The sequence below is a fragment of the Triticum urartu genome, chromosome 1 (genome assembly GCF_003073215.2).
Source record: "Triticum urartu cultivar G1812 chromosome 1, Tu2.1, whole genome shotgun sequence".
NCBI lineage: Eukaryota > Viridiplantae > Streptophyta > Magnoliopsida > Poales > Poaceae > Triticum > Triticum urartu.
This window is the reverse complement of record NC_053022.1, coordinates 44,291,677-44,363,765: the sequence shown is the minus strand read 5'-3', so window position 1 is coordinate 44,363,765 and position 72,089 is coordinate 44,291,677. Positions and strand designations below refer to the sequence as shown.

Genomic DNA, 72,089 nt, shown 5'->3' with positions numbered 1-72,089 from the left:
TTCTACAACCGGATGTTAACAAATTCCCATCTGCCCATAACCGCGGGCACGGCTTTCGAAAGTTCAAATCCCTGTAGGGGTGTCCCAACTTAGCCCATCACAAGCTCTCACGGTCAACGAAGGAATAGACCTCCTCCCGAGACATTCCGATCAGACTCGGTATCCCGGTTCCTCAAGACATCCTCGACAATGGTAAAACAAGTCCAGCAAAGCCGCCCGATGCGCCGACATCCTGATGGGAGCTGCACATATCTCGTTCTCAGGGCAACACCGGATGAGACATCCTACGAGTAAAACCATCCCTCAAGTTTCCCCGAGGTGGCCCCGCAGTCTACTCAGTTCGGACCAACACTTAGACAAGCACTGTCCCGGGGGAGTTTAAAAATAAAGATGACCCTTGGGCTGGCCTAACCCAAGGGAAAAAGAGCCTAGGTGGCGAATGGTAAGACCAAGGTTGGGCCTTGCTAGAGGAGTTTTATTCAAAGCAAACTGTCAAGGGGTTCCCATTATAGCCCAACCGCGTAAGGGACGCAAAATCCGGGAACATAACACCGATATGACGGAAACTAGGGCGGCAAGAGTGGAACAAAACACCAGGCATAAGGCCGAGCCTTCCACCCTTTACCAAGTATATAGATGCATTAATTAAATAATATATATTGTGATATCCCAACAAGTAAACATGTTCCAACAAGGAACAACATCTCCATGTTCCAACAAGGAACAAACTTCGATCTTCACCTGCAACTAACAACGCTATAAGAGGGGCTGAGCAAAGCGGTAACATAGCCAAACAACGGTTTGCTAGGGCAAGGTGGGTTAGAGGCTTGGTTCAACAATATGGGAGGCATGATAAGCAAGTGGTAGGTATCGCAGCATAGGCATAGCAAAAGAGCGAGCAACTAAGCAAGCAAAGATAGAAGTGATTTCGAGGGTATGGTCATTTTGCCTGAAATCCCGCAAGGAAGAAGAACGAGTCCATGAAGAAGACAAACGGACGTAGTCGAACGAATCCTCACAACTCCAGAATGAAACCGAAGCTAAACGCGAGAAGAAACCCGGAAAGAAGCAAACAACAAAGTAAACAACCATCACATAAGCATGGCATGATGCACAACCAGGTATGATGCATGTCCGGTTTAAATGAGGCATGGCATGGCAAAATGCACAAACAATCCTACAAATTAAATGGAGCTTAATATGCAACGAGTTGCATATTGACGAAACACCACATGACTTATTTTGTTCTCTCCCGTTTAGCTACTCAACAATATTAAATGTTGTTAGCATGGCAAGAGGTGAAGCATAAGTAAACTAAACATTTAGGCAAGTTTAAATGAGGCCGGAAATAACAAGCAACAAATCCGGTAAATCCCCATATGCAATTATCAATTTGGTGCAACCACAACTTTTAAACATTTAAATGTTATTATCATGATGTGAATGACATGTGCAAGTTTAAGCAATTTTATTAAAAGTTGACAAGAGCACTATGAAGCATTTGTCACCATGGTGCAAAGGAAAGGGGTGCCACGGCAACGATAACGAGATGGTGCCATGGCAGCGTTCCGGTTCCGGTACTCGATTGAGATACCGACGCAAAGGGGAAGTGTGCGGAACGTGACAAGCCAGGATGGTGGGGCGATCTCGGATACCGAGTTCCCACATGTCGTTGGCAAGGCAAAAAGAGGTGCGACGTGCAAATGCGATCATCTCATATCACATAACATGCATTCGGTCCACGGACGGTCGTGTCGATGGTTATACCTTTCGAAGCGTGCCTTATCGAAACGGATCAAGTTCGTAGAGGGAAGTAGGCGTTCTCGTGATAGTAGTCGAAGTAGTTATTCTCTCATGCTCTAGGGTCGACGGTAGAGGTTCTCGCGATCTCGGCGACGGTAGTGGTACATGTTTATCGTTGCGCGAGTTTCCGTAGATGTTCGGGGTCATGGCGAGGAACTTGATGCATCGTTGAACTTGGCGTCCGAGGAATCCCGCGTAGTCGTACACGAGTCATAGTCGAACTTGATGGTTCTGCTACATGGTTCTTCGGAGACGGTAGTTGTTCTCAGTTCGTAGACGAACTTGACGGACCCGAGGGCTCCGGCCATCGGGGTACTTGACGCAACACCGAGTAGTCGTACGTTTTGAAGAGGAACTTGGTGTATCCAAAATGAGCAAGGCAAAAACCCTTTGTTCAGCGGTGGTCGCACTTGGCAAAATCCATGAAGGCGTCCTTGGGCGTTCCTGGTTGTCGCGTCTTGGCAAAATGAAGGGGACATTAGCGTCCATGCAACCGGCAGCGAAGGTGCACGAAACCAGCGGCAGAGGACAAGCTATAGCCGTGGTTCTCAATCGGCAATGACGGCAGGGGAGGACGCCTACGAATCGCGGGTGAAGCTTGGGCGTGGAAGGAGGGAGGCGAGGCAGAGCAGCAGCGCGAGGTGCAGCGAAGTCATGGGGCACGAGACTTGGACGCTGGCTGCAGAGAAGCTCGGGGTAGGGGAAGCGGTCACCATGGGGACCGGGAGGATCTCTACTCCCCTCTGGCGTTGCAGGCTGCTGGTGGAGGAGACACGCTTAGGAGTTCCTCTCCCTAGAGCGAGATGGGGCGCGAGCGCCATGGCCCGAGAGAGAGGCTGCAGGGGAGAGGAGAGCATCTCCGGCGCTCGGGGTCGAACTCACACGCGAGGGGAGAGGGTGAGGGCTCCTCAAGTAGAGGGAGATGGGGATGGAGCGGTCCTGGGAATCGAGAGGGAGATCGGGGAGAGGGAAAGAACTGGATCGAGCATGGGAGGATGAGAGGGAGAGGAGTGGGATCGAGGGAGATGAGGGAGTCGGGCTCCCTGGCGGGGCGGGAGAGAGATCGAGGAGAGCGAGGGAGAGGACGAGGTGAGGTTGGTCGGGCCTAGGGTTAGAGAAGCTGGTGGGGCGGCTGGGCCTTGGGCCACTGGTGCGGGTAGCCTAGGTGCAGATGGGCCGCGGGGATAGTGAGCGAGCTGGGCAGGTTGCAGCTGGGCTAGGAGGCCCATCCGGCTCTTCTCTCTCTCTCCCATCTCCTTCTCTTTACAAAAAAACAAAGAAATAAGAGAAGGGAAAAGAGAGAAGAGAAGGTTAGAGGAAGAATTTGGGCACGGGGATAATTTTCACGGACTCAGAAAAATGTGCACGGTCTGGGAAAATAGAAAAAGGTCAAGTTTGAAAGATTAAATTCAAATTCATTTGAATTTAATTCAAAAGGTTTGAACTAGGGCAGGTTTTTCGAGGTGCCCAAAAATGTTGAGAATTTAGGTGGAGCTCCGGAAAATGAAGAAAAGATATATGACAAAGTTAGAGACCAAGAGTTGAGAAGGAAAAAGGCATGAGGATTATTTTTGCACGTGTGTTATGGTGAATATCAAATTAAAGAAATATTGAATATAGCTCCCTACTATCGGGAGGATAGGTTATAAAGAGAAACCACCATGTGAGTTCCCTCGATTTAAATGGACCGAAGATCCATGCAATTTATTTAGTTAGTTGAGGTGCAAAGATTTATGAGATGATGGCATGATGACATGATGCAATTCACATGATGCAAAGATGAATGCAACAGACGAAACAAATCACACAACGAATCCCGGAAACCCTGGAAGACATCTGAAGCTCCGGTCTTGGGGCGTTACAATGGTATAACTCATTTATCCCGCTCCTACTGTTTTCTGTTTTAGCCATGCTAGCGGTATATGTAGATCTTTCTGCAATTAGCGTAGTATGTGCTAGCTTGACTGAATATCAGTATGTGTTTATTTGTGTCAATGCCATGCTAGTGATTTACTCGTGGATTAATTTAATCGAGAAATTGCCTATTTACTCAACATTGGGCTTAATCTCTACTCCTAATGTCTCAGTACGTAGGTCGTTCGTTGGTTTCGTTCGTTCGCATCCCCACCCGTCACTGGTCCTCCTCGTTCCACCGATTTTCTCCTTCCTTTTTCCCACCAATCCCCACCGATTTATTTTAATTCATCCCGATTTTTTTCCTTTTTTATGGGATCACGATTATTTTTCCCGAACAAGGAAGAGGTGGCTCGGGAGCCCAGCCCACCCAATCCTCTCTAGCGCCTCAAGCAGCAGACGCACGCAGGGACAACACGTTCTGATGACGCTAAATAACTTTTTTCCCTCTGCTTAGGTTTTCCTTCTCCCGGGGCGATCTCCGCCGCCGTGGAGCCTTCACCTTCCCTCCTCCCGTTCTGCCCCGGTGGAGATCGATTCGGGCTGATCAAGGGGTGATCTAGTATCACTTCCCGGGCTTGATTGACCTCTTCTGGCGGTGTTGGGGGAGTTAGGGTTCGTTGCACGGTCCGATCTCTCTTTTTTCGGGCTAGGGTTTCAAGTTTCAGCGGCGATGGGATCGAAGCAGGACGAAGCATCGGGTTCCTCCTCCGCGTCGGAAGTAGAGAAGATGATGGCAGAATTGGGACTCCGCGAGCAAGATCTCGATGATGTTGTCCTTGACGAGAAGCAAGCTCCACCAGATGCAATCAGGTGGATGGCGGTGGCTAGGGTTCATATTGACAAACCCTACAGCCAATACTGGTTTTTCAAAAACATGAGGGCAGCTTGGGATCTGGCTCACGATGTGAAGTTCCGACCCCTTCAAGACAACCTCTACACATTGCAATTTTTCTGCCTCGGTGATTGGGAAAGAGTGATGCAGGAGGGGCCGTGGAACTTCAGAGGAGATGCAGTCATCATTGCGTCGTACGATGGGATCACGAAACCAACTGAGGTAAAGCTGGACACTCTGGATATATGGATCCAAATCCACGATGTGCCTGACCTGTATGCACACCTAGTCGAGCCGCTGGCGGCAAGAGTTGGCGAGGTCCTCTTTACTGAAACAATGACCCCAAGACTTTGCTGGTAATTTTTATCGTGTCTGGGTAAGGATCAATGTGCACAAACCTCTGAAGAATGCGGTATCAATGATCCGCGATGGCAAGAGGCAGATCTATCGGGTGAAGTACGAGCGGCTACCCGACTGGTGCGCAGTCTGTGGTCATCTTGGTCATGTCTATAAGGAGCATGGTAATGGGATCCACCCTCCGTCCGCGTTACACTTCAAAAATCTGAGAGCAGATTGGAATATGCGTGTTGGGACAGGCCCGGGAGCGGGGCGAGGTAGAGGACGATGCGGGGGTCATCGTGGAGGACGATCAGCAGGCCGTACCCAGGAGCATGACACCCCAAGTGAGCCTGATATGGAAAACTCTTATGTGAACAAGTCTGACGAACTCATGCAGGATGCTGATGTAAGCAGGAAACGCACGTCAGAGCCTAAGTGAGGGGGCGTGCTAGCTCTCCCATCGTCTTTCACAGCACCAGCGCTACCGCCTCCAGAGATCCCTGCCAGCCCTTCCTCCAAGCAGGACCCGAAGCGGCCACGAGTCAACCCTGACAAGACTGCCCCGAAAAAGAATGCAGCTTCTGAGAAACTCAACCAAGCAAAATCGGCGACCTCCCGAGAGGAGGATCGCCAGGCACAATGAATGTCCTATGCTGGAATTGTCATGGTGTGGGCAAAGCCGCGACAATTCGAGAGCTTCGCGACTTAGCGAAGCAATTTGCCCCGACAGTGCTATGTATTGTAGAAACTCAGATCTCAAAAGCACGTGTCGAAAATCTTGCTAGCACCTTAGGTTTTAATCATGCTTATGCTGTTGGCAGTTCGGGCCGCAGCGGTGGAATCGGTTTGTTTTGGATAATGGAATAAATCTCGATGTTTTCGGCTATTCTCAGTATCATGTGGATGCTAAAGTGTCTATGCCCAACCATAGTGATTGGAGGCTGACATGCGTTTACGGTGAAGCCCGGGTGAGTGAGAGACATAAAACATGGGATCTACTTAAATCACTTGTGTCCGCGAGCACATTGCCATGGCTCTGCATAGGTGATTTTAATGAGGTTCTTAACCCACATGAACACATGGGGACTGGACAGAGAAGGCACACACAAATTCAAGCTTTCCGCGAAGTGGTAGATGTTTGTGCCTTTACTGATCTGGGATACCACGGCAAGCCTTGGACTTTTGAAAAGAAAATGGCAGGGGGAGGATATTGCAGAGTACGTCTTGATCGTGCACTTTCAAATACAGATTGGATGGCTGCTTTCCCTCAGGCCCAACTGTCTCATGAGACTGCTGCCTCGTCCGACCATTGCCCGTTACGTTTGTAGCTGGAACCTCCTACTCCATCACAAGCTAAACAAAAGTTGTTTAGGTATGAAGTGTACTGGGAACGGCACGAGGAATTTGGTCCTTCTTTGGAGGCGATGTGGAGTGGCTCTCCGGCTGGCCAAAGCGTCATGCAACTGAGTAAAAAATTGGGCGACCTGTCGGCATCGCTGCGACAGTGGAGCGGGGCGACGATAGGCTGTGTGGGAAAAGAAATAAAGAAACTAAAGAGGGAGCTGGCTACTTTGCAGAATGACCCCCAGAGAATCGCGCCGTCACATGCAGAGACAAAAAATTCTGATCGTCTTGTTGAGCTCTATCATATGGAGGAAATAATGCAACGTCAACGCTCGCGTGTTGACTGGCCCACTGAAGGGGACAGAAATACCAAGTTCTTTCAACGAAGGGCAAGTATGCGTCGACGGAAGAATACTATCAAAACCCTGCAGCGAGCGGATGGAACGTCAACCGATGATCCGGTTGAGATGGCCTCGATCACAACTGAATTTTATAAAAACTTATTCACGTCAGAGGGTACGACAGGAATGGATACGGTGCTGGATGCAGTTCCCTCCAAGGTCACCCCGGATATGAACTTGCTACTCACCGCTCCGTATAGTGGGGACGAGGTGAAAAATGCCCTCTTCCAAATGTATCCTACGAAGGCTCCGGGGCCGGACGGATACCCGGCGCACTTTTTCCAGCGACATTGGGAGCTGTGTGGTGGCGAGGTAACTGAAGTAGTGCTTCACATTTTGCGTGGAGAGGAAGGACCGGAGGCTATTAATGAGATGATCCTTGTCCTAATACCAAAGGTAAAAGATCCCTCTGACTTGACACAGTTTAGACCCATCAGCTTATGCAACGTTTTATATAAGATTGCCTCCAAGGTGTTATCCAACAGATTGAAACGGATATTGCCTGACATCATCTCGGAGGAGCAGTATGCGTTTGTGCCTGGCCGCTTAATCACGGATAATATCATAACAGCCTATGAATGCCTGCATTTCATGAAAAGGAACAAGGCTCAACGGAATAGATATTGTGCAGTTAAACTGGATATGATGAAGGTCTATGACCGTGTTGAGTGGAACTACCTTGAGGCTATCATGACCAAGATGGGATTTGCACCTACTTGGGTAGCCTCAATCATGAGAATGGTGACTTCAGTAAAATTTTCTGTCCTATTCAATGGAAACAAGCTTGAGGAATTCACACCATCCAAAGGGATCCGTCAGGGAGACCCTATTTCTCCATACCTGTTTTTGATCGCAGCGGAGGGCCTTTCGTACCTCTTAAAAACCCAAGATGAATCATCGCACCTCAGTGGTATTCGAGTGGCTCCGACGGCATCGCCGGTAAGCCACTTGCTTTTTGCAGATGATAGCCTGTTGTTTGTCAAAGCCAGTTCAGCTGGAGCAAATGAGTTGTCTTCCTTGATGGATAGTTATTGTAATGCCTCAGGCCAGAGAATAAATTTAGCAAAGTCTTCAATGTTTTTCAGTAAGGGCACCCCGAATTCGCTGAAAACGGAGGTAAAAAACATTTTGAATATTCCAAATGAATCTCTTTCTGATAGATATTTGGGCATGCCCACCGATGTGGGAGCGAGCAAAAACGGAGCCTTCAAATTTCTTAAAGACAGAGTATGGAGCAAGGTTAAGGGGTGGATGGAAAAGCTATTGTCTGCTGGAGGAAAAGAGGTTCTGATTAAATCCGTAGCACAAGCGGTTCCCGTTTACTCCATGTCATGTTTTAAGCTCCCACGAGGCCTATGTGAGCATATCAACACGCTCATTAGAGAGTTTTGGTGGGTTAGCAAAGAAGGGAAACGGAAGGCGAGCTGGGTTTCATGGAGCACTATGACCATGCCAAAATTCTGTGGCGGATTAGGATTTCGGGATATTGAGCTTTTCAACCTAGCGTTGCTAGCGAGAAAAGCCTAGAGAATTTTGACGGATCCGCAATCCCTTAGCGCCCGAGTCCTGAAAGCAAAGTACCACCCTACAACGGATTTCTTAAGCGCGGAGCTGGGTTCGGCCCCCTCCCAAATCTGGCGAGCTATCATGGATGGACGAGAAGTGCTAAATCAGGGACTAATCCGGCGTATTGGTGATGGCCTAACCACGCATATTTGGAACCAAAACTGGCTACCACGTCCGGCTAATATGAGACCGATAGTGAGCAGAATAGCGAATCCACCTCAGGGGGTGAACGAACTAATATTGCCAGGTGCACAATGGGACAGCACATCGATCTCAGAGATTTTTCTTCCAACAGATGCACAGGCGATTATGTCAATACCCTTATGTACGAGACACATTGAGGATTTCTGGTCTTGGATCCATGAAAAGAATGGGGTGTTCTCTGTAAGGTCCGCTTACCGCATGCTGGTTAACACCAAGATGAGGAGAGAAGCATGGCTAGAAGGCTGAGCTAACTCCTCAGATATTGACAGGGATTCAAAGGCGTGGGAGCAGTTATGGAAAGTTAATGTACCCCCCAAGGTGAAGATCTTTTTATGGAGGCTTGCTCAGCAATCTATCCCCACGGCAGATTTGCTTCATCACCGAAACATGTCCACAAGCACACGTTGTGGCTTGTGCGGGGCAGAAGATTCATGGCAACACTCGCTACTACACTGCACAATCGCTCGTTGTGTGTGGGCGCTGCAAGATCCGGAGCTAGTTGAAGCTCTGAACAACACAACAGAGCCGGACGCGAAGAGGTGGTTGTTTGCCCTATTGGAAATGCTGTCGCCGACTGAGTTCATCCATGTCGCGGTCACCATGTGGGCGCTGTGGCACTCAAGGAGACAGGCGCTGCATGAGAATGTATTCCAGAGCCCGTTGGCAACGCATAGCTTCATTTCAAAGTACATTCGGGAGATCGAGGAATGCAAGCCCAAAGTGACTCGAGGAGCTGCGACCCAAAACCCGGTCGAGGATCAGGCTAAATGGATACCACCGCCGCCGGGAGTGGCGAAGATTAGAGTTGATGGAGCAACGGCGAGAAATACCCTTGATGGTACGTTCAGCGTCGTATGCAGAGATGACATGGGTGTATTCCTAGGTGCCTCTATGATCAAGATCCCAGGAGTGGTGGATCCGGCAACTCTAGAAGCCTTGGCCTGTCGTGAGGCGCTTGCTCTAGCATCGGACTTAAATCTTCCCCGGCTTGTTATTGCTTCGGACTGCCAGGGCGTGATCAGGGACATCAAAAAAGGCACAGGAGGATTATATGCTACTACTATTAAGGAGATCAAGGAGACGGCACCGGACTTCGATCAATGCAACTTCATCTTTGAGGGCAGATCGACAAACATCGAGGCACATAGTCTCGCTAAACACGCTTTCGGCCTAGATTATGGGCGTCATGTATGGCTTATAAACCTACCAGACATTCGTTGTATTCCTATGAACTTTTATGATTAATAAAGTGTGTTTAGTCTCAAAAAAAAAAGCAGACGCACGCAGGAAGCACAAACCCATGACCCCGACCTCGCAGCGCGCTAGGGTTAGTCTGCCGCCCATCCTCACCCGGCGCCGCCTCCGGTCCAGATCGATGAGACGATAGGATCCCCACGAGCGCGTGAAGCCCTACCGATGCGGGAGATGGACCTGGAGGTTTACGTCCACGAGGGTGACGGGCAGGTCGTGCGGCGCTGCAAGGACAAGAGCACCGGCTCCGGCGTCAGGTACGTCCGTAAGGATGCGCCTGGTATTTCGTGCGTGCACTGCTGGTTTTCGCCATCTTTCCCTAGCGACAGCCACTCCAGGTACCCCCCTGCTCTTATTGGTTTCTCATCGCTTTGCCCAATCTCACCCTCTTAGTAGTGCCTAAACAAAAATCTTGCATTGCTAATCTCGTTCGCTCCAGGAGGAATGGGTGTTTCGTGGCTGCGTTGCGGCCCTCCGCATGCATAGGAGGCCGACTGCAGTGAGTTCATCGGCTGCGTCCACCAGTCTTGATGGTAGTGGGACTACAGAAATAACCTTGTATCTTATTCGTATTAACCGTAGCTAGCTGGGCCGTCATGACTTCCGGTTGTGCAGTTGCAGAGGTCAGAGGGTTTCCAGGAGAATCAGACTATCCCTCGAGGCCCCAAGAAAGAGGGCAAGAGTGAGCGGTGCAGTGTTAGGTTGGTCAAAGAATTATGTTCCAGCCATGTGAGCACATGGGTCAGCGATTTTCATCCGTTCATGTCTTGTATTTATTGGCAGGTTTGGAAGTACCAAGGCACAACCTTAATTAGTGGCTGATAGGGTGCTCTAGGTACTGCACGGCATGGTATTACTGACCTGCAGCTTGATGATTCGATCAGGTGAGGTTTGCCGTAATATTCATTGTCTATGCTATTGAACATGAGCTTTGGGTACTTGACATCGTAAAACATGGTGAAGGATCAAATGATTTGCTTCATTTGATCGTACAGTGTGGGCAGTTCTAGGTGAGTTGGTTGTACTGGACATTAATTTAGGCCATGCTCAAAAGTTCCCGAGTTCACATATATAGTAACAAATTTGCCTTGTTTCTTCTAAAAGAGTCGATTTTGCATGTATTTAACAGAAACGTTATCAAGTCTGCTGCATTCAAAATCTTGATAATATTTCTAATGTATTGATATGGTGTAAATATTTTAAAGAATTTGTATGTAGAAAACCAATTACAGTTAGATAGAAAATTTAGCTTGCTATAAGGAATTCCGAGGCAGGTTTGGTCCCAATGTCTTGGGACAAATGCATGGGTTTTCACTCTGCTAATATGGAGACCTTTGTGCCAGCTGGTTTGGTGCATTCAGCTTAGTCAGGAACATTCTTCAGGATAGAGCTACTGGAAGCAAGTAACATGTGCATATTATTCGTCCATAACAAGAACTTAAATCCATAATCTGATAAAAGTGAAGGTCAGATAGAGGAATATCACTGGTCCTGTCAAGAAAGAATGCTCCTATTGTTTTATTTTTGTCAATAAACAATTACGTGTATGGGGGTTGCCCCATGGATGAAGCAAGGTGATGCCGATGGCCGTCCGGCCTGGTCCTCATATCGATCGGTTTGTTGCTGGTCTTTGATGCTTGATCTTCTGTTATCTTCGGCCGGCATGGTGCTTAGTAAACAAGCATGATCTACTTATGAGAAGTGGGTATACTTTTTCTTCAGTTCTCTTCGTAAGAGTTCTTTGATCCTTGTGAAGACTTGACATGAATTATAGTGGATGCAGGGCATGAATGGTAGGACGTGCTTCCGTCGCCGCCCCTGGTCCTCCACTCCTCCTCTCCCCTGCCTCCCCTTCTGCTAGCAGCAGCGGCCGGGGCCGCGCGAAGCAGTAACGAAGGACGACGGTGGCAGCGAGTGGACGGATGGAGGTCACGGGCATGTCTCCTCTCTATGTCCTCCTGAACATCATAGCTCTATACGTGTCACGGTCAATCGGCAATATAAGCAACGAACGTATCCAACCTCTTGTGATCCCTTCGTCCCTAAGCTTTGGACCAGTGAATTTTTCGTCTCTTCGTAAAACACACAATTTCCATATGTTATAAACTGCCCTTGCAAGTGCAAGTGATACTGCAAATGTCATCTTGTTTGATTTATTTTGCCATTTATTTGATTCGTGTCCTTCGATTTGTATAGTTCTTTAATGATTGATATTACTTGATAAGAAATGGGGAAATACTTTGAAGTCCAATATAGGGGAATATGGCAGTTTTGGAGGTGCGGACATTGCTTATCTGAATCTATGGTTCAATGGATATGACTAATTATCTGAATCTAGATGATTTTCATGTTTTTTCTTGCTTGCATGATATGAGCATGACTGATGTGAAGTTCGATATAGGTTGGCCGTAGAGCCGGAAGTACAATATTTCCACTGCTGGCATATATCTCCAGATATATTTGTTCATGTGTGTAATTTTCTTCACAAGCTGTTGACTTGGTTAAGGTACTTTTTTCTTTCTGACACAGCTGAATCACCTCATGCACTCAGTTTTATGCATTGGTTTCAAAGTTGGTTGAATGCAGAAACACACGAATTTCAGACATAACTGGGTTAATGCATTTGCGCGGGATATTACATCAGAACAATCGATAGTGGTTGTGGAGCCGTCCTTTGCGACTGGTAACATGTTATACTTTGCTTACGTATTTTCATGCCTATTTTACAATATTTTACTATATGTTCACATTTATTATGCTTTCAGCAGTTGCACTGGAAAAGAATTCATTGTTTCTGCAAAACCTTAGAAATATACTCAAAGTAAGTACTGCTTTTACTTTCAACCATGAGACCAGAATTTTTCCATTTCATGGATGTTTCCTTAATGATTTAGAAAACTGAAATCGTGCATTCTGTATACCATGGCGTGTGGCCGTGTAAACTTGTCATGTGTTTTATTTTTCTCGTAGAAGAGATGTGCTGTAATAATTTTGGAACGACCATATGAGATATGTGGATGTGAATAATGTACTGGTGCATGCCTCCTAAAATCGTCAACACTAGAGTCATGCACTAACATTTGTTTTTTCAGGCTTTCAGCAAAATTTGAGATGGCTAATTAACAGAGTGGTGGAGCATTTTCGATTCCTTTCCTTGTTTAAGTTGGACAATCTAAAACCACACAATGGCGTCATGGCGGTAATTCCAAAGGTTATTTAGTGAGACGTATAGGGACTTTGTCTTCCTGTTGGGTAAGGGTGGAATGAAACACATGAAGATCAAGGAAACGACAACCGGTTACAGTTCAAAGGAAGCCCGTTGGCAAGAAAAACATTGACGCTTGTCAACTCTGGCAATGGACTAAAAACATTCCCCTATAAAGTCATTTTTGATTGTTGTAGGGAGTATAACCATTAATTTATGTGCTTCGGAATGGTGGAGTAAATGAGCCAGGATTAAGTTAGAAAAGTTGTCTCAACCCGTGCAAAGGTTAAGATTTTCCTTTAGTGTTTAAGCTTCTAGGATTTACTGTAGCCGTTGAATGTTAACACTAAACAATATTAAGGTTTGAGTTGTGGGAGAGGGAAAGAGAGAGACAGGAGTGTGTGTGTGTGTGTGTGTGTGTGTGGGTGTGTGGGTGTGGGTGTGGGTGTGGGTGGGAGGGAGCGGGAGGGAGGGAGGGAGAGGGAGGGAGGTGGGGAGGGATCTATTGATAAAAAAATAGACTGCAGATGTGCACAAAAAAACTGTAGGTATACTTTATACTAATTATATATATATTGCTCGTGTAAGATGCTTATGAGTTCAGAAATAAAATTTTATTATACTTGGTGAAGCACCATGCAAATGAAGTTAAAGACAACGTTTCTGACCTTGTATGGGAACATTTTAAGCGCATCAAGCAGATCTTAGCTTGTAACATATAATTAATCGGATAATTGCTCTCTATTTATATACCATCGAGTTACATGGCAGGTGACATGGATTTCAATTATTTTCCAATTATTGCAAGCTATTTTTTCTATACATGTGAAATATGATATACATTATATGCGCAATCAAGAAAAAAATCTATCATGTATTCGTAGGTGTAATAAAATAAATAAATAAAAAGCCCGTGGCAACGCACGGGCGTCTACTAGTTACTTAAGAAAGAAGTGTGATGTTTTTTTGGAAATACACATGAAGGATGTCACATACCCATGTTTTAAGTACATAAAATATACTAACTATTAATCAACTAGGTTATACTTCTGCCAATTGCAAGAAACCCATATATAATGTCAATATGAATACTGTAGTACCAAACAATATACATAGATACTGAATATAAAACACATTGGGGTTTTTCTTCCAACACCTTAGAATGTGGTAAGAAGAGGGAAAAATATCAAACTTCAAGATACCATATGCACTTGTATGATAAATTTTAACCCAAATGAAGATGCATATATGAAGGCCACTAGTTCGAATGTTCATCAAAATTGTCAAAAATATGAGAACCAACCAGCGGTTGGATGGATAGGAGGGTGGTGGTACTCAGGCCCACTAGGGATCAAATTCCAGGTTTGACATTTTTTGTCTCATTAATGCATATTATTTTTTTAGTGGGAGATGACGTTCACCTCAATAGCGAGGCACATGAATTATCAACTTTGAAGCTCCGCAATTCTGATCCGATCTTCACTACATGTGTGAGTGCGTCAGTGTGGTGTGTGGTGTGTGCGTCTATGTTTTCTACAAAAAAAGTAAAAAAAAAACTCCCTATTCATCTTGTACATGTCCCATGTTTTTGTAGTCGAATTTACCATCAGCTAGTATGTCTTACTTGCTATGTGGTAAATAGGAATCTTAAAATTCTCTGAAAATATAGAACAAAAATAAAGTGCAAAGTTGTCAAATTTCTCCCTCCATTCCTTGATATAAGGTGTATAGATTTTTGAGAAAAACCCCGAAATATAAGGTGTATTGCGTTGCACCACTCGTTTGGATATATTTTTTCAGGATTTGAGTATATTTTCTTATATCAGGCAAACTCCTCTATTTTCTCATGTCAATTAGTCAAGTGTAATCTCACCCAAAACTTGTGAAATTTTCACTTCATGTGAGTTTTTTTTAGTATGTTTGAGGTACTTTGTACTTCCGGTGAATTTTGTTACTCCTTTTCACAAAAGAAACACTACCAACTCGTGTTTTTCCAAAATCTAGTGCAAACCGTCTACTCGTTATTAATAGGTGGTCCAAATTAGAATTATCTACTCCCTCCATCTCAAAATGGTTTTTTTACACAACAGAGGGAATATTTATTTAGAGATGTGCAAAGCTCAAATATGTTCAATCTAATCCACCGAGAAATAGCAAATTACTTTGTCAACAACTCCTAATACAGACCCTCCTAAAAACCACAAGTACACCTAGCTTCTATTCTTTCTCAGATTTTTTTTAAGTTGTGTAAAATAACTATTTTTGAAGTGTAGAAAATGTATTTTCCACGAAAAAAAAATAAAGGGCTCCGTGCAGCTCGATCGGCCATCAAATGCACTTTCCGCAACTACACCTAGCTTCTACTCCTAGCTTCCCCACACCGATCGACACCCTATATATACACCGCACCAACGGCGACAGAATTCCGCAACCAGCTAGCTCAGCTCAGCTCCAAGTGAATCGAGCTCGCGCGAACCGATCGAACATGGAGTCGTCGGGCGACACGGCGCCGTTGCACTCCTCACCGACCCCGACGTCGCCGCCGGCAATGGCGACGGGGGCGGCGGTGGTGATGAGCCCGTGCGCGGCGTGCAAGATCCTCCGCCGCCGGTGCGTGGACCGCTGCGTGCTGGCGCCCTATTTCCCACCCACGGACCCCCACAAGTTCGCCACCGCGCACCGCGTCTTCGGCGCCAGCAACATCATCAAGCTCCTGCAGGACCTGCCCGAGGAGCAGCGCGCGGACGCGGTGAGCAGCATGGTGTACGAGGCGGCGGCGCGCGCGCGGGACCCCGTCTACGGCAGCGCCGGCGCCATCTGCCAGCTCCAGAGGCAGGTCGACGGCCTCAAGGCGCAGCTGGCGCGCGCGCAGGCCGAGCTCGCCGCCGCCCGCGCCCACCACGCGCACCTCGTCGCGCTGCTCTGCGTCGAGGTGGCCACCGCCGCCGCCACGCCTCCGCAGGACGCCTACTGCACCGGCGGAGGCGGATCACAGACCCAGCTCGCCGCACCGCCTGGTGTAGGCTCCGCGCACGCGGACGCGCTTTATGTCGTCGACGGCGGCGCGGTGGGCGGCGGCGGCATCATGCAGGCCGGGCACGTCGGCTGGGCCGACGAGCCGCTCTGGACATAAGCGCGCGCAAGCTGGCGCGCACTGGATGATAACTGGCCAACTGCTACTACGTACGCATGATTCGTGTGTAATTACTAGTGCTACATTTTACTTAACTGGGTTAACCAAAGGGTTGACCTGCTTGATGAATTTGTTGGAGTTTCAAGATGGAGGAAGATCGAGTTTGTTTTGTTTTGTTGCAAAAATACTACTAGTACATAGAATAAAAAATTCCGTCATGTTGAAGTTCCAACAAGTTCTGAGAAGTCCTAATCGAGACGGAAACTTGTATCCTTGCCTTCTTCTGCAGTTGTGAAGAAGGATGTGGTTGGTTCTCTTGTGTGATGTTAGGTCAAATTGCATTTCTATCATGAACAAATGCATGTCATTTTCAAGAAGAGTATATTTAGTTCTCTACAACTCCATGTAATAGTGATTGTCCATTTCACTATGAATTAGAGAAATTAACTTAGCGTGAATGGGAAATTCTTTGTTTTGTCTAATATACGTCATGTGGAGTGCTTTTTATCTGGTGAACTTGATATCAGCTTGATTTTGATATATTGTTCTACGAGCACTTAATGAATCGGCATCCCTTTATTTGCTCCCAAAATAACCAGACAAATTAGACAATAACATGATTTTTTTTCCCGTCCAAACAACATGATGGAAGTTTCTCAAGAAGCTAGCATTCGTTGATTCAAATTAAAAAAGTAAATTACAAGTACTATAGATGAAGAACTATGTTATTTCTCTTGACTTCTTCGTATGCAGAAAATGAGATGAGGAAGCTCGATGCATTTCTCTATGTTCTTTTCCTCAAACCGTCTTCACTATCCTTTTCCGAAAGAAAAAAACAACTTCATTATCAATCTGTCTTTGAGTTTGACCGAGAGAGTTGAACGAGCAAATGGTAATTATTAGTATTAGTGTGAGGATGAGAGAAAGGAAGACATGACTTAGGGCTTACGAAATATAGGCAAGAATTTGGCGGTATATAAGGTTGAACGAACATTTGTAAGCGATGCATTATTAATCTAGTTAGTGTTAGATGCCACGAGCCTAGATTGTAGCCAATTATGAATGTATTGCAAAGGAGTTACTCCCTCCTTCCATCTATATAGGGTCTAATGCGTTTTTCGAGGCTAATTTTGATCAAATATTAAAGTAATAATATATGACATGCAACTTACACAAAGCACATCGTTAAATTCGTGTGTGAAAGGAGCTTTCAATGATATAATTTTTACATTGTGCATGTCATGTACTATTAATCTTGTTAATAGTCAAAGGCGGTCTTAAAAAACGCATTAGGCCCTATATAGATGGAAGGAGAGAGTAAAAGAAACCGCTTGTGATATGGACAATTTCATAGTCGGTTCTCTTATAGAGCAACAATGATTTTTTTTTCACCGATGGCTTGGAGAAAAAACATCTACTATTAACTCTTGAGGATCTCCGCCTAATGTGGGGTACTAGTTTATCGAAATGTGGTGTCCATCACTCATGAGGATCTCCGCCTAATTAAGCTATACAAGTAGAATCAATTTTTGAGTTGTGTGTGTGTGGACGCTTTTTCTACGGTTTTCGGCGTTGTCCCTTTGCATGCATATTTGTAACACTACATTTCGTGCACCCACCCATCTCTCGAAAACAAAATAAAAGGCATGGTTTAGTATTTTAAATAACAATTTCATGCATGATGTGTGCATATCTATAGTTGAGATGGTAGAGAAATATACCAAATCAAAATTCGTTCAATGGTTCACGAATCTGGGAAAAGGTTGGCTCAACTGAAGTTGGACCTGACACCATAGTAATTAGAGATGGCACCCTGTGCGTTGCTGTGGGAATCAGTTACAATTATTTCAATGAGGTTTTGCTGTATGAAACATTAGTATTTAGATTATAAATGTGAGAACTGGAACTAAAATGTAGTACATATAATTTATAAATTATTTAATAGTTGTTAAATATTTATTCAATTTTAGTAGTATGCATGGTGCATTTTAAAGGCGGAACTTTTTCGTGCATGGTTGACATGGTTGCATTAAAGATATGTCTTTTTTCATGCATGGTAACATGATGAGTTGGCATAGTTGCATAGTGAGAGAATTGAAATTAGTGAGGATCAACTATATTTTAGAACTACACAGTAGTAATTAGCTAGTACGATAATGTGTATGCGGCTTGGAATATTGTGCGGAATGTCAAAACAGCTGAAGATGTACTGTAAACAACTAAATGCCCCTTTTAGCCAAAATCCCCTGCTCAGCCATATCTCCACCGCACACATTGGCTATTTTCTTACCATTTGCCAAACCAGCTGATGGTCTAGATGCCACAGGTATGAAAAGGAGCTGCTCTTAGTCAAAGTTTTTCACACAAATTTCCAAAGTGTTTTCTGTCTGAAGTCTGAACATCACCAGACACTTAGCCAGGGTGTCAACTGGGGCCGGTCAGTGTCTCCTCACAGAGGAACTTTTAAAGAACAAACCAGCGCTTATCATGGGTCAACGTGAGGTTTAAACCAAATGTATCTGAACTGAAGAAAGAACCAAAGAATCCAAGGAAATCTCTAATGGGCTCCTCCTACTTCTACCCTATTTGTCTGGAACAGATAATCCGGACAAAACCGGGCCTCCAACGGTCTCTCCTATTCCGACTTGAACAGTTTGGACTGTCAAGAATCCCCCACATGATGTCAATTTTTTTTGAGCGGTAAACCAACAATTTTTTAGATAGTAGCAAGGTTTACAGGAATAATGAGGGGATCCTAGGGAATCCCCAGCCACACATGGCGACCAGAAACTAAAGAACTAGAAAATTTAGCAAGACTATGGGCTTCACAATTCGATGATCTCCCTTCAAAAATGATATCACATGTAGCAAACTCTTTTGCCCGCGATACAATCTCCTTCACAATAACCGAGTGCCTCCCTTTGGTTCCCATCCTGATGTCCGAGACCGCTGCCTTAGAATCACACACAATCACCACTTTGTAAGCCCCGAGATCAAGTGCAAATGAAAGTCCCTCCCGGCATGCCAACGCTTCAAGGATAGCCGGATCAGTAATTCCGGAGACAACAAGTGCTGAGGAGCCCATAAAAACTCCACCGCTATCTCTGCAAACAGCTGCTGCAGCACCTCTATCACATGTTCTGGAGAAACCTCCATCTACATGAATCTTTACAAACCCAACAGAAGGCGCCTTCCAAGGTTGTCGTGAGTTTGCAGCCGGCATACTTGGTGCTGAACTGATTGTAGCCGGCCTTCTCAACGCCTCTAGCTCCGCAATATAGCTCATCACGAACGAATGGATAGCATGCAGACTCTCTAATATACCCTCATGGATTGCCTTCTGACGAGCTGACCAAATCGACCAGGGTGTGACAACCATCTCCGTGAGGATTAGGGGGCATCCGGACTGTCGCCACATAGGCCCAACAGCACAGCTCCACCCACAAACTCCTTTTATCCCCGGTCCTTTCTTTCTCACTTCTCTCTTGCCCGCCCTGCCGCTGACCCGTGCCCTCCCCTAGCGCCCACCCAACTCTTGCCGCCATCCCGCAATAAGGTCCGCTCACAAGCTCCAAACCGGCCAATCACAGATGGAACCTAACTTCAAAATTTTAGTATTAAAAAATTCTTTTGGATACAAATGTAATTGTATAATTTTCATTACATATAACCCATATTTTAGTGGCTAAATTTGTAGTCGAATTTGCGCGCCTTCTTTTAGTTGGAGGGAAAAGTTATGGAAAAAACGCTAGAAGGAGCGTACCAATCACAGCTTGAACCTAACTTAAATTTTGACCATTGAAAAATTCTATCAGATAGGAATGTAATCATATACTTTTTGTTACATATAGCCCACATTTAGTGGCTAAAATAGTCAAACTTGAATCTCAAAAAACTTGTGCACCGTCTTTTCTTGGTCAGAGGGGAAAATTATAAAAACTAAAAACCCGCTAGAAGGAGCGTACTAATCACACCTTGAACCTAACTTAAAAATTAACCACTGGAAAATTATTTCAAATAAAAATGTAGTCATACAATTTAGTGGCTAAATTTATAGTCAAACTTGAACCTCAAAAAACTTACGCGCCTTCTTTTCTTTGTCGGGGGGAGAGGGGGGGGGGGATTAATTTGAGTACAATATAATCTCACTCATATTTTAGTAGCTTTTATAGTCAAAGCTTCATCCTCCAAAAACTAAGCTAGAAGGGAATAAAATTTGAAAATAAAAATGTAACGCTAGAAGTAGGGCATACTAATCATAGTGTGAACCTAACTTAAAAAGATACGACCGAAAAATTAATTTGAATGCAAGATAATCCACATTTTTGTGGCTAAATTTATAGTCAAGCTTGAACCTCCAAAAACTATTTCAAAAACTCTGGAAGGGAATAAATTTTTAAAATTTAAAAAAATAACGCTAGAAGGAAGTCGTACTAATCACAGTGGGAACCTAACTTAAAAAGGTACCATTGATAAATTAATTTGAATACAATATAATCCATATTTTAGTAGCTTTTATAATCAAAGCTTCAACCTCCAAAATCTGAGCTAGAAGGGAATAAAATTTGAAAATAAAAATTAATGCTAGAAGCTTTTATAATCAAAGCTTCAACCTCCAAAAACTAAGCTAGAAGGGAATAAAATTTCAAAATAAAAATGTAACGCTAGAAGGAGGGCATACTAATCATAGTGTCAACCTAACTTAAAAAGATACGACCGAAAAATTAATTTGAATGCAAGATAATCCACATTTTAGTGGCTAAATTTATAGTCAAGCTTGAACCTCCAAAAACTATTTCAAAAGCTCTGGAAGGGAATAAATTTTGAAAATTAAAAAAAATAACACTAGAAGGAAGTCGTACTAATCACAGTGGGAACCTAACTTAAAAAGGTACCATTGATAAATTAATTTGAATACAATATAATCCATATTTTAGTAGCTTTTATAATCAAAGCTTCAACCTCCAAAATCTGAGCTAGAAGGGAATAAAATTTGAAAATAAAAATTAATGCTAGAAGCTTTTATAATCAAAGCTTGAACCTCCAAAATCTGAGCTAGAAGGGGATAAAATTTGAAAATTAAAAAACAACGCTAGAAAGCTTGAACCTCCAAAATCTGAGCTAGAAGGGAATAAAATTTGAATACAATATAATCTGAGCTTTTATAATATAATATAATTTAAAAAGGTACCATTGATAAATTAATTTGAATACAATATAATCCATATTTTAGTAGCTTTTATAATCAAAGCTTCAACCTCCAAAATCTGGGCTAGAAGGGAATAAAATTTGAAAATAAAAATTAATGCTAGAAGCTTTTATAATCAAAGCTTGAACCTCCAAAATCTGAGCTAGAAGGGGATAAAATTTGAAAATTAAAAAACAACGCTAGAAAGCTTGAACCTCCAAAATCTGAGCTAGAAGGGGATAAAATTTGAAAATTAAAAAACAACGCTAGAAGGAGGGCTCGAACCTCCGACCTTGTGGTTAACAGCCACACGCTCTAGCCATCTGAGCTATTCCAGCAACACGTCCAATTACAATTCGCTACACTATATTACATTTGAACATCAAACAGTAGGTCCCGTGACACAATAATCCGAACAACAATTTCATGCGCCACATGTGCATATACGTGCATTGTTGAGACGGTAGTAGGAAATATGTTAAAAATTGTTTGGCACATGAACCCTTCGGTAAAAGGTTCGAAAGAACTGGTGTCGGACCTGACATATCTACGCCAACGGATTATTGTCCGGATTGTCAAAACAGCTGAAGCTGCACTGTAAACAACCAGACGTTCTTGCTTATCCCGAAATGCCCTGCTAGTGCTATGCTACACCGCCACCAAGACGATTTCTTCAGCATTTGCCTAACCGGCTGATGAGCTAGATGCCACAGGCATGGAAAGGTACTACTGCTTTTAGTCAAAGTTCTTCGCCAAAATTCCCAATGGTTTCCTGTCTGAAATCTGAACATCACCAGCCACTTAGCTCGCAGAAGAATTTTTAGAGGACAAGCCAGCGCTCATCATGGGGCCAACGTGAGGTTCCAGCACAAGATCGAACCCAAATGTGTCTGAACTGGGGAAAGAATCAAAGAGTCTTGCCCCCCACCCCACAATTCCTGAACTAGCAAGCTGCTACTTTCTAGCTCCTGTCTCATCCTTCGTTCAGAGCAAATGTGTGTCTCTGCCTAGAATCATCTGGTTTAGTTGGGTCCTGGGGAAGTCTCTTTCTACATGACAATAGTCAGCTGAATGTACTTTCTTCTGCTACCCGAGTCATTCCATTCTCACTTGCAGGCATGATTGGTTGACGCGTGGTAAAGTGACGGCCTAATCATAGGCATTCTAGAACCTTATGGAGGGGAGCAAGAACCAAATCTGTGCCATGATGCTTTCCCACTGGATTTGGTTTTCTTTTAGCTAGAACCATTAATCTTTGCGGAGTGCTTCGGTACAACCCCCCCCCCCCTTAAAACGTATAGTGGGTAGTATGGTAATTTCACATTAGATATAGGAATACCCATCCGACGCCGTACGTCGCGCGCGACGTCGTACGCCCGCCCGCGTATACCGCACCCGTCGTTGTATGCCCGCCCGCCCGCGTACCCGCACCCGTCGCCGTACGCCCTCACGTCTCGACGTTGGCGTCGACAGTTGTTGGAGGAAAAAAAAAGACACGGTAGCCGCCGACGCCCACCGTTGAAACCCTGAACCCTAACGCATCCACGCCGTCTCCATGTTGGCCCCTGAAAGGATCGATATGGTTGACTAGAGGGGGGTGAATAGGCAACTAACAATTTTTAGCTTTTCTTTAGCAATTTAAACTTTGCATCAAAGTAGGTTGTCTAGATATGCAACTAGATGAGCAACCTATATGATGCAACACAAATAGGAACACAAGCAAGCAAGATATATGAAACAAATAAGCTACACAAGTAAAGGCACGAGATAACCAAGAGTGGAGACGGTGGAGACGAGGATGTGTTGCCGAAATTCCTTCCCTTTGAGAGGAAGTACGTCTCCGTTGGAGCGGTGTGGAGGCACAATGCTCCCCAAGAAGCCACTAGGGCCACCGTAATCTCCTCACACCCTCACACAATGCGAGATGCCGTGATTCCACTATTGGTGCCTTTGGAGGCGGCGAGCGAATCTTTACAAACGAGGTTGGGGCAATCTCCACAACTCAATTGGAGGCTCCCAACGACACCACGAAGCTTCACCACAATGGACTATGGCTTCGCGGTGACCTCAACCGTCTAGGATGCTCAAACACCCAAGAGTAACAAGATCCGCAAGGGATTAGTAGGGGGAATCAAATATCTCTTGGTGGAAGTGTAGATCGGGGCCTTCTCAACCACTCCTGAGCAAATCAACAAGTATGGTTGGCTAGGGAGTGAGATCGGGCGAAAATGGAGCTTGGAGCAATAATGGAGCTTTAATGGTGGAAGAGGTGAGTCAACGGGGAAGGAGACCCTTTATATAGTGTGTGAAAAAGATCCAACCGTTACCCACCAACCAGCCCGCGGCCAGCGGTACTACCGCGCCTGGCCAGCGGTACTACCGCAAGGCCGCGCGGTACTACTGCTTGCAACCAAGCGGTACTACCGCACGGCAGTGCGGTACTACCGTACCGTCCCACGGTACTGCCGCGACCCCAGCCAGGGAAACAGACGCAAGCTGGGGGGCGGTACTTCCGCACGCGTGGTACTACCGCGCCCCCAATGCGGTACTACCGTAAGGCAAAAGTCCCGTCCAGGGGGAAGGGGAACTTCCGTGCCTACTTCCGTAAAAAAACGGAAGTAGCAAAAACTCGACACAGTAGTACTGCCGAGGGGCGGTACTACTGCCTGACCGCATAGCGCGGTACTACCGCACGGCGAAAGCGGTACTACCGCGGCAGGTGCGGATGTAAAAAATTACATCCGCTCCTACTACCGCAAAGGGGCGGCACTAGCCTGGTGGGCAGCGGTAGTGCGGCTCCAGGGGAGCGGTACTACCGTGAGCACCAGCGGTACTACCGCGCCACCGCGCGGTACTACCATGAATGCCCAGGGTACTACCGTTGATCCAGGAGCAGTACTACCGCAACCACAACAGCAGCCAGTCAAAGGAGGCAGGAAAAATGGAGGAAGCTCCAAGGAAGAAGGAGGGGATAAAAGGAGACGTGTACGTGATGATTCCACCCAAACCTTTCCAACGCGGACCCCCTCTTAATAGTACGGCTTTCCTACGACTCAAATCCACCAAAAAGAAACGTAGAAAAGACGCCGTCTTCGTCAGTCTTCGAGGGGCACCCAATCGTCTTGTGCCTAGCAGAGAAGAGTCTGGAAAACTCATGGCACACGATTAGTCCGCAAATGCGTTGTCATCAATCACCAAAACACTTAGGGATAAATATGTCCTTACAATCTCCCCCTTTTTGGTGGATTGATGACAAAACGGGATTTGCACAAGGAAAAATACTATTGAGTAAAAGCAAACCCCTCCTCTCTATAATATAGACAGGCTCCCCCTAAATGTGTGCCACCTAGATGAGCACGAATACTAGGAAGCGAGCTCCCCCTATATTATAGAGACAAGGCAAATTTATCACTAGACAAGATAGTACAAACATAAGATAACTAAGATAGATAGAGTGCATATGTCTTACACCATATGGAGGAAAGGTCTCGGAAGCACAAACCGAACTAAAGCAAACGAGGCAAATGAGGTCCAAACGACAAAGCAACCAAACACACCAAGCACTACACAACGCAAATCCCTACACTCTCTCCCCCTTTGGCATCGAGACGCCAAAAAGGCAGAGAGGACACCTACACACACGGGGTGGCTCAGGCAGAGAAGTCGTCCCACTGCTCCTCGTGCTCCTCGTCAGACTCAGCGGCGGGGATAGTCTCCTCCATGTCATCCTCTGAACTGGTCCACTTGTAGCCCTGCTTAGACATCCAGGCAGTCTCAGGTGTGATGACGTCCTCAGACCCGCCAGACACATCCTCTCCAAAGAGCCTCATCACCTTCTTGTCACGGCGGCGACTCTCCTTGTCAGCCACGTGAACCCTGTACTGTCCCTTCGCCTGCATGCAGAAGAGAGTCTCCATCTTGTCCTTCAGCTTCTTGGCCCATGATGGTTCAGAGGAAGAAGTGGTGGACCTAGCAGCACGGTCCTCAGCAGTAGTCTCAGCAGCAGCAGCCTCCCCCTCACCAGCAGCCCTCCTAGCAGAAGATGCCTCAGCACGAGTAGTGGTGTTGGCCCAGTTGGGCTTGACGCGGAGGCTGATGGACTCATGGTGAATCCAGTCTGGAGTAAGGAACTCATCACCTGGATACGTCTTCTCCCAAGTGGTGGAGAGCAGCAGAAACATGTACGGTCCATAGATAGGAACCTTGCGAGTGAACACCGCAAACCGAAGCTCACACCACATGATGTGAGAGACATCAAGTGGCTGAGTTTGAGAAGTACGTGCCTCTGCACACAAGAGCAACATGTCCACTAGATATGCATGAACCTTGTCCTTGTCGCCAATGCGTGGGAACAGAGTGTTGCGGAAGATGCGATGCATGATATTCAGAAAGGAGTTCAACACCCAAGATGACTTCCCAATGGGGAGTACCTTCTCAACAAGGAAGGGCTGAAGCTGGTTCTTGTTGACAGACTCAGAGTTGGCATGGGGGCGGACGTCAACGGGGGTGTGAAGCCCATCATCAGGAATGTGCAGCAGATCCATGAACTCTTTCCATGTAGCAGACAGCTGACGGCCATTGGTCATCCAAGTCATCCTCCGCTCCTCCCCGAGATGAAAGTACACTGAGGCAAAGAATTGACAGATAAGCTCAGGGTCATAGTCAAGGTGAAAGGAGATCACCGGCTCAATAGCAAACTACTCCACCAAGTCCAGAGCCTCTCCAAAATAGTCACGAAACTTGTCTTTCCGCAGGTGATGCATGTCTATCCACTTGACATCCATGTAGGTATTCTGCTTGTTCTTGATCACATCCAGATAGATGAGAACCTGTTGCTTGGTCCAGAACAACTCGGTACCTCTAAGGGTAGCCCAAGGATTCACATAGGGATTGATCTTCTGGCGCTCGACATACTCAGTGGTTGAAATCTCGTCCATGCCCTTAGCCGGTTCCTTTTGCTTGCTGGCAACGGACTTGACTTTGCGCTTGGGGCATTGGAGCCCTCTGGGGCTTCTTCTTGGGGGTTGCGCAGACGCTTGGAGTCAGTGTCACGACTGGGATTGGAACAGCGAGAGCCACCACCTGACACACAGAACGCAAAAACACCCACAATAGCCAAGAGAGATTAATGCAAAGACCACAACAAAGCAAGTGAAACAAGTAGAAAGCACACATGATACATGCCTAGAGAGAGATTTGATCCCTACGGTAGTACTGCCAAGAGGTGCGGAGCTAAGAGAGTAGTACGACTCTTAGACGCGGTAGTACCGTGCAAGATCACGGTAGTACCGGGTGTAGGAGCTGTAGTACGACCTTAGCACCGCGGCCGGCGCGGTAGTACCGCGTCTGCGGAGCGGTAGTACCGCACGGTACGATAGTACCGCGCCTGACGGGCGGTAGTACTGCAAGAGCGGTAGTACCGCACATCGGGCACGGTAGTACCGAACCGCGTCAGATCTGAACTGGTTCAAATCTGAGAAAGCCTGCGAAACCACGGCGGTACTACGGTAGGACAAAGCTACCACAAGACAGCATATCAAGTATGTTTCCTACGCATCACGACTCTCCTACATCCTACTCTTGCATAGATTTGGCCTAAAATCTCAAGAACAACAAGTTTCTCCCCAAAAGCCTAGAAGCAAGAGAACAACCAAGAAAAAGAGGGATTTGGGGAAAAACCTTGGTTCATGGCAAGAGGAAGTGGTGGGGAACGATCCCACCGGTCGGAATCCGAGGAGAGTGGCCGGAGACGGAAATCTGGCGAGGGCCTCCGGCGCCGTTCTTGAGAGGGAGAGACGTGGAGAGAGAGACAATGAATGGGTATGGGGAGTTGTAACTCCCCTGCCCGAGTCATAACCCCCATGCGCCCTTGACGGCGCGGTAGTACCGTGCCCAGACACGGTAGTACCGCACGGTGCGGTACTTCCGAAGTACCGCACCACAGTGGTAGTACCGTGTTGTGGCGCGGTAGTACCGTGCCTCCCAAAGCGGTAGTACCGCGCCCAGACGCGGTAGTACCGTGGGCTCAAGAAGATGCACGTTTCGAGCTCAAAAAATTGGATCTTTGCACAAACCACTCCGAGCCAACACAACACCACAAGACCACGTAACACAAAAAACCAGAAAGGCACACGACAAACGAACCAACCACGAGACACCACCTCTCCAAAAGAGAGGGCGGTGGCCGTAGCCACCTATGTTTGAGTTAATTGGTATGGCACTGTGAAGAATTATCCTTGGGTCCATGACCAAAACTCGTCTTTGAAGCACAAGTACCATCAAATATGGCTAATGTGAAAGACTTGATTGATTTATGCATAATGGGGGGAGGGAGAGTTCATTGAGAGAACATCACTCCCCCTATGTCCATGCCTACATCTAAATAGGACAACACGTTGAGTATGGTGGGGTGTGCAAGGGTTCAAGCAACATTGCTCAAATCGATGATATTTAGCTCATGCCTTAACTCGCGAAATATCGCTTCATCCAAGGGCTTCGTGAAGATATCTGCAAGGTTGTCATGAGTGTTGACGTAGTTGAGCTCGATCTCTCCTCGCCTAATGTGATCCCGGATGAAGTGATACCGGATCTCAATATGCTTCGTCTTGAAGTGTTGCACCGGGTTGAGAGAGATCTTGATGGCACTTTCATTGTCACACCAAAGAGGCACTTTATCACAAGTGACACCATAATCCTTTAAAGTTTGCCTCATCCATAAGAGTTGTGCACAACAACTACCGGCCGCAACATACTCCGCTTCGGTGGACGAGAGAGACAAACAACTTTGCTTTTTGGAAGACCAACTTACCAAAGAGCAACCAAGGAATTGGCACCCTCCTGAAGTGGACTTCCTATCCACTTTGTCTCCCGCCCAATCGGAATCCGAGTACCCTACAAGCTTGAAGTTTGATCCTCTTGAGTACCATAAGCCAAAGTTTGGGGTATGAGCCAAATATCGAAAGATTCGTTTGACCGCCACATAGTGACTTTCCTTAGGTGCGGCTTGAAACCGTGCACAAATTCCCACACTCAACATGATGTCCGGTCTAGATGCACAAAGGTAAAGCAAGGATCCAATCATGGAACGATATACCTTTTGATCCACCACTTTACCATTGGGATCTAAGTCAAGTTGACACTTGGTGGGCATTGGAGTGGAAGCCGGCTTGACGCCACTTAGCTTGAATCTCTTGAGCATGTCTTGAGTGTATTTGGATTGATTGATGAAGGTTCCTTCTCTTCTTTGCTTTACTTCGAACCCTAGAAAGAACTTCAACTCTCCCATGGAGGACATCTCGAACTTTGAGGTCATGAGAGCGGCAAATTCCTCATTGAAAGCTTTGTTAGGAGAACCAAAGATAATATCATCAACATATAATTGGCACACAAACAACTCCCCTTTGACCTTCTTAGTAAAAAGAGTGGGGTCGATTAGCCCAACTTCAAAACCACGGTCTTGTAACAACTCGGTAAGGTGGTCATACCACGCACGTGGGGCTTGTTTAAGGCCATAGAGTGCCTTATCGAGTTGATACACATGATCGGGAAAGTAGGGATCCTCGAACCCGGGGGGTTGCTTGACGTACACCAATTCATTAATGGGACCATTAAGAAAAGCACTCTTCACATCCATTTGTTGTAACTTAAAGTTATGATGAGAAGCATATGCAATCAACATGCGAATGGATTCAAGACGAGCAACGGGAGCAAAGGTTTCACCGTAGTCGATACCCTTGACCTGGGAGTAGCCTTGTGCTACCAAACGAGCCTTGTTGCGAATGATAATCCCATGGGCATGTTGCTTGTTCTTGAATATCCACTTGGTTCCAATGACAATGTGGTTCCCCGTTGGCCTTGGCACCAATCTCCACACTTTGTTGCGCTCGAAGTTGTTGATTTCTTCGTGCATGGCATTGAGCCAATCCGGGTCTTCTAGCGCCTCATAGACCTTGTGGGGTTCCACACAAGAGACAAACGCGTGATGCTCACAATAATTTGCTAATTGTCTACGAGTGCTTACCCCCTTTCTTAAGCTTCCAAGCACATTCGTCATGAGATAATCCTTGGTGGAGAGCTTGGAAGCAACCTTGGCGGCACGACGCTCTAATTCCTCCTCGGTGGTGAGATGAGGAGCGGTTACTTGATCATCTTGAGCGCCGTCATGAACTTGTTCTTGATCTTGAACTTGCTCGGGGGAGAGAACTTGACCTTGGGCATCACTTGGTGTGTCCACACCATCTTGAGTATGATCTAGCCCTTGGTCTTGTTCATGAGGTTGAGGGCCTTCACTTTGTTCTTCGGAAGCGTGTGGGCCTTGGGTTGGTGATGGCTCCACTTGAGTGGAGCATTGTCCTTCTCCTTCGGCCACAAGGGGTTCCTCAATGGGTAGGATGAAACCAACACCCATTCTTCTTATGGCTTGAGGAGGAATTTCATCACCTACATCACAAGTGCCACTTTGCTCCACTTGGGAGCCGTTATTCTCATCAAACTCCACGTTACACGTCTCCTCAATAAGTCCCGTGGATTTATTGAGGACACGGTAAGCATGAGAGTTTGTAGCATAACCAACAAATATGCCCTCATAAGCTCTAGCCTCAAATTTAGACAACCGAACACCTTTCTTGAGAATGAAACACTTACACCCGAATACCTGAAAGTACTTGAGGTTGGGCTTGTTACCGGTGAGTATTTCATATGGAGTCTTGTTCAAGCCCTTGCGGAGGTAGAGCCGATTTGATGCATGACACGAGGTGTTGATGGCTTCGGCCCAAAAGTTGTAAGGAGACTTGAACTCCGCCATCATAGTCCTTGCCACATCCATCAACGTCCGGTTCTTCCTCTCCGCAACACCGTTTTGTTGAGGGGTGTAGGGTGCGGAATATTGATGCTTGATTCCCTCGTCACTAAGAAACTCATCCAAGGTGTAGTTCTTGAATTCGGTGCCGTTGTCACTTCTTATTGTCAAGATCTTTGCATTGTGTTGACGTTGTGCTTCATTTGCAAAGTCAATGACGGTTTGTTGGGTCTCGCTCTTCCTCTTGAAGAAATACACCCACGTGTACCTTGAGTAGTCATCCACAATCACCAAGCAATACTTCCTACCTCCAAGACTATCGAAGGATGGAGGCCCAAAGAGATCCATGTGAAGGAGCTCCAAAGGCCTCTTTGAATAAATGATAGTCGTGGGAGGGTGAACCTTCTCATGTAGCTTTCCTTCGATACAGGCACTGCAAGCACGATCTTTAGCAAAACTAACATTCGTTAGTCCACGGACATGGTCTCCCTTGAGGAGACTTTGCAAAGATCTCATATTGACATGAGCTAAACGGCGAGGCCAAAGCCATCCCACATCAACTTTAGCCATTAGGCATGTCGCGGTCTTAGTGGGTCGCTCCGAAAAGTTAATCACATATAGACCGTTCTCGACATGCCCAACAAAGGCTACTTTAAGAGTCTTGCTCCACAAGAGGGCCACGGTATCGATATCAAAGAAAGTGGCAAAGCCCATGATAGCAAGTTGACGAACGGAAAGTAAATTGTATGCAAGGGACTCAACAAGCATGACCTTCTCGATCGTGAGATCATGAGAGATGACCACTTTGCCAAGTCCCAATACCTTAGAAGATGAGGCGTCACCCCACTCGACATTGGTGGGCATAGATGGAACCTTGTGCACGTCCACCACCAAGTCCTTGCTTCCGGTCATATGATTTGTAGCTCCGCTATCGAGAAACCATGATCCCCCACCGGAAGCAAACACCTACAAGAGATCAATGCTTGGTTTTAGGTACCCATTTTGTAATGGGTCCTTTGATGTTAGTAACAAGGGTTTTTGGAACCCAAATAGACCATTCAATGTATTCATGAAGAGAACCAACAAATTTGGCATAAACATGCCCATCACTAGCACGGCATAACACATAAGAAGGGTTAAAATCGCCGGCTTTGTTGAGAGGGATGACATTGCCCTTCTTGACATTGTTCTTCTTCTTCTCCTTAGGGGCACTCTCTCCCTCCCTCACAAAGGTTTGCATGAGGGGAGGAGGTCGTTTGGTCTTGTCATTCTTCTTCTTGTTCTTGGAGTCGGGCACGTACCCAACCCCTTCCTTGGCCACACCTCCCTTTTGGTTGATCAAGAGATCGTTGAGGTTCTTCTTGCCTTGTATGCAAGTCTCAAGACCTTTCTCAACTTGCTCCTTCAACTTCGCATTTTCCTCAACAAGATGTATATGCTCACAACACGTGTTAGTAGCATTTGCATTATCAATTAAAACCATATGAGGAAAAGTTGCTTTCTCCTTAGTTAGCTTCACTTGGAGTTGATCATGAGACTCCTTGAGACTAGCATGAATACCCTTCAAGGCCTCGTGGGCCTTGTCAAGTATATCAAACTCCTCTCTGAGTCTAGCAAGATCAACCCCGAGTTTGGCCTTCTCGGAATTTAGCACACGAGAAACAATGAGGGCATGATCATAATCTTTCTTTAACTTAGCATGATCAACGTTGTGTGACTCCTCAAGAGCCAAACGAAGACCACGCTCTTCCTCAAGAGCATTGGAAAGATCCAAAATCTCATCGGCATAGTCATGACTATGCCCTTCCATCTTAGAGATGGTGTCTTCGTGAGCCTCGATCATGTCATTGGCCTCACCCAGTTGTTCCAAGAGAGCAACAAAGTGCTTCTTGGATTTTCCCTTGAGTTTTCCCATAAAGGCCTCAAACTCGTTAGCCTCCACATTAGCTCCCTCAAGTTCATTAATGCTATCCATCAGAGAAGGATGATTAATGATGGTAGTTTTGATGTTGGAGGTTACCTTGTTGGTGGCTTTAGCCATGAGGCACTTGGCGGTGATGCTCTCGTTGGGTGAGTCAAAGAGAGACACCCGTGACGTTGTTGCAATGGCAACGGAGGCCATGGCAACCGACTCATCATCATCATCATCATCATCATCATCCTCATTGTACTCTTCTTGCACAACCAAAGCCTTGGGAGGTGTCTTCTTGGTGAAGTTGTTCTTGTTGGGGAACGACTTGGCCTTGTCCTTTCGGATGAGTTTGCCACCATTGTCTTCCCTCTTCTCATACGGGCATTCCGCAACGAAATGACTCACGTTGCCGCAATTGTAGCAAGTCCTTACACGTTGCTTGCCCCTTGTGCCACTCGAGTTGTTTTTGCTAAAATTGGGCCTCGAGTTTTTCTTGCTCCAAAATTGCCTTGAAGCAAGTGCCATGTGTTCATGATATGCATACTTCGTATCTTCGGGGTTGCTCTCCTCTTCTTCCTCTTCTTCTTCTTCCACGGTGAGCTTGGCCTTCAATGCAAGGTTAGGCTTCTTTGCCCGTTGAGAACGGAGCACCGCATTGTCGGCGGTCTTGTCCAAAATGTTCATGGACACAAACTCATCCAACACTTCGCTTGAGGTCAAAGTGTGGAAGTCCGATCTTTGACGAATGACGGAAGACATGGCCTTGTGGTAGGGCATCATTGCCTTGAGGAATTTGCGCTTGATCCAATTGTCATCCGTGTCCTTGCTCCCGTGATCTCGTAGTGAGACCGCGAGTTTGGTTACTCTCCGATAAAGCTCACGAGGTTCTTCATCTTCCTTCATTGCAAACTCATCGGCCTCATCTTGTACCACTTCATAGTTGGAGCGTTGAATGCTTGCGCTTCCCCGGTAGAGAGACACGACACAATGCCATGCATCTTTGGCCAAGGCGAAGGGACGAAGATGAGGTAGGTCTTCGGGTGGAATTGCATCTTGAATGATGAAGAGAGTATTCTCATTGAATTGATTGTCCGCGGCTTCTCGAGGAGTGAAGTTGCTTGGATCATGTGGATAGAAACCTTCTTCAATGATTCTCCAAAGGTTAGTGTTCACATGATTTAAATGACGTTTAAAGCGGTAAACCCAAGAATCAAAATCCTCATTTTTCACAATCTTAGGGGGGACCGGCATGATTCAAATGAGTGGAAGGAACCGGTCCACCATAAACAAGTGGTGGTTCCACATGGGCAAAGATGTCGGTGCCATTCTTGCCACTAGAAGGAGCCTTTTCACTACTAGCTTCCCCCTTGTCGGGGATAGCATCCGACACCTTGATGGCGGGATCACCCACTTTCAACGGTGCGGTGGATAGTTTAAGCCCCTCAAGAAATTTAGTAAACATGTTTTCAACTTCGGTCGTCATGGAGATTTTCAATGTCTCCAAGGCCACATTGAACTCCTCACGAGAGACCGAAGTTCCCCCATCGCCCGTAGACGAGATAGGATTCACACCGGAGTGTTCCTCCGCACCGTCTACGGTATCAACCATACTCTTTGGACGGTGAAGTCCTTAATAAAGAGACGAGGCTCTGATACCAATTGAAAGGATCGATATGGTTGACTAGAGGGGGTGAATAGGCAACTAACAATTTTTAGCTTTTCTTTAGCAATTTAAACTTTGCATCAAAGTAGGTTGTCTAGATATGCAACTAGATGAGCAACCTATATGATGCAACACAAATAGGAACACAAGCAAGCAAGATATATGAAACAAATAAGCTACACAAGTAAAGGCACGAGATAACCAAGAGTGGAGACGTTGGAGACGAGGATGTGTTGCCGAAGTTCCTTCCCTTTGAGAGGAAGTACGTCTCCGTTGGAGCGGTGTGGAGGCACAATGCTCCCCAAGAAGCCACTAGGGCCACCGTAATCTCCTCACGCCCTCACACAATGCGAGATGTCGTGATTCCACTATTGGTGCCCTTGGAGGCGGCGACCGAACCTTTACAAACGAGGTTGGGGCAATCTCCACAACTCAATTGGAGGCTCCCAACGACACCATGAAGCTTCACCACAATGGACTATGGCTTCGCGGTGACCTCAACCGTCTAGGATGCTCAAACACCCAAGAGTAACAAGATCCGCAAGGGATTAGTAGGGGGAATCAAATATCTCTTGGTGGAAGTGTAGATCGGGGCCTTCTCAACCACTCCCGAGCAATCAACAAGTTTGGTTGGCTAGGGAGTGAGATCGGGCGAAAATGGAGCTTGGAGCAATAATGGAGCTTTAATGGTGGAAGAGGTGAGTCAACGGGGAAGAAGGAGACCCTTTATATAGTGTGTGGAAAAGATCCAACCGTTACCCACCAACCAGCCCGCGGCCAGCGGTACTACCGTGCCTGGCCAGTGGTACTACCGCAAGGCCGCGCGGTACTACTGCTTGCAACCAAGCGGTACTACCGCACGGCAGTGCGGGACTACCGTACCGTCCCACGGTACTGCCGCGACCCCAGCCAGGGAAACAGACGCAAGCTGGGGGCGGTACTTCCGCACGCGTGGTACTACCGCGCCCCCAATGCGGTACTACCGTAAGGCAAAAGTCCCGTCCAGGGGGAAGGGGAACTTCCGTGCCTACTTCCGTAAAAAAACGGAAGTAGCAAAAACTCGACACAGTAGTACTGCCAAGGGACGGTACTACTGCCTGACCGCATAGCGCGGCACTACCGCACGGCGAAAGCGGTACTACCGCGGCAGGTGCGGATGTAAAAAATTACATCCGCTCCTACTACCGCAAAGGGGCGGCACTAGCCTGGTGGGCAGCGGTAGTGCGGCTCCAGGGGAGCGGTACTACCGTGAGCACCAGCGGTACTACCGCGCCACCGCGCGGTACTACCGTGGATGCCCACGGTACTACCGTTGATCCAGGAGCAGTACTACCGCAACCACAACAGCAGCCAGTCAAAGGAGGCAGGAAAAACGGAGGAAGCTCCAAGGAAGAAGGAGGGGATAAAAGGAGACGTGTACGTGATGATTCCACCCAAACCTTTCCAACGCGGACCCCCTCTTAATAGTACGGCTTTCCTACGACTCAAATCCACCAAAAAGAAACGTAGAAAAGACGCCGTCTTCGTCAGTCTTCGAGGGGCACCCAATCGTCTTGTGCCTAGCAGAGAAGAGTCTGGAAAACTCATGGCACATGATTAGTCCGCAAATGCGTTGTCATCAATCACCAAAACACTTAGGGATAAATATGTCCTTACAGCCCCCATCTGCACGAAGTCGCCGTCGCCCGAGTCGCGGCCCAAACAGGCCGCCGCGCGTGCCCCGGCGCCTTTACCGCTGCCGGCGCGCGTGCCCGCCGCTTCATTCCATTCCCGTCGCCCAGATGGCCGCCCACCCGCGATCTACGTCTCCGCCTCCCTCCGCGCACTACGCCTACTATGACCAGCCATCGTCCTCACGCCGTCGACACCTGCCTCCGCCGGCCAGCAACGTCACGCCGTCATCACGTTCGTCATCGGAGGAAATGGATCCAGCTGAAATCCTCGCCGCCGTGCAAGAGGTTGGTTTGAGACATTGTTGTGCTTGATAAGATAGTTGTTTTAGGGATGATGTTACACGGCGTTTGATTCATCGTACAATTTTTTTTAACTATATATAGTTAGAGGAGGAGGGAGATTATGATGGCGATGATTACGGCGAGGACAACGAAACCTCGTCACGGAATATGGATGAACCTCGTGAGGAGAACTACATGAGTTTGGATGAATCTTATAGTGGCAATGTAAGTGTGATCAATGTTGATGAAACAATAAATATGAGGGGGTAAATATGATAGACCGCACGGAAAATTTAATATTTTTTTGCATGATGCAGCGACATGGCGATGATGATGATGATATGGATATAGATGATTCATTTGCTGAAAGTGCACTCCGGGTATGTTATTAATAAAATCAGAGAAGAAATGACATAATAACCATATGAGCGCTTACATGTTTTTTTTGCAATGCACGCAGATGGACGAGGACGGGGACTTTGTGAGGAATATTGTGGACGATGAAAGTGACAAATCGCACGTTGATGCATCTCATGATGACAGCTCCAGCAAAGTAAGTTTTGAAACTTACATCACTCTAGTACATTTTAAAATTATAACTGACTGACATAAATGGTTTAATGCATTAATTTAGAGGGAGATGTAGATGGTACAAGCGGGAATGATGAGCATGTTGGTGATGATCTGTTTAATTTTGACATCGGATTTGATGAATATCAGCAAGAATCATTGGACATGCATTGGAAGGTCATGAGGAAGACGTTCAAGTCACTAAGAGATGCTTACAATTTCTATAATCAGTATGCGTACGAGCGTGGTTTCAGTGTAAGAAAGGACTCACTGAAATATTCAAAAGGTCCTGAGGCAACTAAGCGCTTGAGAAAGTATCACTGGTAGAAAAAGGGCCTTTAGTCCCGGTTCGTAAGGGCCTTTAGTCCCGGTTCCGGAACCGGGACTAAAGTGTCGGTACTAATACCCTGACCCTTTAGTCCCGGTTCAATCCAGAACCGGGACTAAAGGCCCTCCACGTGGCCGGTCCACCTTTAGTCCCGGTTGGTAACACCAACCGGTACTAAAGGAAATTTTCTGATATTTTTTTTGAAATTTTTTTTGAAATTTTTTTATTTTCAAATTTCTGAATTATTTTAACCTCTAATCTCTAATCACCCCTCATCACTGCTCAATTTAATCTCTAATCACCCCTCATCATTCCAAATCATCTCACTTCACGAACGGTCACCCATCCTCTCACTACTCCAGCCTGAGCACGCTTAACTTCCGGGTTCTATTCTCCCTCGTTTCCAAGTCTGCACTTGTTGTTTTCCTGACAATAGTAAGATGTCAATCCTATTAACCCTTAGGAATTTAGCTTGAGCATGAAGTCACATATTTCACTGTTTGAGTTTAAAACTATTGCTCTAAAAAACAATAATTTTTTAGTAACACTAATATTTCTTGAATAAGTAGTTTGACCATTGTTTGACCACAGTTTGACCAGATTTGACCAAAATTTAAAAAAGGTGAAATAATTATTTAATAACACTAATATTCTTGAATAATTATTTAGTAACACTAATACTTCTTGAATAAGTAGTTTGACCATAGTTTGACCAGATTTATTGAAAATTTAAAAAAACTGAAATTTGAGCATAACTTTTTTCCTTTTGGAATTTGAGAATTCTAGAAATTTGCAAACAGGCCGTAGGCCGTCTCCATCGGATGTAACTTTTCGAGTAGATGATTTTTCATATAAAAAACTTTTTAATCCGAGTTCGTATGCAAAAGTTATGCCCATTTTACAAATTCCAGAGAGATTTTGTAAATAAAGTCTAAATTCATATTTGTAAATTTTCCCAACAACTAGACCACATATCACATGTGAAACTTATTTTATTTTATTATTATTGACATTTCCATCATTTTCTTTTGTTTTTTCTAAAACTGAAAAGGCGGTCCACGGGGGGGGGGGGGGGGGGGGAGTTTGAAAATTGGACCTTTAGTACCGTTTCGTGCCTGAACCGGTACTAATGCCTCAAAGTCCATTAGTCCCGGTTGGTGGCACCAACCGGACTAAAGGTCTAACCTTTAGTCCGGTTGGTGCCACCAACCGGGACTAATGGGCATCGCACCCTTTAGTCCGGTTCGTGGCACGAACCGGGACTAAAGGGCCCAGGTGAACCGGACTAATGCCTTAGCCGCACGAACCGGGATAAATGCACCCATTGGTCCCGGTTCTGGACTGAACCGGGACTAATGGGCTTACCCGGCCTGGACCAAAGCCCCCTTTTCTACTAGTGTATGTTATGTGTGTGCGAGAGCTGGGAAACGACAGGCAAAACGTTGTACAATGGAAGGCAGGACCCGCAGGCTGAGAGGGGAGACTCGTTGCTTCTGCGATGCGCATATAACTTTGAAACTTGATAAAGAGCGTGACGTTTGGTATGTCAGCAGTTTCAATGATGATCACAGTCACGTTCTAGCTAGACCGGATGAAGTCACGTTTCTTCGGTCTCACAGTCAGATAAAAGAATATCAGAAGGCTGAGATCTTAACCATGGCAGGTGCTGGAATCAGGAAACATATGATTTATGATCAACTTGTCAGTAGGTTCGGGTCATATGCAAAGGCTGGTTTTGGGAGGAAGAAGCTTTATAACATGTGTTATAGAGAAAAAATGAAGTTGCTTGCACAAGGTGATGCAGACACTGCCATTGGGATCATGATGACCAGAAAAGAGAGAGATCCAGATTTCTTCTTTGAGCACACCGTCGATGATGAAGGAAGGCTGAAAAACATATTCTGGTGTGATTCTCAATCACGTCGAGACTATGTTGACTACGGTGATGTGACAGTCTTCGACAGCACATACAGGATGAATAGGTATGGCATGCCATTTATACCTTTGTCGGTCTGAACAACCACCGTTGCACCACGGTATTCGGTTGTGCTCTTGTGTCTGACGAGACGGAAGATACATATGTCTGGCTGCTTCAGACGTTTTTGAGGGCTCACTGTCAGAAGAGGCCCAGGTCAGTAATTACTGATGGAGATGCAGTAATGATTAAGGCCATAAGAAAGGTACTTTCGGAGGTTTGGCATCGTCTTTGCTCGTGGCATATTGAGAAGAACATGCAGAAACACCTTCATCATAAGTCTCTAAAGGAGTTCAGGTCTCTACTTTATTATGCCACTTCAAAAAAGGTATTTGAGGAGAGATGGGCAGCGTTTACCGCCAAATGGCAGTCGGAGAAAACAAAGACATGGTTACGTAGGATGTACAAGAAGAAAAGGCTTTGGGCTGCATCATATCTGTCAGGTGGGTTTTTCTTGGGTATGCGAAGTAACCAGCGAAGTGAGAGTCTGAATTCATGCCTTCACTTGCATCTAGACTCCGGTATGACTATTGTTGATATGATTGTGCACTATGAGAACTGCATAGTTCGTCTCCGTGAGAATGAGGCGCATGACGATTACACAAACTCACAGACAGTTCCAGTACCAGTATTGGATGAGTGTAAAGATATTGAGAAATCAGCTGCCCGTGAGTTCACTGCGGCAAACTTTTATATCTTGCAGGAAGATATGAAGAAGGCACGGGAGCTAGAGGTCCTTGAGAGACTGAGAGGAGCAGACACTCACAGATTCATACTGACATGGAAGGAAAATAGAGATATCAGATTCACTGTGGACTACACCCCAGGTAACTTAGAAGAAACTGTGAAGTGCAGTTGCAGAAGCATGTATCGCAAAGGACTTCCTTGCAAACATATTCTTCACGTTCTGATTCAGCTACGCTTACGTGAGATACCTAAGTGTTTAGTACTGTGGAGGTTGAGCCAAGTGGCAAGGGGTGGACTTCCCGTGAAGCGCACTAGCGATCTGTTTGCATGGGGATGGGCAGGTGCAGGGGACAGAGCTAGGTACAGTGAGTTGACTATCTTATCTGCTGAAGCAACTCATAAAGCATGCCATAAACCATTTTTATTCGACAAGTTGAAGGCGGCTCTGAGGGACATAATAGATAATGATTACACTGAGGAGGATGAGCCTGGTGCGGAGGTACAGTTTGTGAACGACGATGCATTCGAGCCTAATCAAGATCATGGTCTTGTTCATGATCCCGCAAAAGTTAACACCAAAGGCGCACCAAAACAGAATGTTAAAGGCCGCGGTAAGGATGGTCCTGATGTCACTAAAAATGGGCGACCAAAAGCTTTTGATGAGAAAAGCAAACGTCAATGTGGACAGTGCGGTGTTGCGGGTCATTATAAGTCCACGTGCCCTCAAAATCCTAAGTATGATTTTCTTATGTTATTGTATATGTTATTGTTCAAACCGAATTTATTTGTTCATTGTGAATTAACACATATCTTATTGTTATGTAGGAACTTTGCTTAACTTGTGGAGTATGGAAGATTAGTTCACCCTTTGATTGAAGACAGATTTATTATGGATGGCTATGGAAGATCGTTCCACCATTTCATTGAAGACAATTTTTTAATGTTCTATACATTTGATCTTGAATAATTGTTATAATATGTTATATGAACTTATTTTACTTCGTTGATGTCAGACTATTTGGTTTTGATGACAGACTATGTAATGCAAGAAGGAGTTTTAATTTGTTTATTTTGATGTGTTAATTTTGTGCAAGTCGTTGTTGTTTATTTTGACGTGCTCATTTTTGCATAGTACTGCCATCGCTGTTTACTGTATATTTTCTGCATTGCACGGTCGCCGTCGCTTAGAACGCCGTCATTTAAAAAAAAACCCGACAAGTGCGCCGGCGGCACTGTCCCACAGTGGCAGCGTCGGCCGGCGGCACTGTCCCACAGGGCAGAGTCGGACGGCGGTAGCAGTACGAGGCAACGAAAGGAGTTCGATAGCCTATGTGCCGCCGGGTATATAAGCCGGTCGTTGCGCGCTCCGTCGGCCGAGGTGGGACTAAACATTCCAAGTCGCCCCACGTGCTACTTGGGCCGTCGTCACGCCGCGTGCTACTTGGGCCGTCGTCGCGCCGCGAGCGGAAACAATGGTATTGGGCCGGCCCACGCGGTCACGCGCGTCGCTGCAGGCACGGCGGCTGCGATAGCTAAGTTTTAGTCCCACCTCGCCCAACGGAGCGCGCGACGACCAGCTTATATACCCGGTGGCGCACTTGCAGTCGAGCGTCCTTGATTAGTTATGCTACCCGTCGTTCGACGCTGCCCTGTTGGACAGTGCCGTCGGTCCTGTCTGACGTCAGACTGGCCGGCGCACTTGTGGGCAATTTTTTTTGTAGAAAAGGAAATTAAGAACGTCGGTGTTATAATAAGCGACGGCGACAGTACTTTAAAGTGCATAATAAATACATGTACATTTTTTTTAACATTCAGCAGTACAGAAAAACAATTTGACGACTGCACAATTATAAATATGAAGATTTCAAATGTAAAGACAACGGCATGAAGACAACATAATAATCCAAATGTCATTCTCGACTTAAATATTCAAAATAGTAGTGTCTTCTTCATCACAAGACATGATAGTCGAAATAAATGTAAACATTATTTGAGCCTACAAAATTTTCTTGTATAAAATTTTTGCCACATCTATTTCTTCTTTGCAAGCCGGGTAACTTTGTCCTTCACATCGTTGAGCGTATTTCTCTCCGAAAAAATAAGCTGCGCAATCATTAAGTCCCTCGATTTATCAATTGACCCCTATTAGAACTTCATATTAGTACAATTCAAATAGTATTACATAATGAATTTAATTGAATATAAGCATTTGAAATAACCAGACCTGAGAAAAATGGCTTGTCCATTTTTCACCGTTCCAATATTGAAAGCATCGAAGAACAAATATTCCACATGAATTGCTGGTCCGTACAAACAACGGTTCATAAGTTCGCATTTGAGGTAAGATATTAAAACAATATGAAAGTATTTACTCACCCATCTTCTTGTTGTGGGATGATATACTCCCTCCGGTCCTTTTTAGTTCGCATATAAGATTTGACTGAAGTCAAGCCTCGTAAAGTTTGATCAACTTTGTAGAAAAAAGTGCCAATATTCACAATGTGAAATCAATACCACTAGATGTGTCATGACTTAAAGTTTCATATTATATAACTTTAGCATGGCAGATGTTGATATTTTTTCATATAAATACGGTCAAACTTTGTGAAGTTTGATTCTAAAGAATTCTAATATGCAGAGTAAAAATGATCGGAGGGAGTACGTTTTGATAGGCCAGGTAGGCACATCCGGAAAATTCACAGCACCGCTCGCATTCGCATCACGTATGTCATATCCAAGTTGATTTTTCTGTTCATATACACGATAGCACAAAAAGAATTTAACATAGTTCAGTTACTAAATAATAATTTCAATATGCTCATGTAAATTTATGCCGTACCAGCTCCTCAACTTTTTCTGTAATTTCGCTGTCAAGTTCGGGTCCCATCAAAGAATCAAGAACCTGGAACTCTTCCTTTGGGCGATGCATGACAACCGAAACCCAATGGGTATTTCCCTTATTAAGAGGAATATAAAGCTGCATCACAACGAAAATATGATGCAATCAACATATACTATCTTATTATTTACATCCCATATATGCATACTTTAAGGCGGTTGAACTTACCTTATCTTTTTTAAAATACTCATCGGTGCATCTATTCAAGGGTCCATTCTTCTTCGCCACAACTTCGTTGTCATTTTTTCCTCCCTGGGTGTCCGGTCTAAATTCAAGTAACCAATTGACCAGCCAGGTCGGCATTATATGATGATCTTCACCAACAACCCCCAACAGATACAACGAATAAGCATTGATAACCTGAAAATAATTTAAATGATGTATAACAATTCCAATTTGCATTGAATGCTAATGGAAAACAGAACAATAACTTACATCATCGGTTAGCCATTCATGGTCAAGAATCTTACAAGCCCTCTCTGCACTCAGACCTTCGCGCATGCCATCATTGAATATTTTCTTCTTTCTATGTTTTGCTGACCGCTGATAAGCACGAACAAACTTAACACTAGCTTTAATCACATCGTATTCTTCTTCAAAGACTTCTTTCTCGAATAGTTCTGCAATACATGACGGTAATATGTTAATAATTCAATGATAAGTAGTAATTATAGCTCAAAAATAATATGATAAAACTCACTTGCTTTTGCTGAACGCTTTGCACGCTTTGTAGGTATAACGGGAATATAAGGAGACTTTATAAGGTTTGATCGTCTCCGCTTCCGTTTCCCTACACCCTTCTCCTGTACCTCATCTTCTCCAATACAATCTACCGATCCACGTGATGCGATTTCATCTGTTCCTAAAGATGTAACGGATTTCTCATCAGATACCTCAGGAACTTCGATAGGATCTTCTTCATCACCCTTGAAACTATCGAAATATTCAGGTGTGCAATAATAAGGTGTCTTCTCTTCAGAATCATTAATATCATCTTCATCATCCTCTTACACATTCTTTTTTCCGGGTGTTTTGAAATTGTCCACGTCAGGATTATATACAAATTCCTTACGAGGTTTTCCACCATAGTTTCTACTTTCACTATTTTCACCATAGTCATTCTCTTCTTCTTTTTCACTATCACCGGCTTTGTAAAATACAGCGCTTTTGTTCAATTTCTCTATGACCCTCTGTGATTAAAAATTAGTTGTAATTAGTTATGTGATACATCGAAAACCATTGTGAACGGCAAAATCAGAAAACTTGTACCTGTGCGCATAGCTCCGGCACACGAAGCATATCCTTACGAATGTGCTTCAGCTCAGTCAAAATCCGATCCATAATAGGGTTCTGGGTAGCTGAAGCCTCAGATGTACTCACGCCTGTTCTCCTTTCAGTAATGTTAGACTTTCTCGTACTGGATTTCTTGTTCTTTTCAGCCTGTTCCATTCTTATTTTGTTTAAGCGGTACTCTTCAGTAATGGTGTCATCGATCTACAACATAAAGAATCATACAATCATATTTAATTAATAATTAACTGCAGACTTTAAATGGAAAAATTAATATTTAACGTATTACCATTCCAACACCACGACCATTTTGAAAGTCGTACTTGTCTTTTTTCTCCGCTGCCGCTTCTGTCCAATTCCTCATCAAGGGGCTCAACAACGCTAAAGGATCATACTTTGGACCGGTGCTTGGCTGCACCTTCTCCCAATATAGATACTGCAAAAAAACAAACAACCATTTAGCATGTGTTACACTATTATTACATAATACAACTATTCAATTTAAAAAATAAATCATACCTGCAGAAGTGCTAGGTTGCCACGTGGCCATTCCCTAACACGACCGGGCTGCAAGACCGTACCAATCTCCGACAAACAAAACCGCAAAGTGAATGCATTCCAATTGAACTTTTTTATCTGCCTGACATCTTGCACTAGTGCATAATAATTCTTCGGAATGTACTCATCAGACACTGGTGCAATTATAGTCCCTAACAGGACGAGAAACGCCATCCGAACAAATTCATCGTCCGCATTTTTATTTCTCACAATCTTCTCAATAAGATCATCAATCAATATTTTACCATTCTTCTTGTTAACAAAACTAGCTGGAATTTTTTTTATTGCTTTGCCTTGGTCCATACTCAAAAAACTAGAAACATCAACTCCTTCATTCTTCAAACCAAATATAGCAAACACATCATCAGGCTTCAGTGAAATCAACCCTTTTTTTTCGGCTGCCTCTTGCACCATGAATTTTTTACTACTAGGATTGTAACCTTGAATCATAAGTGCAAGCAAATTATCACGCATCTTGACCGAAGGTATTCGTAACATGCCCTCCATCTCCGTTTCGTAAAACGTAAATCGCTGACTTGATGTTAACTTATTAACAAGAGTAACCCATTTTTCTACAGAACATGCAATCACACCATCGATGTCCATACTGCATATAAAAATATCTATGTGACGTTGCACGCAGCTAATGTGTTATATAATGTTGAAAATTTTAAAATATATACCTGCCCGACGGCGACTACAGCGGGCGACGGCGATCACAGCGGCTGACGGCGGCGTCTGACGGCGTGTTAACAACCGGCGCTGACGGCGAGTGGTGACGTCGGCCGCTGACGACCGGCGCTGACGGAGGGTGGTGACGTCGACTATTGCTGGGTGACGACGGGCGTTGATGGCGGGCGTTGACGACCAGCGCTGACGGCGGGTGGTGACGTCGACTAGTGCAGGCTGACGGCGGCGCGATGCTGTCGGGCGGGGAACGACAGTGTGGACGGCGGCGGGCGACGGGGATCAGATCGGGCGCGTCGTCGGCACGTACGACGCAAAAAGGGCATGCGCGACGTGATTGGGCGACGTGATTGGGCGACGTGCGCGGTTGTCGGGAATATTCCCTCGGATAGCGACGGCTCGTGCAGATATTGGGCAGATATTTTGCTGCGTCGGGCCCGCGACGATTATTAAGTGGGCGACGGCCAGTCTACAATATTGAATATGTATTTATTTATTTATTTGTATAATTTTGTTATTTAGTGTATTTTTTATAAACTTTGCACGAAAAACAATCATGTTTTGTGCCCAATTCTTTTCACGGGCCACAGTGACCATGCAGGACACGCACGTAAAAATTTGCCACGTTTCGAGTCTGTATAGATTTTCTACGATTTTCCGGGCCGAAAACCCCTAAAATACTGCCCGGACGTGACGCAACTTGCGTTCGTTGTCGGATTTCGTTCATTTTGGCCGTGGGGTGCCCGGGTGGGGCCCCACACGCGCTGCCAAAAGTTGGGTGCATCCGTGAAACCGCTCAGGTACTTGCTGTGGAAGGGGGTGGTTTCGGTATGGCCGGAGGGGACCCTCGGTCGCACGTCTCCGCTTCGCATCCGCCAAACGTGCCTAATTTTTTTTTCACCGGCCACAGTGACCATGCAGGGCACGCACGCAAAAATTTGCCGCGTTTCGAGTCCGTATGAATTTTCTATGATTTTCCGGGCCGAAAACCCCTAAAATACTGCCCGGGCGTGACGCAACTTGCGTTCGTTGTTGGATTTTGTTCATTTTGGCCGTGGGGTGCCCGGGTGGGGCCCCACACGCGCTGCCGAAAGTTGGGTGCATTCCGTGAAACCGCTCAGGTACTTGCTGTGGAAGGGGGTGGTTTCAGTATGGCCGGAGGGGACCCTCTCTCGCACGTCTCCGCTTCGCATCCGCCAAACGTGACCGATTTTTTTTCACGGGCCACAGTGGCCATGGAGGGCACGCATGCAAAAATTTGCCGCGTTTCGAGTCCATATGGATTTTCTACGATTTTCCGGGCCGAAAACCCCTAAAATACTGCCCGGACGTGAGGCAACTTGCATTCGTTTTCGGATTTCGTTCATTTTGGCCATGGGGTGCCCGGGTGGGGCCCCACACGCACTGCCAAAAGTTGGGTGCATTCCGTGAAACCGCTCAGGTACTTGCTGTGGAAGGGGGTGGTTTCGGTATGGCCGGAGGGGACCCTCGGTCGCATGTCTCCGCTTCGCATCCGCCAAACGTGCCCAATTTTTTTTCACGGGCCACAGTGACCATGCAGGGCACGCACGCAAAAATTTGCCGCGTTTCGAGTCCGTATGGATTTTCTACGATTTTCCGGGCCAAAAACCACTAAAATACTGCCCGGACGTGACGCAACTTGCGTTCGTTGTCGGATTTCGTTCATTTTGGCCGTGGGGTGCCCGGGTGGGGCCCCACACGCGCTGCCAAAAGTTGGGTGCATTCCGTGAAACCGCTCAGGTACTTGCTGTGGAAGGGGGTGGTTTCGGTATGGCCGGAGGGGACCCTTGGTCGCACGTCTCCGCTTCGCATCCGCCAAACGTGCGCAATTTTTTTGACGGGCCATAGTGACCATGCAGGGCACGCACGCAAAAATTTGCCGTGTTTCGAGTCCGTATGGATTTTCTATGATTTTCCGGGCCGAAAACCCCTAAAATACTGCCCGGACGTGACGCAACTTGCGTTCGTTGTCGGATTTCGTTCATTTTGGTCGTGGGGTGCCCGGGTGGGGCCCCACACGCGCTGCCAAAAGTTGGGTGCATTCCGTGAAACCGCTCAGGTACTTGCTGTGGAAGGGGGTGGTTTCGGTATGGCCGGAGGGGACCCTCGGTCGCACGTCTCCGCTTCGCATCCGCCAAACGTGCCCAATTTGTTTTTACGGGCCACAGTGACCATGCAGGGCACGCACGCAAAAATTTGCCGCGTTTCGAGTCTGTATGGATTTTCTACGATTTTCCGGGCCGAAAACCCCTAAAATACTGCCCGGACGTGACGCAACTTGCGTTCGTTGTCGGATTTCGTTTATTTTGGCCGTGGGGTGCCCGGGTGGGGCCCCACATGCGCTGCAAATAGTTGGGCGCATTCCAGCAAACTGCACTGGCACTTGCTGTGCAACCTGGTGGTTTCGGTGCGAAAATGTTTGTACCGAACACTTTTCTTTCTGTAACTTACAAACATGCCTAAATTTTTTTATCGCCTTCTATCTACATGAGAATCATGCGTGCCAATTTTATGTGCATTTTGGGTCTGTTTGCATTTTCTACGGTTTTCGGCTTCGACAGTCCTAAAACACTGTTTTTAGTTCAAAATTATTTCAAACTAATTTTCTTCAAAAAAAATTACAAATTCCTTCTTCGAATTTCATTTTATACCTTTTCCTTTCTTCCTCTCTTCATCTTTTTTCAATTATATCGGTAAACTATTTAATTTTAATTTCTTTCAGGCTACTTTTATTTTATAAAATGATTCATTTTTTGTCCATAATATTTCATACTAATTTTCATTCCAACATAACGATAAACGATAGTTCATTCAACATAACGACTGTTCATTTTACATTAAAACATAAAAAACTTAATTAAACAGGACTTAACTAAACTTAATTAAAATAACGACTTAATCCTAATCTACTCGTCGTCGGAGTCGGCGAGGTCCACGATCTCCCCCGCACCGACGTCACCGTCGTCGTCACCGCCGTCGCTGCTCTTGCCGCCGTCGTCCCAGTAGCCGCCGTCGCCCTCCTCCGGAGCCACCTGCGGCTGCACCGCTTCGATGGCCGCCACAGCATCCAGTGCGGCCTGCAGCTCGACGGCCTCTGCTGCCGCCGCCATAGCCGCCGCCGCGTCGAGTGCGGCCTGCAGCTCGGCGGCCTCTCTCGCCTCCGCGGCCGCCGCTTCTGCCTGCGACGCCCGCAGTGCGATGAGATAGCCGGGGCAGTCGTCGGGGTCGCCGTCCTCGCACAGTGCGAACTGCACCGGCGGGATCTCGACGACGGGAGGGGAGGCGGGCCGGGCGATGGCGGGAACCGGACGGCGGGACGAGCACGGAGACGGCGCGGCCGCCGGAGGGGGACGGCGGGGCCGGCGCAGGGCGGAAGACGAGCTCGGAGACGGCGCGGCCGCCGAAGGGGGCCGACGCGGGGCGGACGACGAGCCGCGCGCGGCAGAGGACGAGCCGCCCGTCCGCAACTCCCGACGAGCCCGCGCGACGACGGCCCAGTAGTTCTTGCCCTCCCAAAATCTCGTGCGGCCGGCGATGTTCCACCGGCCGCCCACGTGCTGGCGGAGCTCATCCGGGTTCGCCCCGGCCCCCTCGTCGGGTACCCGTCGGCGGTGATGTGGAACGCATGAGGCAGACGGCAGCCCGGCGGCACCATCAATCCGAGACGGATGAGCTCGTCTGTCTCCGGCGTGCCCAGGCTCGTCGGCCACGATCTGCCGCCACCGCCGCCGTCGGACGCCATGGAGGCCGCCGGGAAAGGGAGCTCGTCGGTGGGTGCGGTGAGCGGGTCGAGGCGCGTCGAGTGGACTGGAGGGAGGCAGACGGGGCGACGAGCGGCGTTTTAAAGGCAGGCGTCGGTGGATGGGGGAGGCCGTCCGGTAGGTGACTGACGCCCGGCTTAACGCCGGCATTAATGGCGCATCGGGTCGGCGGCCGCGTCGGGAACCGCCCTTGACCGACGCTTATACGGCACGCAACCGCCCCTCGTGTCGTCTCGTCCCCACACGTCGCATCGTCTTTTTTTCGTCCAGCCGACGCCACGTCGCCACAAGTACGTCGCTCGACAGGTCGCGTCGTTTTTTTTCTTTGGTCGTCGTTGTACGTACGCGGACAGACGCGTGTACGGGTAGTCAGCGTAGAGCCCCGTCGCGCGGGTACAGCCCCGTCGCGCGCGGGTACAGCCCCGTCGCGCGGGCGGCGGCTTTTTATGTGCTGGGACGATCCTGCCCTTTTTAATGAAGGGGTACGGTGCAATCTCAACCGTTAAAGTGTTTAGGGGGTTGTACCTAAGAAGAAGTGTTAATCTTTTTAGGTGAGCAAGAACTTGTAATCTGAATATTGTCATTTTCTGCGGGCCGTTAACTTAATCCCATTGCGTTCCGGCCTTTTAATACGGCCTTCCATTCATCTAAGATGAGGGGTCACCTCAAAAAATATATTTTCTAAGATGAGGATAAATGCCTCTAGATTTTTTTTTAAAGAGATACCCAAAGGGCATCTTATATCCGAGGAAAACAGTAGGCAATGCAATAAGAAGACATCTGAACACAGACCAATCAGTACAAAATAAAACTACATTGCAAAACATACTGGCCTTCTTCCCTTCCATTGTACATCGTCCGTTAAAGATTGAAAATTGCACTAGACCAGCAATAAAGAAAAGAGAGACCTCCAAACATATTTGCCATAGTAGGTTTTAAACCTACAATAACCACTCACCTCTTGAGATGAGATTTAGAAATCGTTGAAGAAGCATTGGTTGGAGTATCACCCCATACAAAAAGGCTTGCAATCCATCAACACCGGTCTAGAGGGGTGGAGACACCGGACTATCCCGCAGAGCAACACAGAAAGAGATGTCGGAGTCATCACACCAATGGTCATCCAATTGCGCTCCTTCAATGACACACCAGTTGCCAATATCTGAAGAAAGCCAACAGATCTGGAGACACAGACCCTCCCAAGCCTTTCGTCAGCGCCAGTTTGGACGTCATCAAGGTAGAGAGTGACCGGAGAGACCTTTTTACAACACGCCAACGCCGTCACCGCCTCATCCATGTCGCTAGGAAAACGGAATGAACGAACTGGTCCCTCCCCCTCTTGCCGCCAACAAGGCCGCCAAACAGGAAAGAGGAGAGGGATCGACACAATGACGTAGGGGAGAAACTTGGTGGCAGCAACTAGGGGTTGAGAGAGGCCGCAAATGTTGGGGAACGTAGTAATTTCAAAAAATTTCCTACGCACATGCAAGATCATGGTGATGCATAGCAACGAGAGGGAAGAGTGTGTCTACGTACCCTCGTAGACCGAAAGCGGAAGCGTTAGCACAACGCGGTTGATGTAGTCGTACGTCTTCACGATCCAACCGATTAAGCACCGAACGCACGGCACCTCCGAGTTCTGCACACGTTCAACTCGATGACGTCCCTCGAACTCCGATCCAGCCGAGCTTTGAGGGAGAGTTCCGTCAGCATGACGGCGTGGTGACGATGATGATGTTCCACCGACACAGGGCTTCGCCTAAGCACCGCTACGATATGACCAAGGTGGATTATGGTGGAGGGGGGCACCGCACACGGCTAAAAGATCCAAGAGATCAATTGTTGTATCTCTAGGGGGTGCCTCCCTCCCCGTATATAAAGGAGTAGATGAGGGGGAGGGGCCGGCCACCCTTGGTGCGCCCCATGAGGAGTCCTACTCCCACCGGGAGTAGGACTCCCCCCTTTCCATGTTGGAGTAGGAGAGGAGAGGGAAGGAGAAAGATGGAGAAAGAAAAAGGGGGGGGCGCCGCCCCCCTTCCTAGTCCAATTCGGACTTGGGAGGGGAGGGGCGCGCGACTGCCCCTTGGCCGCCTCTCCTCTTTAACCAATTGGGCCCATGAGGCCCATTAACCCCTGGGGGGGGGGGGTTTCGGTAACCCCCCGGTACTCCGGTATATATCCGATAACCCCCGGAACCATTCCGGTGTCCGAATATAGTCGTCCAATATATCAACCTTCATGTCTCGACCATTTCAAGACTCCTCGTCATGTCCGTGATCACATCCAGGACTCCGAACTACCTTCGGTACATCAAAACACATAAACTCATAATATAACCGTCATCTAACTTTAAGCGTGCGGACCCTACGAGTTCGAGAACTATGTAGACATGACCGAGACATGTCTCCGGTCAATAACCAATAGCGGAACCTAGATGCTCATATTGGCTCCTACATATTCTACGAAGATCTTTATCGGTCAAACCGCATAACAACATACGTTGTTTGCTTTGTCATCGGTATGTTACTTGCCCGAGATTCGATCGTCGGTATCTCAATACCTAATTCAATCTCATTACCGACAAGTCTCTTTACTCGTTCCGTAATACATCATCCCGCAACTAACTCATTAGTTGCAATGCTTGCAAAGCTTAAGTGATGTGTATTGCCGAGTGGGCCCAGAGATACCTCTCCGACAATCGGAGTGACAAATCCTAATCTCGAAATACGCCAACCCAAAAAGTACCTTTGGTGACACCTGTAGAGCACCTTTATAATCACCCAGTTACGTTGTGACGTTTGGTAGCACACAAAGTGTCCGTCCGGTAAACGGGAGTTGCATAATCTCATAGTCATAGGACATGTATAAGTCATGAAGAAAGCAATAGCAACAAACTAAATGATCAAGTGCTAAGCTAACGGAATGGGTCAAGTCAATCACATCATTCTCCTAACGACGTGATCCCGTTAATCAAATGACAACTCATGTCTATGGCTAGGAAACATAACCATCTTTGACTAACGAGCTAGTCTAGTAGAGGCATACTAGTGACACTTTGTTTGTCTATGTATTCACACATGTATCATGTTTCCGGTTAATACAATTCTAGCATGAATAATAAACATTTATCATGATATAAGGAAATAAATAATAATTTTATTATTGCCTCTAGGGCATATTTCCTTCAGCAAAGGCCTGTAGTTTGGGCGGTGCTACACCTCGTATTTAGCGACATAGAAGCACGCATCGCCTCGGCACTTCCCTTAAATGGGCCAGGCCCGGTGCGGTTCAAAACATGCGTCGCCACAGGAGTACACATGTACATTACTTAATGTTTTCTTCTTCTTCTTCTCTCCCCTTTTTTCTTTTATCTTCTAAAATGGTCTATTAAAATAGATTTGGAACATTTTAGAAGAATGTTCCCATAATTTCTAAAAGTGTTCTAAAAAATGTTCATCAGGTGCTCAAGAAAGGTCCATTGTGTGAGAAAAACATGTTTATCATGTATTTAAAATAAATTCATATACTGAAAAAATATGTTCATCCTGAATTAAAAAATGTTCACCTTGTATTTAGAAAAATGTTCATCATGTGTTTAAAAATGATTATTGTGCATTAAAAAACTTCCATGGTGTGTCAGGAAAATGTTTAAAGAATTTTTAAAAATAACTGCGTATTTCGATTTTTTCACTATTTTTAGTAGAAAACAAGTTTGATGTGTGTATAAAAATTGTTCCCTGTGTGTTGAAAGAAAATTCACAATGCATTTGACAAATGTTTCAGCATGTATTCAGGAAAACTTCAACTTGTATTTGAAATCTTTCAACATGCATAAACAAAATGTTCAATGTGTGTTAAAAAATGGTCAACACATATTCAAAAATTGATCAACGTGCATCTAAAAAATGTTTAACGTGTGTTTCTAAAATATTCAGTGTGTATTTGAAAAATATCAATGTATTTTTAAAATGGAAAAAAGAGAAGATAAAAAAAGGGAAAGAAAGAAATAAAATTATCCATATACGAAAATATACTAAAATGTTCATAAAAAAGTAAACATTTTTCGTGCAGTTATAGAAAGTTTTCATGGCATATAAAAAAGTTGACTTCTTTTTCACAAAAGAACATGGAGAAAATAAAAAAATATTAGCAGGAAAAGAACAAATAAAATAAAACCAATGAAACTGACAGATAAAAAGACGGGGGAACACTTTGGGTGGGCATTCGGGTAATACGTTTTTTTTTGTTTGGTTCATTCGGTTTCTGGGTAAGGGATTCATTAAACGAGAACCGAACACGTCTCTACCCAAAGTGATGAAAGAAGCCGTATAGACGGAATATTTTGGTTCGGTCTATTTGGTTACCAGAGGCTCGAAGAGACAAGGGAAGTTGCGAGTGCCAGAGTTGGGGGATCTCGTTCCCGTAGAGGATGCACGGAGATGGAGCGGTGGTTGGCGGACCTTTTTAGGCGGTCTTTCTTTCGTCCCTGTATACATTGTGACGGTTCAATAAAAGTGTCGGAGTTTGCCTTAAAACTAATTAAGGAGCAATCCCTAAAAAACTAATTAAGGGGCTATGGAGCTGTTGTTGCAGTAAGTCAAGATTCAGGAGGTGTTTTCTTTTACACATCTTGCATTACTTTCAGAAACATTTCAGACCTAGAAATTCTTGAGGCAATGGCAATCACAGAGGCCCTGTCTTTGGCGGATGATCTTTATGTGCAAAAGATTCATGTGACTTCAAACCACCAAGATAGTGGTGGACGGAGTGAAGCATGGATCATCAACGGAGTATGGAGCAATAATTCATGAAATAATAGAGCATTCTACTGTTTTTTTCTTCATGTAACATAGTCAACGAGTTCAGGAGCTCAAATATTGAGGCTCACACCTTGCTCTATCACTTGGGTTTGGCTGTCATGTTTGGTTTGGACAACTCGATGATCTTCTTTTTATACCTATGAACGTTGGTTTGACATAAATTAAGCTTAGCGAGTTAAAAAAACTAATTAATGGGCATGCCTTGTAACGGTCACTCCCCCACCTTCTCAGGTGCATTTTCATCGTTGGATTCCTCGCATCGAGATTTTTGAAACTAGACCCGATGTTAATAGGTTACGATGAACTTTTTTTCCAGGAAAAAACCCGGAAAAATAGTAGAAAAAACTCATAGCCAGAAACACTTTTTTCACTTTTATTCCCTTTTCGGAAAGCACAATTGTGCACTCACGAAAGTAAATTCGTGCCTCCATGAGAAGAAAATCTCATCCTTTTGTGGAAGCCAAAAAATGTATTCGTTTTCTTTTCCGAGAGGCATAGTTGTGCCTCTCGTGAAAGCAAATATGTGCCTTTTGAGAAAACAAAATTTGGCTCTCATTGATGAAAAACATGGATTTTCCCTTTCTGAAAGGTACATCCGTGCCTCTCGCGGCACCAAACCATGCCTCCACAAAAATAAATATGTGCCTCTCGTAAAAGAAGAAATAAAAAAGAAAACATGTTTCCCCCCTTGAAAGGCACATGCCTCTTACTGAAACAAATCTATGCCTCAGTAAGAAGCAAATTTGTTGCTCTTGTGCAAGCAAAAAAACAAGTATTTTCACGTGGAATTTTTTGTAAAAAAAATTCTCTCAAAAATCATGGGAAAACCGAAAAACACGAAAAAAATACACCATCTAAACGCCGAAAATGCATTAAAAACAAAATCCTGAGGGAGCGCCCAGCACGCGACTAAGAACGCATAAGGTGAAGCGCTCTCATCCCACCAAAAATGACCCTTGCAGGGCTCTCGCAAGGGATGCCTCTTAATTAGTTACCCTCGTATTATTAAGGAGCGTGCCTATGTCTCCCTTGACGCGGGACGTAGGGTAACCCTGGCTTGTCGGAGCGCGAGACTGAATGACCCAGCTCGCCGGAGGCCACAACCTCACTTTTATTTCTATTTTTTTCACCTTTTTGTTTTCAGTTTTTGCTTACTTCCAGATACTCTAAATATATATGACCAAAAATACTTTACTGAAACATATGAAAAAGGTTAATCTAGCATTTCAAAAAAAAATTAATGAGTATAGAAAAAATATTTCTCATGCATTAAAAAATGTACATAAAAATACAATGTATATGAAAAAGTTGATCGTGTGTTTAAAAATGTTGTTCAATCATTTGAAAAAAATGTTAATCATCTATTGGAAAAATGTTAAACGTGTATAAAAAATATTTCTGGTATATACCCAAAATGTAGAATCTGCATTAATTTTTTTTAAAATAAAAACACAATGTTTCCAAAATGTTGATCATATATCAAAATATGTTAATGATATATTTAAAAAATGTCAACCCTTAAAATAAGTCCCTAATATATATTAAAGAGGTACAATGAGTATGATTTTTTCACCAAATCTCTATTTTTTTGAAAAACTGATAATCATATATTTGAAAATGTTAAACATGTAATAAATTATTTTTGATGTGATGAAAAATGTAGAATATTTATTAAAAAATATTCATAAATTTTGCAAAATGTTGATTGTGTATATAAAAAAATTCTATCGTGTATTTCAAAATGTGATATGTGCTGAAAATGTACAACTACCGATTTTTAAAAAAATGCTAATCATGTATTTAGAAAAAGTCTGGCATGTATAAAAAAGTGTTCCTAATATGTAAGTAAAATGTATAAATATGCATGAAAAATGTAGATATATGTTAAAGAAAATAAAAGGAGGTGAAAAATTAAAGAAATGGAAAGAAAGGAACAAAAGAAACACTACAAAAATGAACAAAACCAAAATATCAAAAGAAAACCATGAAAATCCATGAGAAAAGAAACAAAATCAAGAAAGAAAAGCCAAAGACAAAAAAAGAATACGGATGAAAACAAAGAGAACTGAAGAAAATAAAACAGAAAAGAGAAACCAGTAAAAGTAGAAAAAGACACATAATAAAAAACAAAGAAAAACCCAGAATAAAGCAAATAAACATTGAAAAACAAAGGAAAAACCAAAAACCAATGAAACCCCGTGAAGAAACAAAAAAAGGAAGAACGACTAAAAAGAACAGAAAAGGAATGCACCAACAAAACACAGCGAAAAGCAGTGAGCGAGCGCTAAGAAATGGCCCGGCCGAGTGCTGTAGAGAGTACCGGAACCCTCGGCGCTACTTGAGCAACGGGCGCACCGCTGGGGGTTAAACCTCAAATTCATTAACTTCTTGAAAGTTTGTGAACTTTTCTTTCAAAATTCATAAAGAATTTGAATTCACGAATTTTTTAGAATTTTCCGGATTTTTTTCTCTTTCGAAGTCAACCGAGATCGTACAAACGAGCCAAATGAGGCGACCTGGGCCGGCTCAGTTTACGCGCGCGTGAGCGCCAGGGAGGAGTTTGGGCACCTGAAGCGCCCAATAGGAGGAGCTCCCGGACTCGTACGCCAGTAGTAGATTTTTTGTTGTTGAGGCGACGCCAGTACAGAAGTAGATTGATCGGATCCCCTAGGAAAAGGAGTTTGATGGGCTTTGTACCGCATCGCTAGCCTGCCACAGAATGCGCCAGTTTATATGGCGGCCTTCGACGCGTCCTCTTGCCCCCACATTAGGTGGGGGTACGGGCCTAGGCCCGTTAGAGCGTACAGAAAACGTAAATATGTATACTTGTACAGTGACATAGTGTTATATGTTGTATACTTGTACAATGTATGTAAAAATACAGATGTAAATATAAGTTAATATTTACATTTTTAATCTTCATCTGGCCAATAATCGCACCACCGTCTCATACTTGCCTGCAAATTGACCACACAATGACATAATTCTTCAGAAGGCAAAATCAAACGACCACGTAATCCAATTCAGATCTTAAACTTTTTTGAACAAACTCAGATTGTAAACTTCAAGCATTGGCTCGCGCAATCGACACACCCAGTGTCCCGTTATCATTGTGGAATAACAACAGAGAAAATAACATGCTGAATTAAAGAAAAATAATCTGGATCAGGCACGTACCGTCATCCATTACATACACTACACTTGTCTGGGAACTGAAATGGTACCTGTGTGCGTGCACATGATAACTCAGTCTGATCCTCGGCTTCAAAAAATTCATACTATCAAGTTGAAACGGTCATCCTTGGTGGCTTTCCTTGCAAACTTTGTTGAATAACGACACAAAAATGAAAATGGATATATGGTACACACAACAACGTGTTCCATCTTCCATCTGAAGTCTAACATGTTCCTTCGCAGTCTTTCCTACTCCCTCTGTTCCTAAATATAAGTCTTTGTAAAGATTTTACTATGAATCACATACAGATGTATGTAGATGCTTTTTAGAGTGTAGATTCACTCATTTTGCTTCGTATGTAGTTTATAGTAAAATCTCTACAAAGACTTATATTTAGGAACGAAGGAAGTAGTAAATTGCCAGCCTCAGATCCCTTCGCTTGATGAAGGAAAAGAAATTATGTATAGCGACCCGAAATAGACAACTTGTTCGCTCTGTTAGCTTTGGCTGCACAAGACATGAAACAATCAACGAAATAAAACAATGAAAGTTACAGCAAATCACACAAGTGGATAATTCTTAAGATGAAATAAGTCGATCCTAAAAAAAAAGATGAAATAAGTCGTGCCTAGCCGGTCCAACGAAGCTTCTTCACTCATGGAGTTTAAGAAATGGAGAGAATTTCACATGGAAACCAAATTTCAAAGAAAACTTCGTGAAAACCATGTTTGAAAGTTTCAGAAAAATCTAAAAAAATGGGATGTTAAGAGGGTGATGTTCTACTGCCGTGTGAAATTCCAAGTTCAAACATACTACCATTTATGAGCTATGAAAAGAACAAATTCAACATGGAACAGGACATTTATTGTTTAACACTATTCAATGTTAATTTTTTTTCTACCTCATAATGGTGTTTTGTTTGAGCTTGGAAATTTCACATGTAATAAACATCACACTCTTTAATATTCTGCATTTTTTCAGATTTTTTTGAAACTTAAAAATATCATTTCAACAAGGTTTTCATCAAAACTTGGTTTTCATGTGATATTCTCTCTAAGCAATGCGGCCAAATGGGCTAAAAAGGCGGGTCTGGATAAAAATGTCTAGCATTGTGGTGGAATTAAGAAAAAAGAGCAAAATGGGCCCCAATGTGTTAGGAATGGGTATGGACTGAAAATATGGCCTGGTACTCCATCCCTCCAAAATCCAAAAAAAGAAGGGATCTTGTGACACATCATACTAACAGCAAATCTCCATATTGCACACGATATACTGAGAGTGATGGCAATCATAATAATAGCATGGACTACTACTAAGGAAGATGACAGATCAAAATCACCAAGTGCAGAATAATACATTCCTAAAATGAGCCAGCCCCTCCTGTTCCTTGCAGACCTCATCTTGTGCCACCAAATACAGAATAGACCTACCCTAAACACCACACTAAACATTCGATCCATGAACATCTTCCCTTCCACACCCCCCAACTACAGGCGACCATCATCCACACGGTTCAGTAAGAAATATAGTTCAGGCCAAAGCCTTAACACCACCGCCCACAGTGAGTGGCCTTTTGTACAGGCAAAGGTTTTCCCGGTTTTTCGACGCAGCAGGTCTAGAACTGGAACCTGCTCGGCCGGGACTTGGTCATCCTGGCCATGCCATACGACTCGTCGTTGTCGTCCCTCTTGGCGTTGCGGAACGCGGCGCAGCCGGCGACGTAGACGATAATGAGGATGATGAGCACGACGATGTTGATGATGGCCACCTTGCGCCAGCTCTTCTTGATGCCGGCCAGGACGCCGGCCTTGCACGAGTCGCACTGGAAGCACAGCGTCTGCTGGTCGTTGCTCCATTTGAGGCAGTCGGGGTCGGTCACCACGGTGGGGACGCCGGGGTTCGCGCTCCAGTATGTCTCGTTGTTGTAGGTGAACGCGCATGAAGTCGGTGGCTTGCAGCATCCTGACTGTGATTGGCAGTTGCAGAATGGTGTTAGTATCCCGAGGAATCACACAAGTAATCTGAACAGCATACTGAGAACTTCACTTATGTAGATCCAAAATTAAAAACTTCATTTTCTGTAGACCCAAACTGAGTTGTACAGCTCAGACTTTAGAACAGAAAAGGATATTGCAACAAAATGCATTTTTGTATGGACTATTGTAGTTGTTGTTAAGTTGGGAAGATGCAATATTACAGGTCATCAGCTTGGGCTGAGGCTCTGAGATCCCAATTAACTGAGCAAGATGAAACTTGATTATTGGACTGAAGGTCATTCATACTTCATGTACATTAATGTAATATGAGTTCCAACTACAATATTGTATTACTGTTAGCTCGATGATTCAATGTACAGTCAAATAATTGAAATGTTACAGACAATAATTGCATAGAAAATAATGCATCTGCAAGCATAATTTGTGCACCCATCATGAACACAACTGCTGCAGCAGTAAACTAAGTATGGTTCCCAATGAGACTTGTACATAAGTTGGGTCAGTATGGAGACTATATTTATCTATCTGCCACCACCTAGACCTCTAATGAAGACAAAGATATACCAGCTACAAACACATATTGAATAGTGTTGATCTTGATATCCTATTACTGAATACGAAATTGTCCACACCAGCTCAATTTAAAACCAAACAGATGAGATGCTCCATAACATGCCTATGCATATATGTTCATGCACCGGAGAAAACAAAGCCATCCAACCAGTCATCTGAAAACCATGAACCAACCACGAGGTATGCTTTCATGGGCAGGATACCTCCTACTAAAAGTTAAATACGATGTTTTGTTAGTGAGCCGGTGGACAGATCATTAACCTGAAATACTCAACTCTCTGAACTGAAGTTCATTCTACAATATTGTTAGCTCAATGCCTCAATGTACAGTTAACTAATTGAAATGCTACAGACGGCAATTCGCTGCAAAAAAGAATAACATAAATAAATAAGCAATTACATAGAAAATAATTTATCTGCGAGCATAATTTGTACGCCCATCATGAACACAACTACCACAGCAGTAAACTAAGCATAGTTGCCAATGAGACTTGTATAAAAGTTGGGTCAGTATGGAGACTTATATGTAACTATCTGTCACCACCTAGACTAGCAGAACCCCGACCTTCAATGAAGACAAATATATACCAACTACAAACAGATGATGAATGGTGTTGCTCTAGATATCCTATTACCGAACACGAAATTATCCACACCAGCTCAATTTTAAACTGAACATATGAGATGCTCCATCACATGCCTATGTGTGCGTGCAGTGGAGAAAACAAAGCCACCCAACCTGCTACTCAAAAGCAATGGACCAACCCCTAGGTATGCACAAATTATGTGCCCATGTGGCATTAAACTGCACACAACTTGATTCCACAACCCAATAATTACTTCTCCATAATAATCAGATCCATGCAGACATGGGCAACAGCTAATCTGCATTAGAATACAGATGCAGCCCATAATGCACTAGTTATATAGACCCTAGGGAAAAAAAGAATCACAGGGGCAGTGGAGTTTTTTTTCCCAACCATTGCATCGGCTCTGGAAGATTATAGCAGAGGAAAAGAACAAGCAGCCTGGCAGGCATGGAGAAGACAGCACAGAGAACATCAGGACAAGAAGCAAGGCAGCTAACTATGCAAGGCTTCCATGGTCCAATTCCAACTCTGAAATGAAATGTGGTACTGAGCATCTGTCTTTTGGCTGTCCTCATCACACCATGGTGTCCAGATCCCTCAATCATACAAATATCCTGGTCCTCCATGCCGGTTTGGCATCCGAAAAAGCCAGGAAAATGACCTTATCCTCAGCATCACCACACACATGGAGATTCTACTTGTTACCACCGCGAATCCGCGGTAGTGTCAACTCATAGTAGTACCTGGTTATATGTGACTGGACTGGAGAGGGACATAGACCAGGAATCAAATTGACCATTCAGTCAATCCTTAGTGCTTAAGGCACTACTAGAATCTTTGCTCCATGCAGAAAGAACAAACTTTGTGTTAGTTGTTCACATCAGCCAAAGAAAACACCCTTTAAACACTTTCTTTTCCAAACATATTCCGTGCCTGATGGTAGCAATCCTTGATGATCTGGAGTCCCAAATCACCCCCACAAAGTGTCTCTACTTACGGGCACGCATCGAATAATCGCATAACCGCGGCGAAGATCCTTCTTCTGTGTTGTCAAGCAATTCCATGGACGAACCAATTAAAACTAAAAAAGACTGCTTTTGGAGAAAGTTGTGTTGATGGAATCGGATGGGCGGCTGCTAATTAGTTGTTTTTCTCACCTAGCTGGTTTTGCCTCAAATCAGGGAGAAGCAAAAAGGTTGCAGGATTAACAATTTTGCTCAAAGGTCGGGCATGACTTGCTAAGCAAAAGGGGGGCTGATGGTAAAGGGGGCAAGCAAGGTTCCTCTCGAGATCCACATGGTGCCACCAAGTAGCAGTAAACTGGAATATCCTCCCTAAACAGTGTGAGAAAACTCAAACTGAATCAATAATCCGAGCAGAACCCAAAGCAAATTGCAGAAATAAGCAGAGAACATTAGTAGCAGGAAAAATCGCCAAATTTCCCCCACACACAAAAAAGGAACATTTGTGGCAGGAAAAATCCCCAAATTTCCTGATTGGCACTGGGGAATTGCCGAGAATCACATCACATGGAAATAGTGTGCGAGGCAAGGAAGGAAGTGAATCTTGGGAGGGAGGGAGAAGGGGAGGGGGGGGCGGACCTGAATCGGGGAGAGGTTGCGGCCGTAGAACATGACGGGGGGCTCGGTGACGAGCATGCCGGTGTTGGGGTCGCGGGCGGGGCGGCGCATGGAGGCGCAGGCGCGGCCGTCGCGGAGGCACGCGCTGATGGTGGCCCAGTACTCCGGGTCGGCGACGCGGTTGCGGAGCCATCCGTTGTAGTCGGAGAGCTGGTACTCGAGGAAGCGGCGGTTCATGACCACCTGGCCCTCCCCGCGGTCGGTGACGGCGAAGGCGAAGACGATGAAGAAGAGCAGCGCGACGACGATGAAGAACATGGCGAAGAGGTAGATGCGGAGCAGCCAGGTCTGGCGGTAGCAGGCGCCGGCGAAGCCCATGAGGGAGACGACCATGACGGCGAGGCCGATGATGATGATGGGCCACTGCAGGAAGCGGATGCAGTCCGTGGAGTTGGCCCGCGACGCCAGCCAGATGCCGCCCCCCAGCACCGGGATCGACGCCAGGAAGGTGATGAAGTTCACCACCCCCAGCATCTTCGACCCGCCGCCGTGCATCCTCTCGCTCTCCTTCTTCCTCCTCCTCCTCCTCCTCCGACTCTCTCCCTGGTTTCTTGCTCTGATTCTTGGAGGTCTCTGCTCCTCGGAGGTCCCCTGCTGCTTCTTGTCCTCTCTCTGCTGCCGTTTGGTGCGGGCGTGGGGGAGAGAGGAGGGGGGAGGGGATTGGGCTGGCTTTTAGCGAGCTGAGGGGCAGCAGCGGCGGCAACGGCAGCAGAAGAAGCGGAAGCAGAGTGTGGGTCACGTGTACGCGGCGGTGTCCATATTATCCGTAGCAGTAGTAGTATTTGGGCGGTAGCTTTCGTCCGTATATACGGCTTCGGGACTCCTTTCTACTGTCTACGTCTACGTAGTAGCAATCCACTGATCAGTTTTGGGATTTTTGGGGGCCGAGGAGAAGCATGGCCACATGATGATTTGAGACCTTGAGAGTGTTACTATCGGGTAACGATATATTATTAATTTTGGAAGAGCTAGGTTTGGTGTGGGTTTTTTTCCCTTCCTTTCAGGCTCTATGATTGCGCCACCCGGGCATCATCTTGTGTTTGAAAACTGGTGAAAAAATGTGTTGATTTTTTCCGTGGCGAAATGCTACAAGTTTCGGGCGTGTCAAGAAGAACCCTGGGCGGTGATAAGGATGGGATGAGGAAGACATGTCGGTTGCACAACAATCTCACAAAATGTTTTCTTTTAAACAGTGGACATCACTGGATGTCAAAATCGAAGCTTAAAACCAGTTACACAACAAGCCGATGGCGGTTCCTATAATGAAAATCTGTGAGGAGGTGTTTTTTTTATAAATGAAAATAGACATGACAATCTAACAAAAAAATGTTTTTTGAAATGGTGGAAATCATCGGTTATCAATAATCGAAGTTCAGATTTGGTTCCCAGTATGCGCCCTGGCCCACCTAGCCAACTCTGGTCGCAAGGGAAATGCAAATATTTTCAAAATATCATGTTGATTATTTTTCAATCAGTTGAATTCAGTTTGTTGAGTGCGGGCGCGAGGGAGAGAGGGAGGAAGGGGGGCAAAGGACGCCCTGAGCGGCGAGGCAGCGGTAGCTGGGGAGCATGCAGGACGACCATGGCGGCAACAGACGGTGAGATGGTGTGGACTGGATCTGAAATTTTTTGAGCCGGCTTAAGACAAACATCCTCAAAATGTTTTCTTTAAAAGAATGATAAAAATGTTGTATGCATTCTTTTATGCAGACAGGATGGTTCAGCCTTAAATATCAAGTGGAACAAATGCAGCCACACTGAACGATCTCAGCTGCGAAATTGGGCGGAGGCAGCCTCCTTTTATCAGAAAACGGATTCGCGCTAAATTGGAAATAACGTGCAGATGAGAGTTGGATTCCCGTGGAGTGAATGCCGGTTTGCTCTCTTCCATTGCATCTGAACTAAATTTGGACTCCACATGCCGAAGGATGCCCGGAATAGGCGCACGCATGTGCACTCCATGACTCGTTGATTGGCAGGAAACGCTGCGGGTTAGATTGCTGCCTTGGTTTACCTGGAAATGATGAGGTAGATCAGATCATGTGCAATGGCTCGCCTATGCGGATTCGATTTATTTTGGCGCTCTCTTGAGTTCGAAAATGAAGACGGAGGGTACTAGTTTCACAAGCCTGTCAGAAAAGCTCGAGATTAGAGCAACTTCAACCGGCCGACCTAAACGGACGTACGGTTTGATCATTTTTTGTCCGGTTGAGTCGGCCTTGCCCGTTTCTTCATTTGGGTCGGCATGTGCATCCAACGCTGGCCCAACCCATATTTTTAAACGCGGACTTTAAAAAACAGTAATCACATTCAAAGTTAAAACATAATTAAACATTAAAATTCGGTCAATCGCCGGCCAAAATCCACATAAACATTAAATGTTAATTAAACATAAAAAAAGTCCGCGCCACTAGGCATCCTTGTCATCCTATCCCAGGGCCGGTGAGGTCGACCAGCTCCGGCCGCCGGGCCAGCCCAGTGAAATGCCGCCTCCTAGGCTCGGGCCACGTCGCCCCTGCTGCGTCGGCTGCACAGCCGGCTGGGCTACTCCGCTGCCGGCACAATGCTCCTCCTCCTCGGGCTCGATCCGCATAAGTTGCTCGCCCTCGGAGTGCTTGTCCGCCCGCACACGTTACCTCGCCTTGGGTGTGGGGGGGGGGGGGGGGGGGGGGGGGGGAGGTGAGCCTCGGCGCTGACGGCGGCACCATGTAGTCGCCGGCCGCAGAGAGGGCGAGGGCCTCCGCCAGCCTCGCCTGGTAGTCCGCCACCTCCTCCGCCTTGCGCCGCTCCTCCTCGATGGAGGTCTGCATGGCCGCCACCAGTGCGGCCTGGTAGGCAGCCGCCTCCTCCTCCTCCTCCTCCGGCTTGACCACTTGAGGCGGAGGAGGGTTGATGTGGTGCTATTGGACGGCGCGGCGGCGTTGCTCCTCATGCTCGAGGGCAAACCACACCTGATAACCGGGAGAGTCCGACGCGTACGCCGGCAACCGACGTTGCTTCGACTTTAGGAGCTCCCACCGCTTGCGTACCTCCTTGGAGTGCGCCGCTGCAATCGTAGCACCACCGGCACCGGGATCCGCTACGGATGCAGATGTCAGTCGTGCGGCAGGGTGACGTCTTGGTACGGCAGCGGCTACCTGTACTGCCAGTGCCACCGTGCCTGGTGCATCGGAATGCCCAGCCGCTGCCTGACAGGGCGGGCAGCTGCCGGCGGTGGCGGAGGAGGAAGCGCACGGGACAAGCTGGCACCGGGGGTGAGTTTCCCCTTGCTCTTGTCGGAGCCGCTGAAGAAACTCATGGCTAGGGTTTGCTTGTCACCGGCGAGGGAGCACGCGGGGAGTAGATGTGGACGGGCAGCGGACGTGAAAGTGAATGACCCCCCCCCCCCCGCGCACGTTGAATTAAAAAAGGACGGCCTTCCATAGTTTCCACTCGCTAATGCGTGGGCCCACGATAGATGGCCGTGATAAATACAACCACGTGTGGTGGTTCGCCGACCGACATGTGGGGCCACGATGAACAACGAGAGTATACGCGTCGCGTCCGCTTCGTGTCTACGCCAACGCATTTTAGGCCCAGCCATTGGTCATGGTTTTGTAGCTCTAAGAGCAACTCCGACTGGCCAACCCATTTTGTTTGCCATATTCATTTGGGTGGTAGCTGACAAAAACACCGGCCCAACTCCAAATTCAAAACGCGTCTGCTTCCTGTCCGAACCGACACATTTTGAACTCAAATAAACATGAGCGGATAAAATGGGTCGGTTGAAGTTGCTCCTAGAGCTACAAAGCCATGACCAATGGCAAAAAGAATGGTTACCTAACTTGTCATCTTTATTTCATTTTTGAGAATGACTCGTCAGATTGAGTGGACATAAACATGGGCACACGACATAAAGCCGGCGCATGTGGCAGGGTGCATCCATCCGTATGGCGATGAACAGACATCGTGGGCCCATGAATTGATCGTGGTCGTGCAATTTTTGTTGTCGCTTTTCTGATGAAAAATATCCACCCGCCTGATCTTTACAAGTTTTGGACATGTGGTGACTCACCCTGGTGAGAAAGGCAGCGGCTTTTGGATTCAATCAAGCGGGACGAACAAAAACAAATAAGGGTTTTGGGCTTTTGATCGACCGGCACTGACTAATTAAGGGCGCACAAAGGGAGGCCGATGACGAAACAGAACAGTAGGTGCGATCCTCAAGCCTCACTGTCACGCAGATCTTTGGTACTCCAGTAGACAGAAAAGAAAGATAAATTAGCAACTTATCTAGGCGAGTGATCCTCCTTGCTTCAACGTTCTCGTACCAGTTCTAAAAAAAAACGTTTTCGTACCCTGACAAGAGGTTGTACATGTACGAACTGATACCTACTTAAACTAATACTCATCGTCAACATGCAGTGAAGGAGCATCAAGTACTCTTCTTTTGTTTTGTTTCGCATAATGTAAAAATACTTCCTCTCATCCAAATTAACTGGATTAATCAGAGGGTACTCTCTTTTAAAAAGGTGTGGCTAGGTCACAGACAAATTATATACAATATATAAAAAAAAGAAAAACTGAAAAGAAATTGTTTGCACAAATCTTCATGCAAATCACAAGAAGATAGTATCGACTGAGACATAACGAAGTCTCGATCACCGAGACTTAGAAAAACTGTTTTTGAAAAAAATGGTACTCATTTTAAACATCAACTAATCAAGTACTCATGTATATCATAACAGTAACATTCACTGTGATACTATAAACCAGCAGTACTACTACTCCTACACGACCTCTTTTGATCGGGAAAAGTAGTAAATTACTGCTACGTAGCAGTAAATCGCTTGATCACGTTAATGTTGCTGTCAGCATAGTCAGTAGTCAGCGGCAGTCGATCTAGTACTCCAGTAGCTTTATCTGTCAGCCGTACGTGCCGTCGACATGGAACACCAATGGACGCGCGTGACCTGTCTGTCGTCCTTGCATCCGGCCTCACCCGCTGCGTGTCTCGGCCTGGGCGTGCCACGGCTGCGCCGACCGAGGTTGACCGGGGAGCAACCACGACAGGTTTTTCCTGACGGTACCACGTTCCATCAGCACCTATATTTCGTTTTGCGGATCATGAAGCACCTATATGGCAATACCCACTTCCCACCCGTGTGCTAGCACGTATAAATCGACGTCCAAAGAAGAATGCATACGCAGATTTCAGTTCGACTACTCTTTCTCGGTGCTTGTTTTACATGGGAATTTCATATCTCTCGGTGATATAATTATCGATTTTGTACGGTGACATACACGCTTCCTGTGTGGGTGGGTGAGTGTTAAGGAAATGCACGCTCATTATATCCCTGAAAGAAGACTCGTTTTAAATGGTTTTGTCATTTCTCAGGGTCATCGGTGAGAACCATTCAATCTACACACGAGATAACATATCAGCACAAAAATGATGTAATACGATCTCTTGATCAAACGACTATTAACGCTGGCGTTCTACAGAAAAAAACTATTAGTGCTGGCAGAGAAATAATTATGTCTAAACTAGTTAAGCTACACCTGCGGATGTTGCATTGCATTGCATGCGCTCTCTGTTTATGCAAATGAAGTTAGTCGGCCTCAAATATCACATAGAGCAAATCCAGAAACATGCACGACCTCAGATGAACATATAGTATTCGGTACGAGTGGGAAGCAGTCTTTAATTTTATCAGAAAACGACATATGCTAACTTGGAAAAAAAAGGTGCAACTAATTGCGCGGCCTGCTTGCTCAAAGCGGATGTTTCGTTGAGTGAACGCCGGTTTGCTTCTATTACATACGGACCATTTCAAGTCCATGCTAAGAGATTTCCATGATAGCCGCACGCATGTGCATCTCATGATCCCTTGTTTTGGTAGGAAATGACCATACACTTTGATTATTCAGTTGGCTCACCTGGCTGGAAATGTTGATGAGGTGGAGTGGAGATGCATGTGCAGTATGGAGTGCCTCCACTAGTAGAAAAATGGTCAAACGTGAAGCACATTAGTGCCGGTTTGATTTTGGCCCGGTACTAATGGTACCATTAGTGCCGGTTCGAACTGATTTGCATTAATGCCGGTTCGTGTTGAACCTTTAGTACCGGTTAGTACTAAAGGGGTCTGACCTATAGTACTGGTTTGTGACACAAACCGGCACTATATGGCAATTTTCAAACTCTACCCCCCCCCCCATGTTGAAAAAATCAAAAGAAAATGATAAAAACTTCAAAAAATAAAATCCTTCGAGAGGTAGTTATATTACTACATCTACTAGTTAGGAAAATTTGAAAACTACAATTTGGACATGTTTTGCAAAAAGTGTAGAAAAAATGTAAAACGGCTATAACTTTTGCATACGATGTCGGAAAAAAACGTATAATATATCAAAATATTCAGCACGAAAATCCGCATTCGATGGAGACCGCCTACGGCCTGTTTGGAATTTTTTAGAATCCTCAAATTCCAAAAGGAAAAAAAGATATGGTCAAATTTTAGTTTTTTCAAAAAAAAATTGGTTAAATCTGATCAAACTACTTATTCAAGAAGTATTAATGTTACTACATAATTATTCAAGAATATTAGTGTTACTAAATAATTATTTCAATTTTTTGAATTTTGGTCAAATCTGGTCAAACTATGGTCAAATTTATTCAAGAAATATTAGCGTTACTAAATAATTACTGTTTTTTAGAATAATAGTTTCAAACACAAACGGTGAAATGTGTGACTTCATACTCAAGCTAAACTCCTGAGGGTTAATAGGATTGACATCTTATTATTGTCAGGAAAACAACAAGTGCAGACTTGGAAACGAAGGAGAATAGAACCCGAAAACTAAGCGTGCTCGGGCTAGAGTAGTGAGAGGGATGGGTGACCGGTCGGGAAGTTAAATGATTTGGAATGAGTGATCCACACTTGAGCAGTTAAGAGAGATGATTAGATACTAAATCATCAAATAATTCAGAAAAATTAAAAATCGAAAAAAAATCAAATTCTTTTTTGAAAATTTTAAAAAAAAATTCAAAAAAAAAACCTTTAGTACCGGTTGGTAACACCAACCGGTACTAAAGGTCCCCCATACCAGGGCGCGAGCTCACGCCACGTGGTGGCACTTTAGCGCTGGTTCGTGCCGAACCGGTACTAAAGGGGAGGGGGGGCTTTAGTGCCCACCCTTTAGTGCCGGTTATGGAACCGGCACTAAAGGCCCTTACGAACCGGCGCTAAACCTCCGTTTTCTACTAGTGCTCCCTACACACACACCAAAAGAAGAAGAAAAAAATTGATAATAGCACTTTTTTTATTTGCTTTAACTAGTTCGGTGAGCAAAAAAAATGATACCGAGGGACTAATTGATTGGTGCATTCTTAGATATTATGAGAACGACATGGGATAAAAGGCTGGCATGTGTGAATTGTGATGAAGTAAGAGAAATGTGGATCAGTTGGTGGTCCTGATTCGTAGTTTTATTTTATTTTGTTGTCTTATTATTATTATTATTATTATTATTATTATTATTATTATTGCGACAGTTTGTTGTCTTATTATGAAAAGAAAAATCCATCCGTGTCATCTTTTTAGAAGTTCATAACACGTGAATCACACAAATGAGAAGGACAAGCCCTTTGGATTGAAAAAACACGTTGAACCTGATGACATAGCAATATGTGCACATCCTCTAACTTAAAAATAGTCAAGCCTCGCTATCATGTTGATTTTCAGATAAGACTGCGAATTTCCTACAAATTTCAGTGGCATGGCGCTTGAGCCCAGTGGGAAATGCATTACAGATTTCTCAGCGTAAGACGTGAGGAGTGGGATCATTTGGCTTCTCACGTTTTCCTTCTACGCGGAAAAAGAGGGAATCAATGTAAAGGTTTCAAGAAAGAAAGATGTAGCTATCATATCAATATTTTCTTAAGCTGATCAGAAGGATATGCATTGGGGCTCATTTGTCTCCTCTTCACTCCAAGTTGAGTGTGGGTCATGTGTACACGGCGGTGTCCATATTATCCGTAGCAGTAGTATTTGGGCGGTTGCTTTCGTCCGTATATACGGCTTCGGGTCTACTGTCTACGTCTACGTAGTAGCAATCCATTGATCAGTTTTGGGATTTTTTGGGCCAAAGGGAAGCATGACCACATGATGATTTGATAGTTTTTTTTGGGAGTTGAGAGTGTTACTATCGGGTAATGATATTTTAGTTTGGAAGAGCTAGGATTAGTGTGTGTGTGTGTGCGTGCGCGTGTTTTTTCTTTTAGCAGTGTGGTGGTTGCACGGTTCTATGATTGCTCTGGGCATCATCTTCTGTTTGAAAATTGGTGGCAAAATTTGTTGATTTTTCCCGTGGCGAAATGCTACAAGTTTCGGGCATGTCGAGAAGAACCCCGGTGGTTGATAAGGACGGGATGAGGATGTTGGGAAACGTAGTAATTTCAAAAATTTCTTACGCACACGCAAGATCATGGTGATGCATAGCAACGAGAGGGGAGGGTGTTGTCTACGTACCCTCGTAGACCGAAAGCGGAAGCATTAGCACAACGCGGTTGATGTAGTCGTACGTCTTCACGATCCAACCGATCAAGTACCGAACGTACGGCACCTCCGAGTTCAGCACACGTTCAGCCCGATAACATCCCTCGAACTCCGATCCAGCCGAGTGTTGAGGGAGAGTTTCGTCAGCACGACGGCGTGGTGATGATGTTGATGTTCTACCGACGCAGGGCTTCGCCTAAGCACCGCTACAGTAATATCGAGCTGGACTATGGTGGAGGGGGACACCACACACGGCTAAAGGATCAAACGATCAATTGTTGTGTCTATGGGATGCCCCCTGGCCACGTATATAAAGGAGTGGAGGAGGGGGGAGAGGGCCGGCCCCTATGGCCTGCCCTGGAGGAGTCCTACTCCCACCGGGAGTAGGATTCCCCCCTTCCAAGTTGTAGGAGTAGGAGTCAAGGCAAGGGAAGAGAGAAGAGAAGAAAGGAGGGGGCGTCCAACCTCTCCTCTCTCTTTCCCCTAAAGCCCAATAAGGCCCATATACTCCCCGGCGAATTCCCGCAACTCTCCGGTACTCCGAAAAATACCCGAATCACTCGGAACCTTTTCGATGTCCAAATATAGTCGTCCAATATATCGATCTTTACGTCTCGACCATTTCGAGACTCCTCGTCATATCCCCGATCTCATCCGGGACTCCGAACTACCTTCGGTACATCAAATACACATAAACTCATAATATAACCGTCATCAAACTTTAAGCGTGCGGACCCTACGGGTTCGAGAACTATGTAGACATGACCGAGACATGTCTCCGGTCAATAACCAATAGCGAAACCTGGATGCTCATATTGGCTACCACATATTCTACGAAGATCTTTATTGGTCAAACCGCATAACAACATACGTTGTTCCCTTTATCATCGGTATGTTACTTGCTCGAGATTCGATCGTCGGTATCTCAATACCTAGTTCAATATCGTTATCGGCAAGTCTCTTTACTCGTTCTGTAATACATCATCCCACAACTAACTCATTAGTTGCAATGCTTGCAAGGCTTATAGTGATGTGCATTACCGAGTGGGCCCAGAGATACCTCTCCGACAGTCGGAGTGACAAATCCTAATCTCAAAATACGCCAACCCAACAAGTACCTTCGGGGACACCTGTAGAGCACCTTTATAATCACCCAGTTACGTTGTGACGTTTGGTGGCACACAAAGTGTTCCTCCGGTAAACGGGAGTTGCATAATCTCATAGTCATAGGAACATGTATAAGTCATGAAGAAAGCAATAGCAACAAACTAAACGATCAAGTGCTAAGCTAACGGAATGGGTCAAGTCAACCACATCATTCTCCTAATGATGTGATCCCGTTAATCAAATGACAACTCAGGTCTATGGTTAGGAAACATAACCATATTTGATCAGCGAGCTAGTCAAGTAGAGGCATACTAGTGACACTCTGTTTATCTATGTATTCACACATGTATTATGTTTCCGGTTAATACAATTCTAGCGTGAATAATAAACATTTATCATGATATAAGGAAATAAATCATAACTTTATTATTGCCTCTAGGGCATATTTCCTTCAGTCTCCCACTTGCACTAGAGTCAATAATCTAGTTCACATCGCCATGTGATTTAATACCAATAGTTCACATCACCATGTGATTAACACCCATAGTTCACATCGACATGTGACCAACACCCAAAGGGTTTACTAGAGTCAATAATCTAGTTCACATCGTTATGTAATTAACACCCAAAGAGTACTAAGATGTGATCATGTTTTGCTTGTGAGAGAAGTTTAGTCAACGGGTCTGCCACATTCAGATCCGTAAGTATTTTGCAAATTTCTATGTCAATAATGCTCTGCACGGAGCTACTCTAGCTAATTGCTCCCACTTTCAATATGTATCCATATTGAGATTTAGAGTCATCTGGATCTGTGTCAAAATTTGCATCGACGTAACCTCCATAATCGAGAAATATATCCTTATTCCACTAAGGATAATTTTGACCGATGTCTAGTGATCTAGTCCTAGATCACTATTGTACTCCCTTGCCAAAAACAGTGTAGGGTATACAATAGATCTGGTACACATCATGACATATTTTATAGAACCTATGGCCAAGGCATAGAGAATGACTTTTATTCTCTTTTTATTTTCTGCCGTGGTCGGGCTTTGAGTCTTACTCAATTTCACACCTTGTAACACAAGCAAGAACTCTTTCTTTGACTGTTCCATTTTGAACTACTTCAAAATCTTGTCAAGGTATGTACTCATTGAAAAACTTATCAAGCGTCTTGATCTATCTCTATAGATCTTGATGCTCAATATGTAAGCAGCTTCACTAAGGTCTTTCTTTGAAAAACTCCTTTCAAACACTCCTTTATGCTTTGCAGAATAATTCTACATTATCTCTGATCAACAATATGTCATTCACATATACTTATCAGAAATGCTGTAGTGCTCCCACCCACTTTCTTGTAAATATAG

At 45.4% G+C, this 72,089-nt stretch overlaps 3 protein-coding genes, 1 long non-coding RNA gene and 1 other non-coding gene across 5 annotated transcripts; 3 read left to right on the top strand and 2 right to left on the bottom strand.

Annotated features, from left to right (window-relative positions):
* The first annotated feature begins 10,067 nt into the window (after positions 1-10,067).
* On the top strand, positions 10,068-12,428 carry LOC125545856. Its single transcript, XR_007300310.1, has 4 exons — positions 10,068-10,190; positions 10,273-10,358; positions 10,441-12,163; positions 12,244-12,428. It is a non-coding gene; the product is annotated as an uncharacterized LOC125545856 (long non-coding RNA).
* Positions 12,429-15,301: 2,873 nt separating this feature from the next.
* LOC125545849 (LOB domain-containing protein 1-like) lies at positions 15,302-16,459 on the top strand. The gene has a single exon (XM_048709895.1). The coding sequence runs from the start codon at positions 15,348-15,350 to the stop codon at positions 15,993-15,995; it is 648 nt and encodes a 215-aa protein (XP_048565852.1). The 5' UTR covers positions 15,302-15,347; the 3' UTR covers positions 15,996-16,459.
* A 4,988-nt stretch (positions 16,460-21,447) lies between these two features.
* TRNAN-GUU lies at positions 21,448-21,521 on the bottom strand. Its single transcript has one exon. It is a non-coding gene; the product is annotated as a tRNA-Asn (tRNA).
* A 13,815-nt stretch (positions 21,522-35,336) lies between these two features.
* LOC125532683 (protein FAR1-RELATED SEQUENCE 11-like) lies at positions 35,337-41,713 on the top strand. Its single transcript, XM_048696645.1, has 8 exons — positions 35,337-35,513; positions 35,613-35,735; positions 35,828-35,890; positions 35,971-36,063; positions 36,147-36,403; positions 37,806-38,284; positions 40,720-40,836; positions 41,709-41,713. The coding sequence occupies exons 1-8, from the start codon at positions 35,337-35,339 to the stop codon at positions 41,711-41,713; spliced, it is 1,314 nt and encodes a 437-aa protein (XP_048552602.1).
* A 15,903-nt stretch (positions 41,714-57,616) lies between these two features.
* LOC125545841 (tetraspanin-3) lies at positions 57,617-61,793 on the bottom strand. The gene is made up of 2 exons (XM_048709890.1): positions 61,043-61,793; positions 57,617-58,247 (listed from the first exon to the last, which is right to left on the bottom strand). Exons 1-2 carry the CDS (start codon positions 61,574-61,576, stop codon positions 57,897-57,899), a joined length of 885 nt encoding a protein of 294 aa, XP_048565847.1. The 5' UTR covers positions 61,577-61,793; the 3' UTR covers positions 57,617-57,896.
* Positions 61,794-72,089: the final 10,296 nt, after the last annotated feature.

Bases quoted from the DNA above. Each gene is read 5' to 3' on its own strand.
- LOC125532683 (XM_048696645.1), top strand. From the start codon at position 35,337: ATGGCCGCCCACCCGCGATCTACGTCTCCGCCTCCCTCCGCGCACTAC. The intron at 35,514-35,612 runs GTTGGTTTGAGA...AACTATATATAG, and splicing joins TCCTCGCCGCCGTGCAAGAG to TTAGAGGAGGAGGGAGATTA. The intron at 36,404-37,805 runs GTAGAAAAAGGG...CTTTTCTACTAG, and splicing joins CGCTTGAGAAAGTATCACTG to TGTATGTTATGTGTGTGCGA.
- LOC125545849 (XM_048709895.1), top strand. From the start codon at position 15,348: ATGGAGTCGTCGGGCGACACGGCGCCGTTGCACTCCTCACCGACCCCG.
- LOC125545841 (XM_048709890.1), bottom strand. From the start codon at position 61,576: ATGCACGGCGGCGGGTCGAAGATGCTGGGGGTGGTGAACTTCATCACC. The intron at 58,248-61,042 runs GTCCGCCCCCCC...TGCCAATCACAG, and splicing joins GCAACCTCTCCCCGATTCAG to TCAGGATGCTGCAAGCCACC.